Source organism: Argentina silus (assembly GCF_951799395.1).
Source record: "Argentina silus genome assembly, chromosome: X".
Classification (NCBI taxonomy): domain Eukaryota; kingdom Metazoa; phylum Chordata; class Actinopteri; order Argentiniformes; family Argentinidae; genus Argentina; species Argentina silus.
The window spans coordinates 40,502,711-40,574,799 of NC_139653.1; the positions used below are offsets into that span (position 1 = coordinate 40,502,711).

The 72,089-nt window shown below is 44.3% G+C and overlaps 3 protein-coding genes across 5 annotated transcripts in view; 1 reads left to right on the forward strand and 2 right to left on the reverse strand.

The window, feature by feature from the left end:
• The first annotated feature begins 9,075 nt into the window (after positions 1-9,075).
• peli1b (pellino E3 ubiquitin protein ligase 1b) lies at positions 9,076-39,681 on the forward strand. Of its 2 annotated transcripts, none has more exons than XM_083694404.1 (7): positions 9,076-9,384; positions 24,506-24,779; positions 26,506-26,635; positions 27,295-27,396; positions 27,965-28,162; positions 28,336-28,524; positions 36,788-39,681. In XM_083694404.1, the coding sequence occupies exons 2-7, from the start codon at positions 24,697-24,699 to the stop codon at positions 37,364-37,366; spliced, it is 1,281 nt and encodes a 426-aa protein (XP_083550530.1). In that variant the 5' UTR covers positions 9,076-9,384; positions 24,506-24,696; the 3' UTR covers positions 37,367-39,681. The 2 variants fall into 2 exon arrangements, with proteins under 2 accessions (XP_083550530.1, XP_083550531.1); XM_083694405.1 differs by lacking the exon at positions 9,076-9,384 and adding an exon at positions 17,346-17,410.
• A 3,059-nt stretch (positions 39,682-42,740) lies between these two features.
• On the reverse strand, positions 42,741-60,562 carry ugp2b (UDP-glucose pyrophosphorylase 2b). Of its 2 annotated transcripts, none has more exons than XM_083694401.1 (10): positions 60,374-60,562; positions 56,618-56,745; positions 55,720-55,827; positions 53,818-54,003; positions 50,105-50,238; positions 47,731-48,028; positions 47,363-47,560; positions 45,235-45,477; positions 43,785-43,889; positions 42,741-43,610 (listed from the first exon to the last, which is right to left on the reverse strand). In XM_083694401.1, exons 2-10 carry the CDS (start codon positions 56,714-56,716, stop codon positions 43,503-43,505), a joined length of 1,479 nt encoding a protein of 492 aa, XP_083550527.1. In that variant the 5' UTR covers positions 56,717-56,745; positions 60,374-60,562; the 3' UTR covers positions 42,741-43,502. The 2 variants fall into 2 exon arrangements, with proteins under 2 accessions (XP_083550527.1, XP_083550526.1); XM_083694400.1 differs by lacking the exon at positions 60,374-60,562 and adding an exon at positions 59,316-60,185.
• A 4,480-nt stretch (positions 60,563-65,042) lies between these two features.
• mdh1ab (malate dehydrogenase 1Ab, NAD (soluble)) overlaps positions 65,043-72,089 on the reverse strand; it is an 8,649-nt gene continuing 1,602 nt past the window's right edge. The window contains exons 3-9 of the mRNA XM_083694407.1: positions 71,765-71,861; positions 68,670-68,845; positions 66,807-66,929; positions 66,485-66,661; positions 66,171-66,284; positions 65,880-65,969; positions 65,043-65,689 (exon numbers count right to left, since the gene is read on the reverse strand). Of these exons, the coding sequence (XP_083550533.1) occupies positions 65,567-65,689; positions 65,880-65,969; positions 66,171-66,284; positions 66,485-66,661; positions 66,807-66,929; positions 68,670-68,845; positions 71,765-71,861 (900 nt within the window). The 3' untranslated portion in view covers positions 65,043-65,566. The remainder of the gene's footprint in view (positions 65,690-65,879; positions 65,970-66,170; positions 66,285-66,484; positions 66,662-66,806; positions 66,930-68,669; positions 68,846-71,764; positions 71,862-72,089) is intronic.

The window sequence follows — 72,089 nt, forward strand, 5'->3', positions numbered from 1 at the left end:
GCCATATTTGAAGTGCTTTTATATTTTTGTGAAGCACATTCCATTGTGTTTATGTATATATAAAGAACTTTTGATTGATTGATTGATTTATGAAAATCAACTACAACAATAAATAATTGTTTGTGGTGTATATAAAGGTTCAGATGCATATTCCTCAGGTTGAAACTGTACAGGTGTGTCTTTTGGCTATGAGGATATGTAGCTACTATACTGGACTCTTTTTCAAAGTAAAGCTATGAAATAATAATGACACAAAGTCCATGCTTGGATGATGTGCATGATACACCGTAGTCTTCTACACAATGCACTCACATCCCATCCCATCGCACACTTAAGTCATTCATTTTATCCAATCACTATTTTATTTACTGCATGCATTCATGCATTCATATTATGACAACATGCTTTTCACCAAAAGAAAATGACAACAGCAAAGACTCAAATAAATGTATTGATCATGTATTAAAAACAAGTTGGACACATCTAAAAAGCAAGATTTAGAAAAGGGAGGAATAGTATGAGTGTAGAGGTGGGAGTGGCTGTTGTGAAAACGCTTTGCAACATTATTAAATGTCCAATAAGTATCTTAGTAGGCTGAGGGCTTTAAGCCACGATAATAAATGTCATAGGATAACATATTTCAAAATGATTTGATCCGGCGAGGGTGTGTGTGTCTGTGTGTGTATTTATTATTCATTGACACAAGAAAAAGCTTATTAGTTATTTTGATTGGAACTGGATTTCTTAGCAAACAATGTTTACAAATTAATGATACCATAATAACAGTAAAAATGATATGATAAAACAAACAAAAAAACATCATAAGGAGCATCGATTCATTGTTACAAAATGAAGCTATACAGTAACAGCACTGCAGCAGGTCCGAGAGGAAAGGGCCACGTCCGTATAAGACTGATTTCTTCTTCTCCTTTGTTGTTGAAATGTTCCTTCAGCAAATAGCTAATTACGATCAACATTGTAAGTTTATCCTCAACCGTACCATTTCCCCGCTTAGGTTCTCTGTTGGTATGTTTTCTCACGTTTCTCTTTTCATTAATCCAGGAGTGAATAATGGATGAACAATCGACATATGTGGAGACAGAAGACCAGCATGTACATGTATGTAGAGAAGGCTATATGTCAATAATAATGATAATAATAATTAATAGAATTCGTAGAGCACTTTTCATTGCAGGGAAGAATCTCAAAGTGTTGTAATGCTGTGACATTGCAAACATAATATTACATTTTAGCCCAATTTGGCATTCGTTCAACAACGAAACCACTCGGCCTACTTGTCGTGTAAACCTGGCACTAGCTAGGCTCGTCTAGGCCACTGAATAATAATGTGTCTATGATTTAACCTTGAAGTCACACTCATGTGAATGATCATGTATCGTCAGGCTGAGTCCATGTCACCGGAGAGTATGGATTCCACCCAGGGTGCAACAACCAGTTGCCAACTGCCACCAAGCCCCCCTGTGTCATCTGACAGGGATGAGAACAGGCACCCAGCATTTTTCCTGTCTGACGAGTGGCTCAGCCGCATTTGCTCGGACACAGTGAACGACGCCTATAAAAAGGCAATAGTGCTGGAGGAGAGGTCTTTGGGCTTGTTTGGTGATTTCACCCAATCTCCTCCACGTCTGAGCTCGCAGGGCAGTCTGACTGCTGGGGAGGAGGTATCTGGAAGGCCTGTCTCTGGGCGCAGTGCTTCCCCTCGCAGAAGGCCTGTCTCTGGGCGTGGAAGGAGGTCTTCTTCCTCCCACTGCAGCCAGACATCAATGGAAAGTAGGGCTTCCTCAGGCCATAGGAGTGGAGGTGATCTCCTCTCACCAGAGGCCAAGCTGATCATGATCCTGGCTCAGATCATCACAGAGGGCAGCGTTGGAACCCCTGGATCCATCGACCTTGGCCAGGCGTCTCCATCCTCAACCTCATCCTCTCGGCGCTCCACCCCGACAACCACCATGGTCGCCAGCAACATTGTTACCTTCGTCCTGGATGGCACCAAGAAGGTCAATGACCCTATTCCATCAAACAAGTTGAGCCCGGAGGTGGAGAATTCTGTGGAAGTAATTATTCAGTGTCTGTTCACTCTGAATGTTCAGGTCCCTGTGGTTGTAGACGAGGGGGATAACAACCCCACCTCCCACACAGACTCATCCAGAGGGAGCTCTCCCTGCCCCATGCATGCCTTCCTGGCCTCCAAGGACCTGAAGGCATTCCTCCAAAGCACTAATGTCCGCGGCTTCTCCAAGAAACTCATCTCCCATGTGGCGCGGATCCTCCTGGAATCAAAGGAAGCCAAGATCGCCATGATGAGGAGATGCTCCTCAGACTCCGCCGTGGACAAGCTGACAGGGGGATTAGACGACACCACGGACCAGTCCCACATGGAGCTGATGTATAGCTTTGTGGAGGGGGCTGTAAAAAACCTGCTGGAACTTCCGGTATGACGTCGTGGGGGTGAGACACGCATTACAGAGCTCCCAGTGAACTTGTGAAATTATATTGTTTTAACATCGCCCTGGACTTAAATATTTGTTTCTGTGGGATCATACATTTGCAAGATAACGTTTACTACGCTTTATGTTACTGCTGAAATGAGTGGCAAACCGAAATCCTCGCAACAAACACGGCAGGCTAGTATTGCTAGCAAACTTTCAAATATGGCGAAGGACAAGGCGAGTGGCAAGGTGGAAGATACTATATCCATGCCTCAACTTGTGACCGAACTAGCTAAGCAGAGGTCTGTTCTCACAGTAGACATCTCCACGTTGATTCAAGACTCGTTAAAACCTCTCCAGACTGCTGTGGATGCTATACGTGACACCGTCAACTCGTTTCAAGCCAGACTAACTTCGACGGAGGCTATAGCTGGTGAAAACTTCGAGCGCTTGAACACTGCTGAAGCAACTATAAACACGCTGAAAGTAGCTAATCAAGAATTGTTAGATCGGGTGGATGATCTCGAAAACAGATCACGCAGGTCTAACCTGCGAATCGTGAACATTCCGGAGGGCAGCGAGAATGGCAAAGATCCAGTTAAATTCATGGAAGAGCTACTTGTGGAATGTTTGGGGTCGAGTGTTTTCGCTGAGCCACCTGAACTGGAAAGAGCTCATAGATCCTTGGCTTCTAAACCAGCTCACGGTAAGCCTGCTAGAGCATTTGTGGTGTGTTTTCGAAGCTTTCAACAAAAAGAAGCAGCGCTACGTTGGGCAAGGAACCATGAGGTTAAGTTCCACGATGCTAAACTCCGGTTTTATCCCGACCTGAGTGCTATCTTGGCAAAAAAACGCAGTGCTTTCAACGGAGTTAAACAAGCGTTGTATGAGAAGGGAGTGAAGTTCCGCCTGATATATCCAGCCCGCCTGAGAGTGATTCTGGGGGAAGAGACACTTACCTTTGAGTCACCTGATGAAGCACAGGAATTCTACAACAAGCGCATTCGGTCCATCGAGTGAAAGGAGGTGGTGGACTTAATGCGAACTCAGAGGAATCGACCTTGACTGCATGATAACTAAGTATTTTGCTGTTTGATAAAACCACAGTTGCTTTAATTATTTTGTAAAATGTATGTCACTTACATAAAGATGTAAATTCAATGACAGATGTTGGGATCTTTGTAGATAAAATAGTTCTTAAAGGATGTTTACCGGTAAGGCATCTTTAGCGAGCCTGCAGTTTATCCCATTTTGGGATTTAGACATAGGCAGTTCATGCGCTATGGGTTTCAGTTTAGGTTTTTGTTGTATGAGGGGGAGGGTTAAGGGTATGGGGAGGTGCGTCATGGGTTTTCATTGTGAGTCAGTTTTGTTAAGTACTTATGGCCTATCAGTTTTAAGTTTGTTATGAATAATAGTAGGCTTAATCAAAACTTGGGTGAAGCTGGAATGTAAAGGGGATGAATGGACCTGTGAAACGAGCAAGAATATTTGCATATTTAAAATTTTTAAAATGTGAAATTGCTTTTTTGCAAGAAACTCACTTACTGGTGAAAGATCAGCTTAGAACCCATTGATCACATATTTTGAAAAACTTAAGTCCCTTACTGAGATTCCCTAATGACATGCAAAGCACTAAGTTGGTTTGATGGCCAAGGCCTGAGTCTGCCATATTGTTTTATGTACCACTGGTTTTATTGCTGGATTGTTTATATATTTATTTTATTATTTTATTTGGTATGATGTGGCAATAAGTGTACTTGTGACTTACTACTGTCTTTTGTTTGACTGATATACTGAGACGCACAGAAGTTCTGATGAGGGTGGGAGGGTGGACAGGGGGGGTTCTATTGTAAGAGTAAAACAAATGTATTTCCTGTAAGTATGTATTTTGGTTATCTCTGGTGAATAAAAAGAGATTTAAAAAATTAAAATAAAATAAAACCTGCTGGAGACCTTCCTGAGTCTCCCACACAGCCCCCCAGCTGAGACCTACCTGGAGGATTACAGCTGTATGGAGGAGAAGAACTGGGTGGCCTCCCCCAACTCATATACAAGTCTTCCTCCAGGGAAAGCGTCCAGGAGCATCTTTCAGATGTCATCAGCATCGGGACTCAAGCAGAGAATGGTAAGATGATTTTATAAAAAGCAAAGATTTTGAAATAGTAAGATGTTTTTTTTGTTTTTTTATGATTTGTTAGTGTGATGTACAGACTTGAAAAAAATTAATTGTATTGATTTCATAGGATTGCATTCTACATGGTGAACTACAAGTGGCAATGTTTTGCTGTTGTATGTTTTTTAAGATGGCGTAGGCCTACGTGTTTAGTATAATGCTGTCCCTCCCAAATGTCTGTGTGATGCGAAAGTGCCTTGTGCTTTTCCAGCTCAAGAGCATAGCGCCTTGGAGGACTCTGAGGTCTCCAGCGTGGAAGGACTCATCACCGTCAACCAACAGGAGTTCAGCGTGGAAGAATTCATCAGCATGGACATGCTGCCACTTCATGCTGATGACACCGAGGTAACCGTCCCGGAACCTTCCAGCTCCATGGGCTTTGAGAGGACCCCTGCCACTCGCTCCAGCTCCACCACCAATAACAGCAGCGCTACCACTCCAGAGACTCAGACCAGGGCTGAGAGCACGGAGGTGGGCTGCTGCCACACACTCTGCCCATGCCTCCGGCAGAAGAAGGCTGTTGGGCCTGCTGTTGAGGTACCACATCACCATCCTCCAACATAGAATTATAGTGCGCATTGAAGTGTTTTCTTCATAGAATGCCATACAAGTCAGATGTCAAATGGTTGTCATTGCTTTCCTGGCCTAATGTTGTTGTTGCTTCTGTGATTCTCAGGAGCCAAAGATCCCCCGAAAATCCAAGGAAAAGTCTTGCATGGGAAAGGTAACACTTACCAAATGTAATCTCATACAGATATCTCATTTATGGATCTCTCTCTCACTGTTTTGATATTAGGGGGATGCTAACATTATTTGTCTGTTGTCCATAATTTGCTTTTTTGCAGAGCTCCAAGAATTCAGTGGCACGAGTGCCTGGTAAGTTAACACTCTTCATGAACCAAAGCACAGACATAAGAAAGATGCGAATTCAGCAGCTAGAGAATGGGGGAGCCAAGGTGTTCTTGTTGAATATAAAACGTGCGTGTGAGAAAAACGCGCGGGCCGCACTAACACTAAACTTTGATGTCAAGTAGGGGGCCACAAAATATCGTCCCGCGGGCCGCGAGTTTGAGACCCCTGCTCAAGAGACTTTACCTCAGAAAGATCTGAGAGACGTGCAGCTGAGATCAACGATTGGTGACAGTCAAACACACTTGCTCGAAAAGGTACTGTTTACGGGACAAATGTTGTTAAAATATGGTGAAATCTTATATCTTCATTTTACATGAAGTAAGGGCTGTCTTATCCAGCATGAAAATATTAATTATTGGTTGAGTTAGCAGAGCTTTCCTGGCTAAGATATAATGACAGCTAGCTAACTAATAAATGATATCCTAGTTATAACAACGATAAGTCTGCTAGCCAGTATAGCTAAATGGCCATATGCTGTACAAGGCACAAATAGTAAGTTAGCTATATTAGTTGTAGTTTAACTTCAGCTATAGTAGTAATACCGATCACTCCGCTCTTCCACCTCGGCTGGCCACCTGGCACTACCGCCTCTACGTGGATGCAGCAGCCGCACTACTCAGTCACGGCTTTTCACTGTCCTGGCGCCCCGCTGGTGGAATGAGCTTCCCACTGCTGTCATGACTGCAGAGTCACTACCAGTCTTACACCTAGATTGGTACGTAGATCGAAGATCCATCTCTTCAGGTTACATCTTAATGGTCCCTCCTAAAGACCTCTTCACCCCCACTACCCCCCTGTACAAGTTTCTCTCCTGAATAAAATTAAAAAAAAAAAAAAAAAAAAACTTTATCTTAAGATAACTGATGGATAGATGATTCACTTACTTAAACAAATGTATTTGTTGTAAGCCGCTTTGGATAAAGGCGTCTGCTAAATGCCATACATGTAAATGTAAATATAAAAATACGTAGTAACTAATATTAGTTATCTACTTTTCTAACTTGACCAAGACTTCAACAGTAAAGAACATCAACGAGGAACGACAGTCAGATTAATTTGAGAAGTGAAGAGAGAGTAGCTAACGATATAGGTTTCTGCGCTAGGATGGTTAAGCTTTGTAACACCAAATATAATACCCTTATATAATACGCTTCCTTCTCTATCTGCGCATGATTAACCTCAGTTTTGGTTAATCACACAAGGCGTAGTAGGCTATCGGCTTTTCACTACCATCTGGTAACTGGTGAGATATCACCGCCCCCACTCCATATGGAGAGGCATCGCATGCTAACATCACTGGTAGCTGGGGATCATAATGCTCTAGCACTGGAGCTAAGGACAACTGTGCCTTGGTGTGCTCAAAAGCATTCTGGCATTTCTCAGTCCAACCCCACTCTTCGTCGTTTTGCAGTAGCTCAGTCATTGGTTTGATTTCACTTGACAGGTTATGTATGAGTTTACCATAGTAGTTTAGCAGTGCTAAAAATGCCGTAAACTCTGTAGTGTTCTTTGGCATTGTTGCTTTCTCGATCTCTTTGGTTTTCTCCTGGGTGTAACCTCTCTGCATCAATCCTGTGACCCAGATAAAACACTGTTTTGAAACAATGCACCATTGCTTTTAACCTTTGTAGCACCCTTTCCAGGTTTTTCACGTGCTCCGTAGTCCTCCAAAAAACATCCAACTCCATCCAATCCCTGTAGGATTTGATCCATAGTGCGCTAGAATATGGCAGGTGCACTAGCCACCCCGTATGGTTGTCTATTAGTCAGGTATAGCCCCTTAGGCTTGTTGATACGGAGTAAAAATACGGATTCCTCTTTTCGTCTAGCTCAAGTTGCTGGTATGCACTGCTGAAGTCTATCTTCTAAGGTTTAACAACTTTCAACTGTTTTATCGAATGCTAGGCCTGTTTCACTGCTAAATTGCGGCATGTTCGATTCCAGTTGACGATGATTTGCACTTGCTAGCTAGCTACCCGCGTTCTCACTTTTGTTTTTTAAATTCCATCCTTGCTGCCAATTTTTGTGTATTCTTATCAATGAAGTAAGAAAACTGAAACAAATGAACTTAAATCTCATGTATTTAGTGACAACTAACAATGTTATCGTCTTGCAATAACATTTCTTGGAACAGCTTCTCTTGGCTTGCAGCCATTGTCTGAGCAGTGTATTACATGTGCCGTGCACATTTATACCTTTTTACATTTACATTTATACAATACAGATATCCAATCAAGGGCAATAAAATAAACCCACCCAACCTATTATAGGTCAAGAGCTTGTCCATCAAACATGACAGCCGTACATTTGTCATAACTATAATAACCATTTCAGTGTAACTATACACACATTTCTGAAGTGGTGAGATGTACAGGTTCCTGCGTGAAGCCGCTAAAGTCAGGTAAAAATTACGCTGCTGAAAGAAGAGAATACCTACATATAGTAGATACACTTATGAATCAATACACCTGCGCACCGCTAGGAGGATGTCCACCGGCACCTGAGGACGCACTTCTCCAAGTTGGAGTGGGCCCGTCTGTAGGAATGGGAGAAAGTCCACCATAAAAACTGTTTAAAGGGACACTTTTCCTCGTTCCGGGACCTTTGAGCCCCTCAGGTCAACTCTTCTCTCGCGCTCACTTTGCATTCTGGCACCTCCTAATTGGTATGGTAATGGTATGATTAGCTTTGCATGTCACTGCTAGCTTATTACATTTTTACTTTGTTTCAAGTCAGAAGAGCAGTTGTATCTAGAGATATTGTCACGTGTGTCTGACTACTGTAACACAATAATGATTTTAAAATGATACAACTTGTAACTCAATGTATTTACAAAATTTGCAGTTCAAACCGCCATGTTTTCAAAAGTTGTGTACCTGTTCTGCCCACTGACTTTTTAGCAACCAATCGGATGTGTTCTGCCCTTAACCAATCAGATTCTTTCTGCCCTTAGAACAAAGTTGACTATGCTTTATGTCAACCTGCCAGTCAGAACTTGTATCACATGTTTCAAACATTATCTTAATTTTTAAAATAGTGGGGGTTAGGGTTAGTCAATGTACTTTTTCATGTGTTCAGGGAGGGCTACGCGAAAAAATGTTTCCTATTTCAGAGGTCCGATTCCCTTCTTAAGTAACGATCAGTCCCTTAGTGATTGAAAAGCAGGATCTGCTCCTGTTGTAGTTGTGTATTTTATGGCCTCCTTAAAGTGTAAGGTTTAGAAAGTGTGCTTGTCTTTGTTTACCTGGACTGCGGGATGTCATTCAAGTGTATTCAATCTCTGCAAGCACGCAGACTGACAGAGACAGAGAGCCCCCCCCCCCCCCCCCCCACACACACACACACACACACACACACATCATTACATATAATCTCTAGTTTGCTCTAAAGAGCTGCTCAACTACGATATCCATAATCCATTTCGCATCATGCACGCAGGTTTTCCTTTTCCTTTTTTTTCCTTGAGGGCGAGCGTCTAGCGCGTTTAGAACTATGGTAGAGTCGTTTCTGTGTTGTGTCTATTATGTCAGATGCCTTAAAGGGTCCACAGTCAGCACGGAGAGCCAACCATTTCTATACTCTCGATTTGTTAATGTAACTTTGTACATCAGGCTAGAAAAAACTAAAACACTCTGGGGTTAGCCACTGTCTCCTCTTGTTTCAAACCTTGAGGTAGAGAATTGTTGCCTTTGTTAGCTTGCTACTAGCATTAGCTGGCCACACCACCAAGTTGGGACTGAAGCAGCTCTCGGATTGTTGTCACTCGTCGCGCACAGAGTGGCGGTGTTGAAGCTCGCGACCACAGCGGAGGAGACTCGACTGGAGGACCACATCATCGACCTCGCTGTAAGTGGCCAGATCTAGACTTTTTCAAATTGAAATCATAACACATTTTGTTACCTATTTATCTAGTTTGACATGATAGATTCCCAATTATGATCATCGGCAGTCTTGTCGTTAGTAGTAGATGTCGTCTTTGTGCAACTGTGCTCCAGATAGCTCACACAACCACATTAAACTGTTAGGTTAGCACATTGTTGTCGTGCCAGAGCTAGCTACAAGCTAGATGTCAATTACAGGTGTCATTGCTCTAGCAATGTGTATAACTGTCCTTTAGTTAGTATAATTATCATCATGTCTCATTGTTCTCTCTTTCAATTCCAGTAAGTTAAATAAGCTAGCAAAGAAAGAGGTTTAGAATGTCCCTTGACTTGCTCGAGCATCTTATTTACGAGTTCCTTGTCAAATTACATGACAATTTGAACATTTCTGACAACCCCATAACGTTCTGTTGGCCCCTCACCAGATTTCGATGCGCGATATAGCTGGCTATTCGTCCTTTGTGTGTGTGTGTGTGTGTGTGTAATGAGAGCTGTAATAAGTCCGCTCTTACTCTATATGCCATTTTCACACTTCCAACAATTCATCATGGGAAAAAAAACTGAACGATTTCCGTTTTGACCAGTGACAATACATACTCGCGCACACACACACACACTGCCTGCCTGCCTCCCTCCCGTCTTCAAAATGCTTTTGGTCTGTACTCTGAATATCAGTGTAAATCAGCACTATACTGAGATACGACTAGACTTGTGGTCAGAATGTCTGATGGTAGGTATCAGCTTACAAGGGTGTGTATGGTGAAATGAAACATTCCCTGATAAGGAATCAAGCGAATACACGCTCTGTCCATTACCCACTAAGCCTCTCTCTCTCTCTCTCTCTCTCTCTCTTTCTCTCTCTCTCTCTCTCTCTCACTCTCTACCCCTCTGGCAGTCCTGGAGCTCAATCTGTCTTCGTTGTAAAGAGGTGATATGATGAGCTGATATTGACCACACTGTGACTTCCTTTCCGTTTTGGAAATGTTTCATGTTGAAATTGAATAATCATGTACTTTGTCCCCACTGGACTTTGTTTTTTTTATAAACATACTGGCCTCTGGCCTGTCAGACTCGGCATCATCACAACAACCTTGGCTATAAAGGAGATATCATGTAGGCCTATAGAGAAAGAGAAGGAGGGAGAGCTGTTACCCAAAGCAATAGAGAAAATATGTGTGAAGTAGCCTAGGCCTATAGTTTATATATCTAGCCAGAAGCTTTGTTTGTTGGACTGTCATTGGTTTTGTGCAGTTGGTACAGTTGCTTTTGTCATTGACTGTCATTTTGGCAGTCAATCAAGCGCCTAAAATATTTGACGAAGTGTCAATTAATAAATATATAGAAAATATTATGAGTATAGTATAGTTAGGCTAGTACTTGGTCTGCTTCTAGTTTCCTGCCTTCAGTACTACAAGACACAAGCGTGTGTGTGTGTGTGTGTGTGTGTGTGTGTGTGTGTGTGTGTGTGTGTGTGTGTGTGTGTGTGTGTGTGTGTCCTGCTGCAAAACACATCTCAGTTTCCACCAGGAAACCGGAGCCTCAATCCCTGGCTGATGGGATCAGACGGTAGCGGAGACGTCTGATGTCTTAATGGAGAAGCAGAGTGTGGCTACATCTCTAGGAACCCTGTCTGTGGGGACGCAGCAAAACCCCTCATAGCCTAGCTAGTTACTGTGTATGTAAGCTTCCTTTCCCTGATAGCGATGCCATAGCTTGGTCTGATCTGTTTCTGCCGAGTGCCATGAGGCAAGGAGAAGGTTGTAGAAACTGGAATGTAATCAGCTAGACTAGATAAGTTGATCTTCTCCTCATCTTATTTTTTGGTGGCTAAATATCTGTGTGTGTGTGTGTGTGTGTGTGTGTGTGGTGTGTGTGTGTGTTTGTGTTTGTGTTTGTGTACACTCTGGAGTGGGAAGTTACCCTGGAGCTGTGGGTGTGTGAAGTGTGGTACAGTTGAGAAGCTTTACTCTGCAGTGAGAGAGGCAGCTTGGCACACTTCTCCCTGGCCAGCTTACCCAGCAGTCATTCGGCTGGTAAACAATTTGAAGTTTGTGTGGGGATTATTACGTTTGTCATCATGAAAAGTGGGTCAGGCAGTGGCCACGTTTTTACTGCCTGTTCAGTGGGTTAGAAAATAAACACACCAGCCATTTTCCATCATTCTCTCTCCTGTCTCTCTTCCCTGCTTTTTCCTCTGCTCCCTTAACCTATGGCTTTCTCTTTCTCTCTATTTCCATCCCTCTCTACCAACGTCTCAGAGTTGAACACATAAAAAATCCTAATAGTGAGTCTTTTCAGTTCCTAGATACTGTTTAGGAGTTCACCTGTTTGTCGTTGGCGTGTCATTGTCAATGTTCACTGTTAGAATAACCGATATTAAATCATCAGGGTCCAGGGGTGTGGTTATTCGGTTTAAATCCAGATATTCTTTTTTTTTTTACCCAAAATTGTGATCCACGTAAATCATGCAGGTCTTTCTCTAATGCATGCCGTGTGTTTTTTGTCTGCTGCGGAGCTGCACATGATGTCCCCCATTCTTCTATTAGTCTCTGTGCATGCATATACACACACACACACGACCAGACTTTGCCCCTATAACATTAGAAGCCCTGGGCCCTTATTATTAAACCAAGTACAAAGAATGAGGTCCGGAGACGTCCATTTGTTGACGTTAGTGTAACTGTAATTATTGAATTAAAACAATACCATGCAAAAATAATGCACTTGTTGTATTAAGTCAGGTCCTAAGAATCATTAGAATACCACATTTTGTATTCTATTTTAAAGAGCTTACATATTGAACATAACAAATTGACAGACATTATTGGCCAAATGTAAAAAAATAATAATAACTGCAGTCAAATTTGAATGTTGATAACAAGTGAAACAGAACACACATCTGAAGCAGAAATGACATGTAATGAAATATAATTATACATATATGCAAGAAGATCTATACACCAGTCAATTGCTAGTTAAAGTAAAAGTGGAAGTCTTATTTCAGTGGCTATGAGCCTTTATGCAAATGTATCAACAAAGTCGGCTCTTATGCTCCATACACACAGGTGTATAAAATGACTAGTGTCAAGGCCAATCTCTCCCATCATGCATGACTGCTGCCAGTTTCCTGCACCCTCCCTTGCTCGCCTTCCTGTGACATGTAAGCCTGCCTGATTCTCTTCTCCCCCCCCCCCAAAGAAAAGAAATATACAACCTCCCATGACCACACTGTCACACCTCTCTCTCATCCTTGCTTTCTTCGCTCCTCTCTCTGTTTTTGTTCTTTCAGTCAGGCGTCAGTACCGGATGATGTCTCTGACCACAAGTCCTCCTGTTTCCTGCCCACACTCACGTTTGAACACACACTGACACAATTTCCCCGCACACATAATCAGTTGTAATTTTCTCTCCCTCTCTCTCTATTTCTCTCTCTCCTTTTGCTGCTAGTTGGTGGAATGGTTAATTGGTTTCTAGCAAGGTCACATGTGCTCTCTGGAGTCAGAAAGTGGTACTTGAGACAGCACATTGTGTGTGCATGTGCATGTTTACTGGTGTTTGTCTGTATGTCCACCTGTGCTTGAGCGTGCACACACATCCATCCATGTGCTTGCATGTGCCTGTCTGTGCGTGCGTGTTTGCAATGGGCAGTTAGTGAAGAGGCTGTGTTTGTTGTCTATGTGTTGCGTTCACCCCACTGAATCATTGATGAGGCTGTAACTGTAGCGCCACCCCTCCCAACCCGTTTCCTGTCCTCTCCATCTGTCACCAGTACTTCCAGCACTGCTTACTGGAACCACTATACACACTGGTGGGGCTGTTTTTACTGGAAACCACTACCTACTTAAACTGTGTACGAGAAATTATGACACCTTCTACTCTTTTGTGATATTGTTCCTGTAACGCCTGAAAGAAAAAGAAGCTTCACATGGAAATCACATATTTATATTGGGAAAATTATTATTTTCAAAATATTATATATATTCAGATTTTGTTATAATACTGTGATTCAGTCAATCAAATGTATTTGTATAGCGCTTTTTACATAGACAAATGTCAAAAAAATATACGACACAGTGGCAAGGAAAACAGTAAACTAATGTGGATTGTGGTGTGGTGCAAGAGTTCAGGGGTCCATAGTGAACGCCAGCTTTCTGGTGGGACCTGAGTGGGAGTCCCCACACCAAGCCAGCATTTTTTAAATAAAGCTGTATGTGAGATGCGATGCACACCCCAAAAAAGTCCCATAGACTGAAATTCTAATGAAGAGAGAGGGTGCACACACATCCCTTGAAAAAGGCAGCAGCCGAAACATTGGTGTTGGCATAATATTGAATTAGATCAATATAAAGACTGAGCGAGAACAAACTTGTACTTTTTGTGGATTCACCTTATCTCCTCAGTTGTAATAGTGTGGCAATGAGCTGTTGACAGTGAGGCTAGACACATCTTGGAAATGCTGGTGTTTTGAAGGATGGCCTGGCTAAGTCCTCCCTCCCCTAGGTGTGATTGATTAGCTGTTAGTGAACAATTGGATGTACACAGGATGTTTCTGCCCCTCCTCCACTCAAGTATAGATTGCATGCTCTCTCTCTCTCTATCCTACAAATACTTTAAAACAATCCAGCCCTTCTACCTGTATATAACATACCTACACTTTCATTTTCATTGTCAATAAAGGCAAGTTTAAATATCTCTCTCGCTCTGCACCCTTCCCCTCTCTCTATAGTCGTAGGGTTGGGCTTTGTAATCAGAGGCAGATGGTTGGATTAGGGTGGAAGGTGGACTCTTTGTTACTAATCAACTTGACTTTGTTGCCACACACACACACACACACACACACACAGCACAGACTTGACTTGTTAACATTTCTTGGCTTATCCATAACTTCATGATAAAGCTCTGGTTTTGAGGATCTTGATACCCATGTGTATGTACCCTCTTGTGTTCCCCACCCGCTTATGCAATGCTCTTGAGTTCACCAAGAAAGTGTAATTGAAAAAGTCTTTGTTCCTGCTCCTATGCTGCTAAGATAATCAGCCTGCTCTCAGAGCTTGGCTGAATCGGGTCCTGTTTGTGTAATCACCAAGTTGTGTGTGTGTGTGGCACACACCCAATGCAGGTTTTCAACTCAACTAGTTTAAACAGAGCTACACCCTGGGCTAACTGACAGGCCTACTACTGTAGCTAGCTAGCTAATTATTTAGCTTGAAAAACTCTTAACTTGAGATACACACATCACATAACTCAAAAACTAGCACAGACTGCTGATACGTCAGTGTTTGTGTTATGTATCCTATGTTTATCTCAAGATAGAATTCCCCAAATTTAGTGTATAAAAATTATTTTGATTCTCAAGACAGGGCAGAGGTGGAAATATTGTTTTGATTTTCCTCTGGGGTCCTATTTGCCTAATTCCAAAGGCTTTAGGTGGATCACAGGCAGCACAAAATGGCATGCCGAACCACTGATCTAAATCCACATTCCCTCCAATGTGGTCAGACAGTGGCCTCGATGGGCAATCATCCAGTTGGGCTTGGGCAACCACTGATGACCCAGTTGTCGTGGGAATGGCACCATTTGGCCCCATGTTATTGCCTTATGAGTCTTGTGTCCCTTAGAAGGGTCTAGGGTTTGTTTAGATTAGCTAATCTAATACTCAGCAGGAATTTGGTCCTGAGGACCCCAGCCTGCTCAGTCAGAGGGCAGAGAGGTTTTTTAAAAAGCCAAATGCTCAAGAAACTGGATGATACAATATGATGACAAGTTTGGACACCCCTGGAATAGAGTTAGCAATTTTGAGTGTATATGCCTCTACTGTAGGTCTATAGGTGGACTACTATAACATCTAGGTCCGCAAAGACTTCTATCCTTGACTGGGCTACACTAAGGCTACCACTGTTAACACAACCTCATAGAATCATAATTCAGGTGTGGGAGTCCCCCCCCCACCCTTGAATAAGTAAATGACAGTGGAGGATGCACAGGAGGAGACCAGGACTCCACCTTAAGGAAGTGTGTGTGTGTGTGTGTTCTTAATGTGAGTGTTCTGAGAGTGTATTCTGAATGTGAGTGTTGTGTGTGTGTTCTGAGAGTGCATTCTGAATGTGAGTGTTGTGTGTGTGTTCTGAGAGTGTATTCTGAATGTGAGTGTTGTGTGTGTTCTGAGAGTGCATTCTGAATGTGTGTGTGTGTGTGTGTGTGTGTGTGTGTGTGTGTGTGTGTGTGTGTGTGTGTGTGTGTGTGTGTGTGTGTGTGTGTGTGTGTGTGTGTGTGTTCGGCTCTGATTCAAGCTCCCAGCCTCATACTGCCATATGCTGCAGAGAATTCCCTGGTTGGACTCAGGATGCCCGTCTCTCTAGGCTATGATTTTATTGACCTCAGAGAATGTCAACAACATGCATGTGCACAAACAACACAAACGTTTTTCAGTATGGATCCGTAGCCTGGTCTTCAGGGGTGATGCTGTCTTATGTGCTCTGCTTTATGACCAATAATTCAATAATTCAAGCTGCATTAATGTCCCATATTTCTGTGTGGGTTGTGTGCTACAAACAACAGCAGTGCATATGGTGGAGTCTACCCAGTCTCATAGAAATAGCCATAGGAATGGATATAGGATTCCACCCCACAGTCAATCCCCTCTGATTGTGCAATTGATACGCAATATGTTTTAATTGACTTACTTAATTGACACATGTATTCTGGGCAAACAATTTACACCTGCCAAATGCGGGGAGATTTTGCATTGTCGGGTAAATCTGTAAATCTTACCAGCTACTTTGGCGGGTAGCCAACAAAGGTTCGCGAATATTACGCTTCAATTTAAAAACGAAAACGAAACTGGTGCGATCCGCAATTATGGCCATTTGTGACAACACTCCTCCTGCCTATTCCAGCTGACTGTAACTACTGCCCACTCACGCTTCTCCTGACTTTCAAACAAACCCCAAAGTCTATGAGCTTTCTTGGTTAAAACAACGTCTCTGGTTACATACACGCAACAGCACGAGATAGCAACTTACACGCGACCGCGTGAGGGAAAACATGCAAGGGAAAATATTTAGCGGTATTTTGACGGGGATAGACGCGAAACTTAAAGCCTACAGGAGTTTCGTTCTGTGCAGGGAGTAATTGTCAAATTGTCAGAAGTCATGCTAATGTTTTTTTTGTGATTTTCGCCGTAATATTGTTTTTAAAAAATGTGGCTGGTAAATCTTCCTTGGTAAACCCAAAAGTTAATTTTACGCCCTGCATTTATTCAAATAAACATTGCAGGGTTCTCCCCATGATTGTTTTTAACTCTGAGAACTGCATTGTGACAATATCAGTTCTGTGTGCCATCAGCACCTGTTAATCAGATTCAAGCCTACCTCTTTGTCTAGACTGGATCAAAGGCAGGTCCTGGTTCCTTAGGTCCTGGTTCCTAAGGTTAGGCCTAGTTTTAAAGCGTAGAAGCAGTCAGACTGTCTCCCATACTTTCCCAGGACCCTAGACCCGAACCAGGGATAAACAGTGTTTAGTGTAAGCATCCATGAGGAACATGAGAGGTGACCCAGGTTATGTGCTCTAACTGAACACTCTCTTTCGTTCCCTCTCTTTCTCTCTCTCTCACTCACCCACACAAACACACCACAGACATGAGAGACACACACACAGACATAGTCAGAAAAATTATTTCCCTCCCATCTCCTAAGTGACCATGAGCCCTCCCCTCTTTCCTCTCTCATTTTATGTCAGAACTATATTGTTAATAATCCCCGCTCATCGATTAGGCTACATGGAAAAAGAGACAGAGAGGGGGAGGTAAAGGTAGAGATAGACTCTGTGGCGTATCTTTGGCGTCAAGCTCCTTTACCGAGCTCTCTCTCTCTCTCTCTCTCCCCCAGATCGATTTCCTCGTCATCGAGGTTCTAATCTTCACTGTGTGCAAACCAATCCCCGACCACTGATCCCTTCATGCAACCCAACACACTCAAGACTGGACCTAGGGCGTCAGTAATGAACTTAGTGTTGTGCACACAGACACACACACACACACACACACACACATGGCCCTAAGGAAATTGCCCCCTAAAAAAACACATTAAGTTATTTTCAGAAATTAATTTAAAATTAATTTCCAGCCAGTGGAAGTGTGTTTTGCTCATATTTCAATGACATCATATTGGGTAATTTCCTCAGGACATCTTTTTTTCCTACAGAACATATACATACAGTATGTAGACACTGGTATGGTGCTGGAGATAATGAATGGGATGTTAAAAATGGTGAAGTGTCCCTTTAAGAACTGTGCAGACTCAAAGTTTGTTAACCAAAAACAGTCATGGTTCTAGTTTGCCTCAGAGATCCCCACTGCAAAATGAAAACGTTATTTATATTATTCTCTGTAGCCAGTGTTGGAAGGACCCTAAGAATCTGTCTATGGGACACCACACCATATGTGTCAGTGCTGTCTTTAAAGACAAATCCCTGTCCTTACTGTAGAAATTTGCAACATGTACATGTTATAATTCTCAATGGCAGTTACTTGCGCTACATATTTGTGTGATTTGCTGGCTTTGCTTTCCCCAATTTACTCAACAACAATGAAGTCTACGTTTTTGGGAGCATGAGATGAGGATGTTGATGTTGTTTGTAAGTACTACTGTATGATTTCCCACTGTTTTCCGTCTGTCTCTGTGGAAGAACCCTTTTGTAACCCTTTTGAGTTCCATGTAGAACCCTCTGTGAATGTACATGGAACCCAAAAGGTTTACTTAAAAGGCTCTTCCACAGTGACAGCCGAAGAACCCTTTTAGGTTCGGTACAACCTGTACAAAAAGTGAATGTAGCCAATTGAATTTCAGTAATTTCGTTACCGATTTGATTTGGTCATTCTGTTACCGATTTGGTAGCAGAATTACGAGTTTTAATCACTTATTATTTCATAAAGTAAATCGATATCAGTAAAAATACTACCAGGTAGGTCTACCTATACTTCTTACTTTTGTTAACTTTCATTATCCTCACTCCTCATGAGGCAGAGATATTAGAAAATATCTGACTCTTACAGTATGTGGGTTTTTGGTAACAAAATGACCTGGAGAGAGGGGAATGATTCTTAAACCTACAGAAGCCAAACCATTTCTGCAAAACAAAATACAAGTGTATAAGACTGTCAGACCCTTAGCTTTCATTTGACACCCAATTTGATATGCTCTGATGAATTTAAAATGTTGTTCCTCATGGGTCCTTTTACATGATACTGTCACTCTGTTATCATTGAATGTTGAGAGTAAGCACTGCTCTCAGCACAGGCTGCAAGGGAATGAATGCACTCTTACACTAGCACACTTGTTGATGGCTAAGTGTCAGAGGCTTGGTCTGGTGCTCTCACTTAGAGCTGCAGTGCTGCTGAACCTGTGGTCCCTCTCTCAGCTCCTGGTGGCTGTCCGACTAGGTGGCTCTCACATGAGCAGCAGCTGGTGTTTGTCCCAGGATGCAGGCCGTCTGATGCGGGCCACTGATGTGGTTCTTCCCGCTCCTCCCCCATGGAGCTCCATTCCTGGTCTGGGTCTATTTTTGTCTTGAGATGGCTGCCACACCACTCCTTCATCTGGCAGGATGCCCTTTTTCCTATTTTTCCGTCATGAAAGGACATTCTTTTCCACTTTGCCGATAACTCAAACCCTAATTGAGAGTAAGACGCCTTTAAAAAGAGAGGGTGTTTGGACTTTTCAGAAAGCTTGAATTAGCCTTTAATCATGGATGTCGTTCTTTTCCACCAGCTTTGGGTGGAGTCTCTTTAGTGCAGTTACTTGAGCACTTGGAGCAGTGGTTATAGTGTGGTAAGTATTTTAACTTGATATGAGGCTTTTTGCGAGACCCTTTATTCAATGTATGCCTTCACTGATTAGAGATCTGATGAAGGTAAGGTGCGTATGGGTGATTTCTGAACTGGCTCCCTAGTTTCTCTTGCCAGACTCCTATTCTTTGGGAAACAGCTCTTAGAAATGCATTTTGACTGGCAACTGTTGAAGAATCACTTTGGTGGCACATTATGAACATGGGCACACAAGCGTAGTCAAATAGCCCACCTTTCCCTCCCATTGAGCTCTTTTAAGGACTCAAGCTCCCGGGCCAAACAGGACACTAAGCAAAGAGCTGGAGTTCCTTTCATGGGGAAGCTGCACAAAGGAACCCTTGTTAACGGGAAGTAAGGTCACTTAACCCTGCTTCTAGCATGGGAGCGTCCCTAATGCACTCTCATGGTAACTCGGTCCTAAGGAAAAGACCTTGAAATTACACAGATTGGGACTTGGTTTTCGTTTTGCACATCATGACATTCAATGAACTGCATGCCAGTAAAAAAAAAAAGAAGAAAATCGGCAGAAACCGTTAACCGTTCTCTGCCCCGGATGAGACACAAGAGCGGGTCCCGTCGAGAGAGCATGTCATTCCACTGCAGGCTTGTAATAACGGCTGCGCTTGGCCAGCTGCTGGCTCTGGCTGGCATGCTCGAGCGGATCTCACAGCTGGCATCTTACTGTGCCAGTCTGACCACTAATCCGCACAGCAAGCTCTCACACGCACCCTGCCCTGTTAAAACCAACCCAAGCTGGTTCTATTGAACTACCCTGACCCAACCAGGGAAGTCTTGCTTCAAGTTCTAGTAAAGGTTTAGGATTCACACCAAATGTGTGTGCAATGTGTTTGTTTTTCTTACGGGACAAGAGCCTCTAACTCCATGGCTTATATCAACCCTCTCTGGGTTCCTAAAAGTATATTTTTAGATGTTTGTCAGCGCCCCCTCCCTCTGTTACTGATGAACAGAGCGCCTCTACGAGCTCGCCTTCATCACAAGGGACGAGAAAGACGGTCGAGGGTTGCTGTGAGTGTTTGCAGAACACATGTGATTCAGCCTTTGTTGGAAACAGCTGGTAAGCTCAAAGCATTCCTAGGTCTGCTCGCTCACAAGGAAGTGTGTGAAACTCTGAAAGTGTGTCACAATGCGGTCTGAGCTGATTATCCAAGGCAAATCTGATGACATTTACATGAGCGACTCACAGTTCACACGATACCGTTTTTTGCTGTCCATCTCTCCTCATCCCGCATCCATCACTAAATTGGAGCAATAGAGAGCTTTGACGGTCAGCTGACTGATGTCATGAGAGAAAATGTCCCATCTGAACTCTAGGTTGATTCAGTCAACAGGCCCTCTTCCCAACAGTCCCTCTTCCCAACAGTCCCTCTTCCCAACAGTCCATCTGTCGCTCAGATAGCACACAGTTCATGTGAACATGTAAAAAAACAAAAAAACGTGTTAGGCCTGCTTTGAGTGCACTCCTGACTGAGCGTACGGTACCTTTCAGCATTTGGCACTGCAGCAAGCCATGTTTCCTTGTTGAGAGGATGTGGTGTCCAGTTTAGATGGGTTTAAGAGAGGTGATTACCACCGAGGCACAAATTGAAGTTACAACAACAAGTTTGCTTGAAGAGAACAAGATTGGCCCCATTACTACCAGGCATATAGCTTGTTGCCTTGTGGCCAGCATCTGCTTTGTCTACAAATTTGCCATCTCTGTGTTTCATAAAGATATGGGCCTATATGCACCTATGATTTCACCCTGTGCCTGAAATTAACACAAACTGGCACCCGAGTATCTAGCATGAAGTTTTAAGCGGTTTTAAAATGTCAAACCACATTGCTTTCCTTTCATCATTTCCTGGGGCATGGAGAAGAACTTGCCATTTTGGAAAGCGCAGACATCGTCTCTATTTGTAGCCTTGATCTAGGCCTATATCTGAGGTTCAGTTACACATTTTGATGAAGACAAAAGGTAGTTTCTCCCTTGGACAGCGAGCAATAAGTAGACTTAGCCTAGATAGCATTTAGCCTGGTCTTACTTCACTCCCAGAACAATTGGCAGAGAGAGATAAAGAGACACAGTAGCCCTGCTGGTATTGCACTATTTATTTACACAGAGGATACAAGACGGGTTCTGGCCTGAGCAGTAGCCTACACTGTGCAGGAGGTATAACTAATAATGACTTGTGAGTGTTGGAGTGTGAGTGCACGTGCACGTGTGTGAGAGAGAATGTGGAGTATGCAGTCAGTGTATTTTCTAGTTTCATTGGCACCAGTGGAAATGGCAGGTGTTGGCTCTGCTGTGTGGTAGTAAAGTTTTATGACTATGTGTAAGGTTCATGCTCTTGTTGTCATCAACACCATGTTCATCACAACCCCAGGGCTCCACTTCACAACCAGGCCTGTATCTGCTGTTAGGACACACTGTTCGTCTCTATGCAGATAAAGTAGCATACCGTAAAACTTATTTTAGCAGCCCGGGAGTTTATTTGCTTTAACCACGGAGTGCACCCGTCACGTATTGGAGACAGGCTATTATTGGAGACTGTTATTCTGTTACCCCCGCCGCTCTTGCCAAACTGCTGCTCAAACCTGCGATATGACGGAACTGAATATATCATAGCCTACTGAGAACAAATACCCACCAACATCATTAAACTACAATAAATCAGTCAAACCCAGATTCATCTTTGATGGTAATTTATTATCGTTTCCATACAAGACTGCCTGCAAATGACCTGTCAGACTGTTGAAAGTACCTGTAATGTCGCAATGGTCACTCAGAATCAAATGTGTTGATTTAATCATCTGCTGATATCAACAGAGAATACACACCGGTAAACAACTCATTTTGACCTGGTGTTCATTAGCAGGCGCTTCAGACAGATTTTCTTCCATGTCATTAGTGGCCTGGCTATTGGGACGTTTATTGGAGACTGCGTTTGAGTTTTACGGTAGTTCTGTGTTTGTGTACAGTGCAGAAGGAGCAAACTGTTTGTGTGTGTGTGTTTGTTCCAGTGTCAGTCTCACCAACTCAAAGCTTTCTGAGCAGTGTGTGTGTGTGTGTGTGTGTGTGTAGCTAAGCAGCAGCATTGGCAGGCGACCATAGCTACTCTGGGTGTGTCATAATCTGTCCAGTACAGGATGTACACATACTATGTTATGGGAGCAGCTCCAGATCAAGCAACACCACCTCTCGTTCATGCTAGTGAGTAAGCCTAGGAGGTAAACATACACACATACACACACACACACACACACACACACACACACACACACACCCTTTCCACCACCCTGATGTACTCTTGGAGTGAACACACTTAATCTCACATACAATGACAAACAGCTGGTCACCCGTAGCAACAGGCAGGAATGGGATCGGGGGGGGAGGAGACCAGGAAGCATGTGATGAAGAGGGGAGGGAGTGAGGGATGTAAGAGTGGGTACGCCACTGGGCAACAGGATCACTGAACTGACTTGCAACACCTTTCAGTGAAGAGAGGGAGGGACAAGAGGTGGACAGATAAGAGAGTGAGAGAAACCTAGGATTACAGGCTTGAAACAGCAAGGTAATCACCCGACCAACTAGAAGTGTGTGGTTGTGTGTGTGTGTGTGTGTGTGTGTGTGTGGTTGTGTGGTTGTGTGGGTGGGTGTTCCCATCCATTCATCCATCTCAAGGTAAGAGTACAGCCCCACACAGTACAGGGTTTGCACCTCAGCAGATTATTGTCAGTATGCATTGCCCACCGTCTGGTATTCACACAAGGCCATTACTTGAAAGTACTTTCTCTAGTGTTTGTCTTTGAAGACCTCCCCCTCGTTCGCCTACACCAGTACACTCTGTACCGGGCCTCTGTGTTCTCTGTCACACACACTTCCTGTCAGGTGACTCCTGAGATGTGATTTCCTGTGTGGGATTCTACTGAGCAGAGCTGTGATTGGCAAGGTGGCCAGGGTGATTGGGACCATGTGGGCCGGGGGCAGGAGTTCCTTTTCCTGTGAAGTGTGTGTGTGTCATTGTGTGTGTGTGTGTGTGTGTGTGTGTGTGTCATTGTGTGTGTGTGTCATTGTGTGCATCAGTGTGTGTGTATCACTGTATGTGTGGGTGTCATTGTGTGTGTGTCAGTGTGTCAGTGTCAGTGTCTCCTGTGAGAGCACCATTTGGGCCGGGGGCAGGAGTTCCCTCTTCCTGTGAAAAGTGTGTGCATGTACGAAAGAGAGAGAAAGGAGACTCTGTCATCCCTACAGGCTAACTCTGATTCTGCAGTGTTTGTGTGTGTCACCTGACCTATACCTTGAAGTAAGGCCCAGTTTGGTTGCTAAAGTGTGTGTTTTATTGAGTGTTATGCCAATGAAGCATGTTAGTCTTGCTTGCCTGGGTTTGTTACCTCTCTCCTCCTACCAAAACGTCCAAAGTCAATCGTTATAATCACTAAACCAGAAGAAGCTCAAATGCTATGGTTAAACAGGGACAGTTAGGCCTAATGTACATAACGGGGCTATCTGTGATTGGTACACCAATTTATAGACTTTTAAATTAATGGTATGTAGGCTAGCCATTAGTTCTTGAAGAATATAATTTATATGCTTTGTGAGTTTAGTTCAACTGTCTTAACCCATCAGAACCCCAAAAAATGATCATGAATGGTCAGTCTTTGCATTCATAGCTCCGTCTATGAAATAGAGAGTGGTTACATTTCTCCAGCCCCGTCCCTCAGCTGTCTACCAATAACAGTAGCGGGGAGCCCCTTTAAGGTCTCAGGGAAAGCGAAAGCAGGTGGTTTGATTGGAATACATCAACTTGACCTGCTTTGTCTCCCATTCCCTCCATGTTCCATGAGGCTGACATTGATTACAGTGCTTTCCATGCTGTCTGACAATCTAATGGAATATCTCACCTTTATACCTCCATCTCTCTCTCTCTCTCTCTGCGTCTCTCTCTCTCTCTGCCTCTCTTTCTCTCTCTCTCTGCCTCTCTCTCTCTCTGCCTCTCTTTCTCTCTCTGCCTCTCTTTCTCTCTCTCTGCGTCTCTCTCTCTCTGCCTCTCTTTCTCTCTCTCTCTCTCTCTGCATCTCTCTTTCTCTCTCTGCCGCTCTCTCTCTGCGTGCGTCTCTCTCTCTGCGTGCGTCTCTCTCTCTCTCTCTCTGCGTCTCTCTCTCTCTGCCTCTCTCTCTCTGCCTCTCTCTCTCGCTCTCTGCCTCTCTCTCTCTCTCTCTCTCTCTCTCTCTCTGTCTGCAGGGTTGGCGCGGGGCGAGAGAAGCAGACAGACCCATGAAAGATGAAGAGGCCGAGCTGAGGCTCAGCTGACCTCTGGAGAACGATCCCCCCCCCCCCTAGTGACTGTTACCGTAGCGGGAGAGCACCCCTCCTCCCCCAACCCTCACCCAACATCGCTTCACCCACCTCTCCTCACCCAGCAAGCCGTGCCCATGTTCTCCCCAGAGCAGGAGAACATCTCCATCACAGCCTCCACCAAAGTGCCAGTCAAATACGGAGAGCTCATCGTGCTGGGGTAAGGAGCTAGAGAACGCACACCCACTTGTCTTCCCACAGCGGTTAAGTCTTGCAACACAGTACAAATCTCTGTGCCCTCTATGTGTTTCTGCAATGTGTTATTGAGATTAATTAGTTTTGACTGTTGACCCTGCTCTCTGCTGGGTGAAAAGTTGGCCCCCACCCTTCACACCCATGCCCTGAGCAGAAAAACCTTGTACACGTGCTCGTACACACATACACACACACACACACACACACACACACACACACACACACAAGCAGCAGCTGACAGTGAAAGACTTCCTTTATCTTCTCTCTCTCTCCTGCATATTCCCTGGGGGGCCATTCCCCCACTCCCATTCCCAGCCCTAGCCACTGAGCCCCTCCCCCTCTCATTCTGCATTTCCCAGCTGACTCACTGTTTGTTGTTTAGCGTTGCGCCTGTACACTGTCCATGGAAATTCCTCTGGAAAAACACTTTTTGAAAGCCCTTTTCCAGGGATTTCCATTTGTTTCTCATCCACTTCTCCATTGACTCTTCTGTGCCACCTTAAAGGGGTAGTGCACCCAACATACAACTCAACATGATCTCACACATACCTTGGGTGTGGTCAATTCACTGACCACCAATACTTGGAAAGTAAATACTAAAGTAAAGTATTGTGTTTTTATTCCCAGGCTACAACGAGGGATAACACACTGTGTTAGTCACTGTGTTAACAATTGCTTTCAAGAAATCCATATCTTGCTGACCTCAGGGATAATCATATTCCAGCATTAGCATGCGTAGCCTAGTCATACTAATGTCTTAATCCTGAGGAATGAGGGACTTTCTAGAGACAACATGTTTACGGCCCATAGAACATCACTGTGGCTTTATACAGCCATTCCTGGCAGGCTAGATCAACTGTGATGTCAGGGGAGGTTGTTCCAGCTCCTTCAACCAGCTGTGCGTTGAACTGGTCTCAACTGACCCCCCCCCTGGGAATGAGAACTCAACAGTACAGCAACTTGTAGTACATTATCACCAGTCTCAACACACTTTACGTCATATAAAAACAAAACACATTAACAAAAACACATTACATAAACAAAAGCATATACATAGGGTACCCAGAATACAACAGATTACAACAGTACACCAGTATAGTGTCGTATCTAAAGCATGAAGTCAAAGAAAAGCCATCTCATCTAATGATAGGGAGATACGGTTATATGCACACAAAGTTACTTATCCAAACCTCCTTGGTTGTTCTGATCTACACTTTCCCCATGGTTAACTGGCTGAACCCTATCCTGGTCACACTTGCTTGTTTAACACAGGCTGTTGTTCAGTCAGTGGTAACCTCCACGCAAGCGCGCACACACACACACACACACACACACACACACACAAAAACAGGACTGTGGTTGAAGTCACAGAGGGGCCTTTCTGCAGAGGGAACACTTGGTGCTTGTCCTGTCTTCAAGGCATGTATCAGGTTAAATGACTCTCGCTGTATTTATTTGCACAGAGACTTCTTGTTTATGTTTCTTTCTTTTTTTTTTGCAGGAATATTTTATGTGCTTTTGTCTGAAAAAAAATAGAGGTGTGTGTGTGGCTTCCAGTTGTTTCCACAATGACTGTTTTTCCAGCATATACAGCTGCGCAGACAATAATGCCTCATTGTTTGTTTGTTTGTTTGTTTGTGTGTGTGTGTGTGTGTGTGTGTGTGTGTGTGTATGTGTGTGTATATGTGTAGGTATAATGGCTCTCTGCCCAACGGAGACAGAGGCAGACGTAAAAGCCGCTTTGGTCTGTGTAAGCGGCCCAAGGCCAACGGCGTCAAGCCCAGCACAGTGCACGTCGCCTGCACCCCACAGGCAGCTAAGGTGAAACACACACACACACACACACACACACACACATAACACAGTTCACATATCTGTACTGCACAGGACACTATGATATGAGAGAGACACAAACGTATTCCAACACACACGCAGGCCAAGCACAGGTTAACTGCTGAACAGTGTGAAAAGTATTTGAACTATGCCTTCACAAACACATTTATGAGAACATACATGGGAAGTTTATGTGACATTGAAGTGTGAACAGCCCAATTAACAGCAACAGAAAGATTTCTCACAAAGTCCTTGGAAGCACTTGTCTGTTTCCATCCTCTTATAATCTCAGCTACGTTCCTCTAACCAAAGTCTTCAAACAAGCATATTAAAGGAGCAGGCGGACATGGGGGGATGTATTGAATTGATTTTGTTATTCCAGAGACTCCATACCTAGAGCCTAAAGTTTTACCCATACCCCTCCCCGGACTACGTCTCAATACTTAATACTGAACTGGCTTTCTCTCCTCTCCTCTCCTCTACATCTTCACTAATCTGAAAACCCACGATAGGTGATATGGTCAGATTCAGGGGATATGCCGCTCTCACCTATCCAGTTGTTTGTGCTCAGTGCAGATCAAGAGAATAAGATGAGGAGAGGAAACCACTCCAGACTTGTGTGATACAGAGTCCTCTTCTCTCCCCAGGCCATTAGCAACAAGGACCAGCACAGCATCTCCTACACACTGTCTCGAGCACAGACGGTGGTAGTGGAATACACACATGACAGCAATACAGACATGTTCCAGGTACTGTAGCTAACTCCTTCTACACAGTGTACACACACACACACACACACACACACACACACACACACACACACACACACACACACTGCCACTGTCCACCAATTTCTACCTCCATCAGCCTCCCCTGACTACAGTAGGTTAGGGTTAGTACAGTACTGTACTGTAGTCTTTCCTTCCTCATTACCCCTCTTCCTCTGCTACTCCCTTCTCTCTGACTAGTTGGCCCGAGCAGAGATTACCGAGTACCAAGTTCCAGAGATATTGTAGTCACGAACAAGAACAAAATGTCAATGTCAGCCTAACAAAGGTCCAGCATGTACTGTAGTTTTGCGTGTTTCTGCCCCCGCTGGCCACGTGAAAAAAGTGAAAACATGCATCCTACGTTTTCTAATAGCATGAAAATAGGCACTTGAATTTGGCACGTGAAGGCCTGTGTCCTACCTGACGCCAAAATGCTTTTGGACCAATACAGATGGCTACTGATTTAACATGGCTATTTAGCACTATTTTAAAGCTAAAATCTACATACTGAACCTTTAACACAATGTAACATTTGGCTGTCTCTCAGATTGGGCGTTCTACGGAGTGTCCTATAGACTTTGTGGTGACGGACACGGTAGCTGGCAGCCAGAGCAACACTGACACCCAGTCGGTCCAGAGCACCATCTCGCGATTCGCCTGCCGCATCATGTGCCAGCGCACGCCACCTTACACCGCCCGCATCTACGCCGCCGGCTTCGACTCCTCCAAGAACATCTTCCTGGGGGTGGGTAGGGGTGGGTGTGTGTAGGTGTGTGTGTAGGTGTGTGTGTAGGTGTGTGTGTGTAGGTGTGTAGGTGTGTGTGTGTGTGTGTGTGTGTGTGTGTGTGTGTGTGTGTGTGTGAATGTCTCTCTTTAACCTCTTTCTCTCTCTCCTCCCCCCTCTACACCCTCTCTCAGGAGAAGGCAGCTAAGTGGAAGACGGCGGACTGCCAGATGGACGGTCTGACCACTAACGGCGTGTTAGTGACACACCCCCGCCACGGCTTCACCGAGGACTCCAAACCCGGCGTGTGGAGGGAGATCTCTGTCTGTGGAAACGTCTTCACACTCCGAGAGACCCGCTCCGCTCAGCAACGTGGCAAGATGGTGAGACATACACACAGAAACATACACATGCATGCACACACACACACACACACACACACATACACACAGGTGCTTAGAAATGTATTAAGTACGTCAGAAACACCCAAAATCTATCCCAACACCTGTCCTTCCACAGTCATGGCTGATTATGAAGGACTTGTTTTTGGTTATATCACCCCTGGAAGTGGTCCAGTTCACACACACACACACACATGCCTCAGGGGGCTTGCTGTCGCCGGCTTCCAGGGGTTGGGGGTGATGCCGTCTCCATGGGGATGGGGCCATGTGTAACTAGATTCTGTAAGATGATCCACCAAGTGGCGTCAGTCCTTTTTCCACCAATCAGAAAACTCATAGTCATGGCTTCCAATCACATCCCTACTCTCTGCAGTACCCAACTTGCTGCCGTTTGCATCTCCTGTGTACAGTAACAGCGCATATGAGCTTTAACACATTGTATTTGTGTTGTGTTAACGCAAACGCATAGAGTCACTGTTTCATCTGTATTGTGCCAATTTTAAGTTAGGGGTGATAAGACTGCCCTGATGGTTTGATGGGCCAGGTTTAGAATTTAGCTATGACATCTTTTATCTCTGCATGTTATCTCTGCTTATTATTAAGTCATAGGTGTTAATATAATACCCTAGAACAATGAATCTAATCTTGGCACCTCTCAGTATCAGACTGAACAAGGGATGAAGAGAGACAGAAAGGGAGAGGTAGAGAATGGGGGGATGATTCAGTGACACAGAGAAAGAGAGAGCCAGAGGAAACATCCTATTGCTGGCAGAGAATGAAGGCACCACTTTAATCTCACTGCGCACAGGCAGTGCACACACACACACACACACACACACACACACACACACACACACACAAGCCATTACTGCCAGCATCCTGGTGAGATGAAAGCCCAGGCAAACTCCTGTGTACACTGGCTCTATGGGGGCCACTTGAGCTCTACAAGGCCCTGGCATTTAGACTGGGCACAGGGACACCATGCCACACTTAACTCACGGCTGCTAATCATTCAAATAGACAGGCCAACACAATGGTAGACAAGGATGGAGAGAGGGGAATAAATGGAGAGAAAGAGGTTGAGGTGGAATAAAAAGAGGGAGGGCTGAAGAGGGGAAAAAAGTAAAGAGGGAGAGATGATTCCACACACGCTTTTGTCTGCTTGTTAGCAATTCCAAATGACAACGCAGGTCTTCATCAAGCACCCCACTCCTCACAGCACACAAGTCTCACAGCGCAGCAGAAATTAACAACTCTCTTATCTCTATTTGGCCTTTAACATGGAAGGGTTAACCATGTGTGCAGTAACCATCATTAACGAACCTAAGATAATTTCACAGCTGATTGGAAATTTAGATACACGTCAAATGAAAATTACCTTATTGAAAATTATTACGATATAAAGTTTGATGGAAAGGGTTTGAATCAATATGCAGTTAGCCTAATGCACACAAGAAGCTTTGAGGCTTTATGAAGCTTTACTTGAGTAAGCTTTACATATGGTCTACATAAGTAATGACATAACAGAGGTCATAAACTCTCCCATCAACTTATGTCAGTGTCATGTTGTAACAATGTCCGGTTGTACACAGAGGCAGACGCAGTATAGCGGTAAGGGATTTTCTCCCGTTTATTTTTACAAGGGGTCCGCTGGCACGGCTCGGCTTTCCAGCCTCGTTCAAAGTCTTTCCTTTTTCCCTTCGGTCCTGTGCTCGGCTCGGCTCGGCTCTCCTCTGCTCTCCCGCCTGCTTCTCCAGCTTAGCTCCCTTCGGTCCTGTGCTCGGCTCGGCTCGGCTCTCCTCTGCTCTCCCGCCTGCTTCTCCAGCTTAGCTCCCTTCCTGAAATGGCAGAAGCACACCCATCTTAAACATTCGCCGGCGAGACTTAATTCGCAGCAGGTGTGCAACAAAAGTCTCGCCGACACAACCCCGGCCACGGTCCTGTAGCTCCCTCTACAGGCCGAACGCTGCATGTCCCCCCACATACCCCCACCGCCCGACACAGGCCGGGGACCCGACGGCCGACGACCTACTCCCCCCCCCCTGCCCGGGAGAGGAAGTCTGCCACGACCATCTGCGCCCCCGGTCTGTGCACGACGGAAAAGTTGAAGGGCTGCAACGCGAGGTACCACCGGGTGATCCTCGCGTTTACATCCTTCATGCGGTGGAGCCACTGGAGGGGGGCATGGTCGGAGTAGAGGGTGAAGGCGCGACCCAGCAGGTAGTAGCGGAGGGTGCCGACCGCCCACTTGATGGCCAGGCACTCCTTCTCCACGGTGCTGTACCGGCCCTCCCTCTCCGACAGCTTACGGCTCAGGTACAGCACCGGCCGGTCGGCCCCCTCCACGCGCTGGGTCAGCACTGCTCCCAGCCCTCTATCCGACGCGTCCGTCTGTAGGGAGAAAGGGAGGTTAAAATCAGGCGCATACAGGACCGTTTCTCCACAAAGAGCCCCCTTAAGGGCCTCGAACGACCCCTGGCACTGGCCCGACCATTGGACCGGATCCGGGGCCCCCTTCCGGGTGAGGTCCGTCAAGGGACTGGCCAGCTCTGAAAACCCAGGTACGAACTGGCGGTAATATCCCGCCAGCCCCAGGAAGGCCCTCACCTCCTTCTTTGTCCTGGGCCGGGGAGAGGCGGCGATGGCCGCAGTCTTTTCAATCTGCGGTCGCACCTCCCCCCGTCCCAAGTGGTACCCCAGATACCGGATCTCCCTCCGCCCGATCACGCACTTTTTCGGGTTGGCCGTTAGCCCCGCCTGCCTCAGGGACCGCAGAACAGCAGCCACCCTCCGCACATGCTGCGGCCAGGTGTCACTGTGGACGACAATGTCGTCTAGGTAGGCCGCAGCATAGGCGGCGTGCGGCCGCAGAATACGGTCCATGAGGCGCTGAAAAGTGGCTGGGGCTCCGAACAACCCGAAAGGGAGCACGGTGAACTGGAATAACCCGAGCGGAGTGGAGAATGCCGTTTTCTCCCGGGACACCGGCGAGAGTGGAATCTGCCAGTATCCCTTCGTGCAATCCAATGTCGTGAAGTACCTGGCCGTACCAAGCCGGTCCAAGAGCTCGTCGACCCGGGGCATCGGATATGCATCGAACTTGGAGACCGCATTAACCCGTCTATAATCCACACAGAACCGTATAGTCCCATCTGGCTTGTTGACAAGCACGATGGGGCTACACCAATCACTGCGGGACTCCTCGACCACACCCAGCTCCAGCATGGCTTCCAACTCCCGGCACACAACGTCTCGTTTGTGCACCGGCAACCTATAGGGACGCGTGCGCACCGTTAAACCCGGCTGCGTTTCTATATGGTGGTCGATGAGCGTAGTCCGACCGGGCAGGGGAGAGAACACGTCGGCGAACTTAAGCTGCAAATCTGCAACGTCCGCGGCCTGGCTAGCAGAGAGATGGTTATCAATATCGACCGGAGTGCTACCTTTCGATTTTGGGACTTCCGGACCGAACTCCTCTCTCTCTGGAACTATCGTAGCCAGAGCAACAGTGACCACGTCGTTCCATTTTTTTAGGAGATTGACGTGATACACCTGCAAGCTATCCCCCCGGTCCGAGCGTATAACCTCATAATCCACGTCCCCCATGCGACGTGTGACCACAAACGGCCCTTGCCACTTCGCGAGTAATTTCGTGCTGGAGGTGGGTAACAGTACGAGCACCTTGTCTCCCGGTGTAAACTCTCGTAGGGTAGCCCCCCTGTCATACAGGCGTTTCTGACGCTCCTGGGCTTGCAGCAAATGCTCACGTGAGATAGCCCCTAGGGCGTGGAGCTTTGTGCGCAAGTCGAGGACGTACTGGATCTCATTCTTACTGTCGCTAGACCCTTCCTCCCAATTTTCTTTAAACAGGTCTAGGACACCCCGGGGCTTACGGCCGTAGAGTAATTCAAACGGGGAAAACCCGGTGGAAGCTTGGGGAACTTCCCGCACCGCAAACAACAGGGGATCTAGCCATTTATGCCAATTCCGACTATCCTCGTGGACAAACTTCCGGATCATTGACTTCAAGGTCCGATTGAACCGCTCACAAAGGCCGTCCGTGGCCGGGTGGTAAACACTGGTTCGAATCGCCTTGATGTTCAGCAAGCCATACAGTTCCTTGAGGGTGCGTGACATAAAATTAGTGCCCTGATCGGTGAGAATCTCTTTCGGGATTCCCACGCGGGAGATGACTTGAAACAATGCTTGCGCTACACTCCTGGCAGAGATATTGCGCAGAGGTATTGCCTCGGGGTATCGGGTGGCGTAATCTATCAAGACCAACACAAATCGATAACCCTGTGTGCTCCGCTCAAATGGCCCGATAATATCCATCGCAATGCGGTCGAATGGGTTCTCGACCAATGGTAAGGGCCGCAAGGGGGCCCGTGGGATGGCCGGGGGATTTACTAACTGACATTCCCGACAGGATGCGCACCACCTACGCACCTCTGCCCGAATCCCCGGCCAATAAAATCGAGCCATTATACGGTGCAGTGTTTTGTCATACCCTAGATGGCCCGCCATGGGGTTGAAATGAGCCGCCTGGAAGACCATTTCGCGGCGGCTGCGGGGAACCAGCAACTGGGTTACTTCCTCCTGACTATGTGAGTCACGACTTACTCGGTATAACCTGTCGCTGATAATCGCGAAATAGGGGTGGGCGCGCACTGTGTCTGGCCGTATCAAAGTACCATCAATTGCTATCACTTGGTCAAAGGCTGATCTGAGGGTCTCATCACGAGACTGCTCGAGGGGGAAGTCGCCTAGCAGCGGATAGTTCGGCGAGGAAGTCTCGGGGTGAGGCGCCCCCGCCGGCTCCGGCTCCCCGGCAGTGTCGCGAGGCGCCGCCTCGGCACAGAGCACATTACACGCCACACACCTCCCTAGCTGTCGTGCACGCATCCCGGTAGCCCTCTTTACCGCTTGAGGAAACCCCTCCCAATCCACACCTAGAATTAGGGGATGCGTGAGGCGTGGGCTAACCGCCGCCTGTACCCTATGGTTTTTCCCCTCAAAATGAATTTCGATAGCGACCAGCGGATATTCGTGAATGTCCCCATGCACACACCTCACCCGCACCCTCGATGCCTTCAACAGTGCCCCCGGCCGAACCAGGCGCTCCTGGATCATGGACTGCATACAGCCCGAATCCAAGAACGCCTGGTGCGTATCACGTTGTATCCTTACCGGAATACGATACGCCGCTCCTGGTCCAGGGGGAGGGCCCGGTATGTCGCCGATGCGGACGACCTGCCCCACGTCCATCGCCCGACACTCGGCCTGCACGTGGCCCGGCCGTCCGCACCGCCAACACACCCCCCCTGTCGCTCGAGGTTCTCTCTGCGGGGCCGGGGCTGGTTCCGGATCGGCGCGCTCCTGCCATCTCGTTCTCGGGGCGGGCGCCGGCCTCCCTCCTTCTGCTCCCCCGGCTCCTCCTGGGCGTTGGCCCCCCCCCCCTTGCCGCGGGGCCGGGGTTGGTCGTTGTGGCCCTCGCGGTGGGAGGGAGAGATGGTCCTCCGCCAGACCCACGGCGGTCTTTAGGTCCTGGGGGCGGTGGTACTGGACCCAGGCGGCGGTGCGGGCCGGGAGCCCCGCGAGGAACTGCTCCAATACCACCCGGTTCCCGACCTCCACCGCCGAGTTGTTCTCGGGGTCCAGCCACCGCCATGCGCTGTCCCCCAGCCGCTGGGCGAAGGCGAAGGGCCGGCACCCCTCCTCCATGGTCATGGCCCGGAACCGGCGTCGGTGTTCCTCCGGTGTCAGGCCCAGGCGGTCCCGAATCGCCCGGGCCAGGGACTGGTAATCCCGTTGGGCGGCCGCCGGCAAACTGTGGGCCGCGAGCTGCGCCTCCCCTGACAGGAGGGGCAGCAGATGGTAGGCCCACTCTCGGTCCGGCCACCCCGAGATCCTCGCCGTCCCCTCGAACACCGCGAGGAACGCCTCTGGGTCGTCCAGGTCCCCCATCTTCTGCAGCTGGACCTTAGGGGGACCTGGTGCCGCTCCGGTCCCCGGCGCCGGCCCGCCCGCGAGCCTCGCCGCCATCAGCTCCTTTAGGGTCGCCTGCTGGGTCTGCTGCAGGGCTGTCTGTTGCTCTAGAACGAGCGTTATCCTCGCGATTGCCGCTGTTAGCGCGTCCATCTAGCCTCTGTGCCCCACGTTGGGAGCCAATGTAACAATGTCCGGTTGTACACAGAGGCAGACGCAGTATAGCGGTAAGGGATTTTCTCCCGTTTATTTTTACAAGGGGTCCGCTGGCACGGCTCGGCTTTCCAGCCTCGTTCAAAGTCTTTCCTTTTTCCCTTCGGTCCTGTGCTCGGCTCTCCTCTGCTCTCCCGCCTGCTTCTCCAGCTTAGCTCCCTTCGGTCCTGTGCTCGGCTCGGCTCGGCTCTCCTCTGCTCTCCCGCCTGCTTCTCCAGCTTAGCTCCCTTCCTGAAATGGCAGAAGCACACCCATCTTAAACATTCGCCGGCGAGACTTAATTCGCAGCAGGTGTGCAACAAAAGTCTCGCCGACACAACCCCGGCCACGGTCCTGTAGCTCCCTCTACAGGCCGAACGCTGCATGTCCCCCCACACATGTCCAAACCAATTCACTTCCAAGCACTAGTGTTTTAATCTTGTGTTTTGGTCCATGGATGACATTAACCATTTAGCATACGGCTAAAGATGGACCATAGCTTGAGTTTGAAGTGATGATGAATAGTAACTGGAGGGGGTGTTGCTATATTCATTCAGTGATTGAGAACTTTGCTGCTGACACTGAGGAAGATGACTATGGAAAACAGCTATGGTCAGCAGCAGTGATCCCCATGCCTTTGTGTAGCTACACCCTAGAGGATGCCCTACACACACACACACACACACACACACACACACACGCACGCACGCATACCTGTACACATACGCTGAGGTGCACACTAAAGCCTTTGTGCACATATCAAGAAGCACACACACGTGTTGTCACCAACATTCAGTATATACACACCCATGCACGCACATGTATACACGTGCACACACACACACACACACACACACACATCCCTGCCAGTGGGGCTGTTTGTCCTTACTCAGTTTGACTCCCTTACTGTGTTTTGATCTGAAGCCAGTGTAATTAAGAATAGCCTCATAAGGCGACAACACCAACTCACTCACCTACTCCATCTCTCAAGTTTAAACCTTCTGTGCTGAGGGGAGTGAAGTGAAGTGAAGTATAGCCCTCAAGGAAAACATGTATTGTGTCCAGGGTGTGTGTGTTGATTATTGATATGCACCGGTGTAATTAAGCTGTGCCTTATAGCCAGGTCAGGTGGTAGTTAGTCATATCTCCAAATGACGTTGTTCTCACGACTCGTTTTGAGGTCTGGAGAATTTTAAATTAGCCAGTCTGGCTTGGATTGAACCTGGACGAAGTGATAGGAGAATGTGCTCTCAATTTCATTGGATGTTACAATCCAAGAAACTTCCCCCACATGCCCGTAAAATGGTTGTCTGTTGTTATGTGTGTTGTCTTTTCAGACCGGGTAGGACTATTTTGCAGAGTTGTTGCCTAAGCTAGCTTGCAGCATTGAAGAAAATGGAAGAAAACTTGAAAAAAAACATAGTTCTTTCTTTTTTTCTTTTTTTTTAAAGCTCCACCCAAGCAAGGTATTTGATTGGTTTGACATGTTGTGAGGCGTCACTCATTTCAAATGGGTTTCCAAGCTACTTTCTGCAAAGGATTTCCCCAGGCTTTCCAAACTAGGATAGGTGGTAGTATATGAGAGCAGCTCACGTGTCTGAGAGGTTGTGAGTTGAAAGGGTTTAGTGTTTCCCCTAAGAAGCTGTGACCTCAGCATCATAACAATGAGTAATACTGTATCACCTCTTTCTGTTTCTGTGTCTGCATCAGGCTGGAAAACTTTCCTGTAGTCTGTCTGGACTCCCTCTCTCTCTTTTTCCTTTACTAATTCTCTTCCTCTTGCCTAATGTAATCTTGTTTCTAGCTGTCAGAGGGTAGAAACATCCATTGCCTCTAAAACCATCTCATAAGAATATAAAATCTCTCTTAACCTGCCACCTACAGACTATATTAAACATTACCTCACATAAGAGCATTGGCCAGACTGACAACAATAAAGGCAATACAATTGAAAGTAAAACAGTTGATTACTGATTCAATCGATGAGTAGCCTGAAGACAACTGTCAATCTAAATACTGTATATGAGAAAGAATGCAATAATAACGCCCCCCCTCCCTCCATCAGATGGAGAGCGAGAGCCAGGAGCTGGTGGATGGCTCGCTGATCGACCTGTGTGGCGCTACCCTCCTGTGGCGGACCGCTGAAGGCCTCTCGCGCACACCCACCGTCAAACACCTGGAGGCCCTACGGCAGGAGATTAATGCAGCGCGGCCACAGTGCCCTGTGGGCTTCAACACCCTGGCCTTCCCCTCCATGCGCCGCAAAGACACCCCCGATGAGAAGCAGCCCTGGGTCTACCTGCAGTGTGGCCACGTCCACGGCTACCACAACTGGGGGAACCACAGGGAGGAGAGAGAGGGCAGGGAGGGCAGACACAGAGAGTGTCCCATGTGCAGAGCCAGGGGGCCTTATGTGCCCCTCTGGCTGGGCTGCGAGGCAGGCTTCTATCTGGACGCCGCCCCCCCGACTCACGCCTTCAGCCCGTGTGGTCACGTGTGCTCAGAGAAAACGGCTGGGTTTTGGAGCCAGATACCACTGCCCCACGGCACACACACGTTCCACGCCGCCTGCCCCTTTTGTGCACAGCAGCTGAGTGGCGAGCAGGGCTACGTTAGACTCATCTTCCAAGGACCTCTCGATTAGTGAGTCGAGGTCTCTGTGAGGGTCGAGGAGTTTGGTTGCAAGCTACTCTTTGGAACGACTCCTGTAGCTCCCAAACCCAGAGATGGTAGTTTTCTTGATCGTTCTTTTTTAAGCTTTTTATTTCCTGATGATGAGATTTTTTAGGACTCTCCTCTCTCTCTCTTTCTCATTATTAAGTGACCTTTGTAATGCTTTTTGGTATCCTGAATGAAAACAAAGATTTCTATATTTTCATGAAACGAGACAAAGAAAAACAAACATATGTACTATGACACTGCTGGGTGAATGTTTGTTTTGTTATTGGCAAATAACTGTAAACAGTATTTATCTATACTACTTACATATGAAAACACATGTTTTAATTAATGTATATTGTTGCAATATATCCATATCTGGTATACGTCTTTAAGAGCTGAACAAAGACATTAATTTATGCCCGAGAAATCATAAAAAAGGCAAACTACATTAGTTTTAGTCCTGTCTTCTCAGTAAAATATACCTAACTTCAATTCTCTTTAACATTTAACTACAGTTTAATGATGTTAATCAGCTATAAAGTTATAGGTGTGTTTAAGAGGTGTAGTTCTGTGTAAATGTTTTAATTTTGACCTGGCCTCTCTTGTTTCTATTGAGTACCCATCAACAACAATGTCCTGTTGTATTGGAATTTCAGTGTTCTGTCTTATGATGTGTTGTGGCTTTGTGTAATGTACATGTGTGTAATAACTATTTACTTTTCCCACATGGCATTGCCATGACCTTTCATGTTCAAAGCAATAGATTTTGGACGGAGACTTCTTGCTTCAAGCATCATGGAAAATAGTTCCATGAGTCTACAGTATATGCCATACAGCCTTTTCTGACTGTTCACTTCCTTCACACACTGTGTGTGTGTGTGTGTGTGTGTGTGTGTGTGTGTGTGTGTGTGTGTGTGTGTGTGTGTGTGTGTGTGTGTGTGCACATGTATGTATGTATGTATGTGTGTGTGTGTGTGTGTGTGTGTGTGTGTGCACATGTACGTATGTATGTGTGTGTGCGCAGTCGTGCTTACAACACAAGTGTGTGTGTGTTGGGCCGTACACCTGCTCAGTAGTTAGCTCCATTAATGTGATTTTCTGTCAAGTTTTGAACTAGCAGATATCATACAGAGCGGAGGGGGCACACACACAGAGACTGTTGCCTGTGTAAAGGCAGGTTATTTAATTCTGCAGCCCAACCTCTAATGTATTCTTATGTCGAAAGTATTGATCCATGACAATGAATCAAGTATTTATGGTCAAAAGATAATTATGAAAAGTATAGAAGTTAAGAGAGATCCCAAGTAATTCACTTGCAGAAATCAATCCAGGATTTTAGCGAGTGCTTGTGTGCGCCTGAATATGCAAGTGTGTGCAAACGTGTATATTTACTGTATGTTGGTGTACATATGCGTGTGTGTGTGTGTGTGTGTCTCTGTCTTCTTGATGCGTGTACGTTGGTCTGTGTGTGTGTGAAGGGCATACTCTAGGACATTGCTACACAGAGGCATATAAATCGCTGCTGCTGACCATAGCTGTTCCCCAAACACACAGCTGTGTGTGTGTGTGTGTGTGTGTGTGTGTGTGTGTGTGTGTGTGTGTGTGTGTGTGTGTGTGTGTGTGTGTGTGTGTGTGTGTGTGTGTGTGTGTGTGTGTGTGTGTGTGTGTGTGGTATTGTATCATATACTGTAGTATGTACCATACTGTATTAACATGTGTTGTGTATACAGTATTATCAGTGTGTGCATGTGTCTGTAATGTGCTCAGAGGGATGCTCTGAATGTGACACAGAAACTCACCTCAGGGAGAAAACTACCACCTGCTCAGCTGTGTGACATTTTTCACTTGTGTGCGGCCAGCAAACAATAAACACACACACACACACACACACACACACACACACACACCCCTGTGTGGCCTGTAGACACCTAAAAAGACACTATTTGCAAAAGACTTCTGAGGATACCTCATGGGTAAAGTCTCTGTCCCCTCCCATGTCTTATGTTTCTGTGTGTCTTGTCTTGTCTAATGGATTCACTGTAAAACATATTTAAGCTAACCTATGGACTTGTCAAAGGCACCATATTTCTCTATGAAGGGAAACGTGTGTGTAAGGGCTTTACTCTCTGTCTGTTTGTGTACTGTTAATTTAACCCAGTTTGCATGGTTAATCTCCACAAAGACATTGTCTCTGTTTCTCTACCCCATCTCTACTGTAGAGTCTCCTGCTTTAAGGCAAAAGCTGAGAATGTTTCCAATTAACAGTTTTTGTACCAACTTTAAACAATAAAGTTTAAAAATGACACATTTTATATTGTGGTATGGATTTTATGTGTATTATCTATTTTAAATGTATTACTGCTCTCTCTTTTTGAATCTGGCCCAAATCACAGGAAGTTGATAATGTACTGACCTCTTGTGGGGGATGTTATTAAATACAGGACCTTCATATTTTTTTTGTATGGGTTATTAGATAGGTCACATGACTACAATGCTTAAACACTTGGCACTTGTACTGTACAAATTGACTTCAAGACAGACTTCAATTAGCAAACAAGTATCGGAAGTAACTCCTCACTTTCACTCTCACCACCCCGCCCCACCCTCCCCACCCCCTTTCAAAGGAGTTTTATTAAAGACCCCTGCTATAAAGGAGTTTTATTAAAGACCCCTGCTATAAAGGCTGTGTCAGTGAGGGAGTTCCAATGTCTTGTGATGTGTCCTCGTCTGTTTGAGGAGGTAATGAGAATGTGGTTCTCTCCCTGTAATGAGTCTGGTTACTAGGAGGGGGTGAGGGGGTGAGGGGGTGGTTGAGGTGGATTTGGGGTGTGTAATCTGACAGGGCTGGCAGGAAGGGATGAAGAGATGCCTTTAAATTAGTCTAGATCAAACAAGGAGCTTCTTAAGATGGGCTGAGGCCGACTGACAGCTCTCAGGATAGGCTCCTGCTTTGTGCGTGTGTGTGTATTTATAGAAAACTAATGGTGAATCTATGCTTATGCTACAGTATATGAGTGTATTACATTTCCAATCATATTTCTACTACACTCTAATGTCGTACACGATTATTGAATACCTACATACATTTGAAAATGATTTATAGAACATTTCTGCAGCATGTTCGCACCCCCAACCTATGCAGGGCTGTAAACTCCCATAGAGAACACAGGTTATGAGGCCATAATTCTAATAGTCTGATTGCAAGTAAGTTTGTGATAAATAATTGTTAATTATACACTTTACGTGAGCACATTTCTTTCTCTCTCTCTCTCTCTGTTACCTGCCCACAAATAGCACAACTTTGTATTAAGAATGTTGCGCTACAGATGCTTACAATCACCAGCCAATGAGGTTTCTACTCAGGGCCGTAACTACAATAGAGGACACCAAAGTTATAATTCTAATAGTCCGATTGCCAATGAGGTCACTATCACATTCGCACTGTTTCTACGAAATTTCCCCGCCAGTTATGATATACTGTATTATATTTCTGTTTTTAGCATATTTGTTAGGCTTATATGTTTTGGTAGACTTCAGATTCATGAACCTGCTTTAAATCTTAGCCTACTTATTCCATCTATTCTAGATCCCAGGTATGATAATGGTTAACAGCTTTGTGGGCTTGCAAAGTCTTATTTTGGTAGTGGAAAAGGTTTAAAGATGTTTCGATAGATTTACTGGGTAGTTGAAAAAAAAGTGAGAGTGTTATTATGTTTGCGGATAAAGTTAGAGATGGTTTGGTTGGTTGGATGGATAGAATGTTAGATAGATAGATAGATAGATAGATAGATAGATAGATAGATAGATAGATAGATCAATAGATAGATAAATCAATAGATCGATAGGATGAGCCAGGTATACTTCAGTGGAGAGGGTATAGAGTTGGTTGGTTAACTGGATGAGAGTTTTTGGAGTTACAAAAAGAGCTTCGGTTTAAAGGCATATACAAATTTAGATTTGAAGTCAAACAATTACTATGAGGTTAAAGTAGAGATTCTCAGCTTTAATTTGATAAAATTAAGATTCCTAGATAAAAGTTAGCCTTTTACCCAAACCAATTAAGAGATTAATCAGTATGGGTTATACTGAGTGAAGCAGTAGTGACTGGTGAATGAATGATCCTAGGTAGTTGAAGGGTTGGAAATATAGATAGATAGATAGATAGATAGGTATATAGACAGACAGACAGACAGACAGACAGATAGATAGATAGATAGATAGATAGATAGATAGATAGGATAAGCCTGGGGTAGTTCAGTGGACTGGGTAGAGGGTTGGTTGGTTGAGTGGTTGAGAGTGGTTGAGATGGTTGGTTTAGTGGTTGAGAGTGGTTATAGTGGGGTAGAACTGGTAGCCAAGAGAGTGCATTGTTGTGTAATCATTCTAAGAATGTGTTCTGCAGGTCTCCTGTTGTTTTATTCAAGAGTTGTGAAGGTTCCATAGCAGTTGAAGTAACATTGGGGCTCTCAGAATGTTGGCATAAATCAACATTCCACCATGTTAAAAGAGAGGAGTTTTTGAGTTACAAAATGCTGAATAGTGTAAAAAGTATGAGTTTGAAAAATATAAATGTAAGCAACTCAAGTTAGACCTCTCTGCAGGTTTTAAAGTTGGAATGGTGTGAATAGCTTAAAAGCTGTAGGAGGAGTAGCTTACCGAAAATTATTAAGAAGAAGAGTAAGAATGAGCAATAACAATAGTTGGACTTGCTGAAGCAAGCCCACTAATAAATACAGTCTTACATTTCATGAACACTCAAACATCCAAAAGGAATCAATACCTTTGTATTTTCGCTGACTGCTTTTATAGGGGCTTTATTTCCACTGACCACTAATCTTTACGAGGGTTTCTAGTACTCAGCAAACACACACACAAGCTCGTAAACAGCCTTTACGGATCACTACCTCTGCATTACCATGTGACAGGGGGTATAATTGCCTTTGGCCCGGGGAGATTAAAAAAAAAACCTCTCAGGTCTGTCATGATGTCAGAAACAGACTGTTCTCCAGAGTCCACTTGCTGGCACAATACTAAACACAGGGCTGTATGGAGGTGATGGCATGCAACACAGTACACTCACTGCCCTTTCTTTGATGAAATATAAATAAACATGTACATTCAATTAATTTAGCAGACGCTTTTATCCAAAGTGACAATAAGTACATTCTTACACCTACTGCCCTTGATGAAATATAAAAGAGTGAAACTGCAGTGTGTGTGTATCCTGTAGGTGTGTTTGTTGATTGTACTGGGCTGGGACAAAAGCCAGCACACCCTGTAGCTCTCAAGGGACCAGGAGTTGGTGACTCAAGGTGTTTCTTGTTTGCATAATAAAACACGGAACAGATTTTTGAATTCCATATTGCACTTTATTCAGCTCCTGGGGGGGGGGGGGGCAGGGGCGGGGGCGGAGCTGGGCTGGGCTCCAAGTCTGCAGCTGAGGCCGCTGTCTGTCACAGTACAACACTTATTGCTTTCTGGCTCCATCTCAGGCATCAGATTGTCAACCCTCAAATGACTGTCTGTGTGTAGGTGCGTTTGTGTGAAAACAACACTCAAGGAGAAAATACAACTCTCTCTCTCGTGAAATAAAAAGATTGACATTAAAAACGAACAGATTAAAAAAAAAAATTATAATCTACAGATAAAAATTCAAATACAGGTTTGTATAATGTAATATTGAAAGGAAAGTATTCCTTCAATTTCAATATCATCTATATTTAGTATATATATATATATCATTTGTATTTAGAGTATTGTGTCATATTCATATACAATCCTATTGGGATTGTATAGATATCTAGTGGATATCTTCCAGATATCACACAGATAATACATATTCTTATCATTGATCTCATATGGGACTCAAATTGATATGGAAACAGAAATCACACAGGCATTGCATGGATAAGATATCACACCAGAATCTCGTGTATGGCACCATTCAGGAGTTTCAGTCCAGGATTAGGATGTGTGTGGTCTGGGCAGGGTCTGGGTCCTATGTTCGGGATGTATGGTCTAGGTCATTCGGTTAGGGTACATGGGTCTGGGTCACGTGATAGGATGTATGGTCTGGGGTCATGTGATTGGGGTGCTGGAGGGGACAGCAGGTCAAGGCCTCAGTGGTCCAGGATGCGAAGGTTGCCCGACACTATCTTGTTCTCCAGCATGGAGCCAGCGGGGATGTCGATCCGATCGCCATGATTGGCTATGATGATGACAGTTCCCTACAGAGAAGAGAAGAGAGCATCAGGTCTGTTAGTACTGTGCTGGAGAACGAGTCTGCACCACCTCAGGTTGACAGTTCCCTACAGGGGAGAAGAGGGTTAACCCTAACCTTCTCTAACCACAAACTAACTCATGCACTGTATGTACCGTTAGCCATCCTGTACTGTACTGACCTTCAGAGAAACGTGTTTTCCAAACGTGACGTCTCCAGACACTGTCAGGTGGTCAAGCTCCAGCATGTCTGGGATGCTCTCGAACCGTGTCAGATACTCCTGGACCTGACGGACAGAGGGACAGACAGACATGAGCATTGTTTATTCACGTGGTCAGTACAAGACAAGACAGTGTTGATGCTACAGTGTTGTGATACTATGAATGTAGCTAGCGTACCATAATATATCTTGTGTAGACTACAGGGGGTGAATGGAGTCCTGCTGCAAGTGCTGCTGCATTAACCTCACAGTAAGTGAAAGACGGACTCTAGGTAAGCACCAAATACTGCGGATCTGGGTGGAGTGATCACCCGTTCTCCAGGCTGCAGGCTGATCAGGCTTGCACCAGGCCTTGCCGTCATAAACAAAAATGTGGGATGGAGGAGAGAAGGAGAAAACAGAGGGATAGATAAATCAACTTCTCTGTAATGGCCTCTCGGGTTGAGGCAGGTTGGTCATGGGACTCAGCATACCAAACTCACTGCATTGACAGAGCTTTGGGAACCAGAAGAGTGTTATGTGCATATAGGGACTATTGTTTTGTTGTTTGTTGTCTTTCTGGTTCTGGCACAAGCATGCACTGATTCACTGAGACCACAATGCAAGACATAAGAGCTAGGTGTGCCTTATTTGTTCACAAAGACGATGGATTAGTATGATTGTGTTAATGTTCTTTGTACAACGTTGTATCAAGTGTCTCAGTGGCATTACGTGTACTACCTTGTGCTGTACACAACAGACCTTGTAGATATAACTGTATCTTAGTAGGTGATAGGTTTATGATATCTGATACAGTGGGGTTTGTAGGGCTCAGGTCATTGGAAACCCTGGACTGACAATGTCATGCAAAACAATGTGGTCCTCTGTGGCTCAGTTGGTAAAGCATGGCACTAACAACGCTTAGGTTGTGGGTCTGATTCCCGCTGGGACCATGTATACTGAATTGTATGCACTCACTGCAAATGTAAGTCGCTTTGGATAAAAGCGTCAGCTAAATGTCATATATATGAAAGAGAGAGTTGGATGGATGGATAGAAACACTGAATTGTGCAGGGTGGATCCATCATGACAGTATACTGTACAGGAGGCAGAGATATAGTCATGAACTCGAGAGTTCCTGAAAAAAAACACCTGTTTTGGTAAAGGATTTCTTGCTTAGAAAACATACCTAAAAGTTGTGTGTGGCGTTTTATATCACCAATAAGCTTCTAAACCCTGAATTGAAGTTTTATGTTGGATACATTCACTTTCAAATCCATTTGGTGCAAATTGGGAGATTTTGTAGATTTAGCCAGTCAGTCTTATTATGTAGGCAGGATATTGGCTCTCTCAGGCAAGCCGAGACACTGTCTTTTCCCCACAGAGGCCTGGCATATGAATTCCTGACTGTATCTATTGAGTGGAGTGTTACCTTGGTGAAAGAGCTGCCCAGTTTGACGTGAGGTGTGGTGGGAAACTCTCTCTTCTGGCTCATGGTGAGAGAGCCCGCCTCCAGGCTGTACAGGTTGGACATGACCAATAGGAGGTCGGAGGTGGTCTTGACGGGCAGGAAACGACTACGTGGCACGTTGATGCCCAGGGCGTTGTCGAAGCTCTTGATGGCAGCGCCAACTGCCGTCTCTAACTGGATCACATTCTGCCCACCGTCCAGGGTCTGTCGCCATTGGAAACACCAATGGGAAAAGAAGTAGGTTGTTACACTCTTTCCAGTGGTTCTAACCTCAACCACTGGAGGGCAGGCTAAAGTCAAACTTTACCTCCTTATGTACAGATGCTGCTTTGGGTATACTGCTAAAGTAGGCCACAGTTTTACAAAAGTTGCACATGTTTAGGAACACCTAAGATTTTAGGTTCAGTAGAAGCAACCCTGAGCTGGTCACAAGACAAGCTTAACTTGATATGGAAGACAAGCTTTGAGGCTATGTAATACTATACAGTAAACATAGTGAATTATGTAATCATGTAGTAAATTGCCACCAGGAGTATACAGTTGGTTCTTTGTCCACAACATCTGCTAACCACCTAAAAGATTAAATAACCTATATCAAATAAAATGGGTGGGTGGGGGGGGGACTGAGGGTCTAAGGGAACAGAAAATAGGCCAGGTCCAGGATGTAATTACATCTGTAGCAGGGGGAGGGGCAAGAGCAAATCACACCACCCTGGGGTCTTTGTGTAACTGCTTACTACTGAGGGAGGCTAAGGTGTAGGCTGGTGAACACATAGCCTTTAAGGTTTGTGTTCCTGTTATGTTTACCTTGACATAGGTGTAGCCCTCTAGGGAAAGACTGTAGGGAGAAAAGTCAACATTGTGTGCAAGTAGGCTAGGCTCTATTCACTGCTCTACTGCCATAGGCCCAATCTCAAAGACATAATGTACACAAAGACACACACACACACACACACACACACAGAACCTGTCCAACTCTCCAAATCCAGCTTTTCTCCCCGGTCTCCCTGACAGTTTAACTGGGGCAGACTAACCACCAGAGAGGTGTCCAGAAAACTAGATCAGTTTTAAACACATGTATTCCTCTCTTCTGTATTCAAAGAAAACCGCCTCAACAAAAAACCCCAAAAGAACTAACTAGGCCGACGTGGGAAGCCTTAGGGAAGCCCGCCGTCAGAAAGCTGTTTGCATGTAAGACTGCATCATTGTAACATGACAGCATCATTTATTCAGAGGGGTTGTTCTGTGTTGTGCTACAGTGGAAGCACTCTCATCTCTGCTATACATAGCTTGTTTATTGGGATCTCTCAGTTTTTCCACAGTAGGAGATGCAACAAATAAATAACATAATAAAACAAACACACAGAAACTAAACAAAACAAAACAAAAAAAGCTCACATAGCTGCTGTTAGAACAAAACATTGAGATATTGTCAGAAAAGGTTAGGTGGAAATGTATAAGCTAAAAAAATAAAATCATCTTGAGTTAGGGTAAAGGCTTGCTTGCATGCTTATGGTCACAGGGTCACAGTTAAACTGTCATTTTGAACAGAATAGCGTTGTGCACATCTGGATTAAGGTTAAGATAAAGGTTGAGGGTTGCGTTGGGGTAAAGGTTAGGGTCAGGAGTCTAAGTTTAATTTCTTCTAGAAAGCGCCTGCTGTTAAAACCTTGGTGTTGCAACCTCTCAGTATACCCTACAACTGTGTCAAAAACGTAGTGCCACAGACACACACACACACACACACACACACACGCCATGCTTCCCGGATGTGAGGTCAATTCACATCTGTTTGGAACTACCCTGTCATTCCCCCTGAATGAGAGTGTTTTTTTTAACCCTTTCATCTTGAAGGAGAAAGGGTCAACAGTTTAAAGAGAGAGGATTTTGTTTCCCAGGTGGGTATCTTGTCTGAGCCTATTAAAAAAGCATTCTGGCAGTGAGAAAACCCTATCTGTCATTTGTTAGGCCTTTTGTGACCAAAACCAAAACATGGTGAGCTGTGCCGTACTTAGTTATGCAACAGTTTTGTGACCCATTGAAGGAAAATTCCAGGATGGTTCCAGGTCTATGGTGTGTGAGCCCTCACCTTCGGGTTGACGATGATCTCCAATTCCATGGCGCTCTGCTCCTGCAGCCTCTTGATGGCGCCCAGCGAGATCCACAGGTTGTTAGTGTTGAAGATCTTGAACTTGGTCACTGACTTGAACTCGTCCACGTGGGCCTTCGGCACCTGAGCGATCTCCAGCAGACGCAGCTTGCCGTTGTACTGGATGAGTGTACCACCCTGCACAGGGAGGAATTCACATTCTATAGAGTTAGGATCAAATAAAACAGATATTCCAATTCAAAGCAATGTTCCAAGATATGTGTACCAGCGGCCATATTGGGTGTGCCATTTCAAATGTTGGATTAAATCAATCAATGCTACCACCATCATCTTCACATCACACCCACCTTGACGTCGGCGCGGGTCTTGTCTGTTACCTCCATGACAAACTCGCAGCGTTTGCCATTGGGCTGGCTCACCAGGTGGTGGAGGATGTGCAGGTCCACGGTGGCGCCCAGGTTGTCGATGTTGGACACAAAGATGTACTCCTTCCCCTGGGCAATGAGCTGGTCCAGCAGGCCAGAGTTGTAGAAGCTGGCATAGATGTCGCCGTGGCCTGGCGGGTACCACACATCAGCGTTCTCCCCAGTCATGCCTATGTCTGTGGCCACAGGCAGAAGAGACTCTTTGTTGATGCGGGGGTACCTGTGTGGGGGGAGAGGGGAGGAGGGAGAAAGAAGGGAAAGGAGGAGAGAGGGTCTATTAGGAACTGTTTAAGTTTGTGTGAATGACAGTGAGACCAAAAACACAAAGGGAAGCCATCATCACTTTCTGTTTATCATCTGATCAAAGGGAACGGAGTAAGGGTCTTATTACAGGTCTTATTACAGGTCTTATTACACTGGCTGGTCTTAGGGGTGGGGTGGGCACGATCTGAGCTCAGTCTTTGCTGTGTTAGGACAGGCCTGGCATGGATGACTTGGGTCAGGTGAGAGGAGAGGCAAAGGGCTTTGTTATGTGTGGATTAGAATGATTTAAAAGACTCCAGACGTTGATTGGGACTGGCTGTCGCTCCCGCCCACGATAGACATCAAAGACCACAGGTTTAGGTGTACTTAGACAACAGTGGAGAGAGAGAGAGAAAGAGAGAGAGAGAGAGAGAGAGAGAGTGGGATGACAGAGGAAAAACACTGTCTTCCTTCTACTGAAGGGGCATCAATGTGGCTTACACTCCCCCCCACACACTCCCATTTCTTTAGTCAGAATGTCAGAAAATTAATATCATATCAAAAGTCTTTTTAAGTCCTGAATGTTGAATCCCTTGGTGGTTAAAAACACTGCATGCCACTTTTAAAGGGCATCCGAGGTACAGAACAGGTACAAAGAGCCAATCAAATATTAACACTACAGTTGTGAAGTCTCATTAATCTTTAAATAGTTAACGCTCTGTACTTGCCTGCCTACAACTGGTCAACACCCTTCTTTATATAATTCAAGACACATCAATACTTGTAGTCATCAGAAAATGTAAAGTGCAGGTCGAAGTCTACAAGCCCAAGTCTACAAACCTTAGTCTACAAGCCCAAGAGTATAAGCCTTAGTCTACAAGCCTTAGTCTACAAGCCTTAGTCTACAAGCCTTAGTCTACAAGCCTTAGTCTACAAGCCCTAGTCTACAAGCCCTAGTCTACAAGCCCTAGTCTACAAGCCCTAGTCTACAAACTAGAGCCTTAGCAAGAATAGAGGTGGATCAAAGGGACTGGACTGGTTCACACTTTCTAACTTTATCAACCGGATCCCCAACTCACAGAGCCAAACTGTCCAATCAGAAACCTGCTGACAAGCTTAACACCAGTCAGTCCATTACCTGAATCAACCAACTGTGTAATACACAATAATGTAGCAATCACATTTTCATACGACAGACAGTATGTTTAATGGAAACTGGTAATTCAATCTGGTCTAATCACACATACATACATGCAGGGAGGATGACATGATTTATCACCACTTTCACTCTCATTCCTCATCTCTCTCCCTCCATATGAGTCGCATCATTGCTCTCTTTTAATCTGTATTTCCCTCTCTCCATCTCTGTTGTTCTCTCTCTCCATCTCTGTTGTTCTCTCTCTCCATCTCTGTTGTTCTCTCTCTCCATCTCTGTTGTTCTCTCTCTCTCTCTATCTCTCTTTCATTCTCCCTCCCTTCTGTGCTGTACCACATGTAATAAACGTCAGCACACAGGGAATAACAGAAATTAATGGCAGACATTTCCCGAATGCCACCGTTCTGAACTGTACTAGGTCTATAAATAATCCCATGAGGTGCACCTATTCCACTATCAGCCTCCTCTACTCTCTGTCTCTCTTCAGCCATGCTCGGTCTAATATCCCCCCTTCCTCTTCCTTTCTTACCATTGGTGTTTCCTGTACCTTTCCCTCAATCCCCTGATCTCCCTAATTGTGATCGTTCCCAACATCCCAAACCCTTTTGTACTCCATTCCTGCAAGCGTAGGAATGAGATTACCTTTTATTTATTAAGGATCATTTTAAATAATTAATTGTGAATCATAAAACAGAGGCTAGTCAGCTTACAAAACGGGGGCCATTGCTTAAAATATAGATGGTCTGTTCTGTATTGCTTGTAATTTGTGTGTGTGTGTGTGTGTGTGTGTGTGTACACACACATTATGGTGTGAGTGTACTTCTGCAAAGTCCCTTTGTGTGTGTGCAAAGGCCCTTATCCCATTCCCCCAGTATTTATGGTGTCTGTATGAGTTACCTGCTCTGGTTGAAGGTATGTATCTTTACACGGTGGTGTGTATACTTCTGCAGGATCTTCTTGGTGTCCTCGTCTGTGTTGAAGGAGTTCATGAGGACCAGGGGTACATCCGTGTTATACGTTTTGTTCAAATGCTGAAGGAGAGAGAGAAAGACAAAACTCAACCCAAATCTTAAGACAAATACAGTAAGTCCTCGCTAGCCACAGTTGAATATACTGTATGGTGAGGGGAAAAGGCTTGCATTACATCCAAAGAAAAGTCCCTGCTGAAACATCCAATCTTGATAAACATACAGTTCAATCAATTGCACACAACAGATTTCCAGTATAATGGAAAAAACATGATTGTTCTTGAGCAGCAATAATGAAAGTGTGGATTCATGCCCTCAGCAAAACAATTACAATGCTAACTGTCTTTAAAATTGAGTAAAATTAATCAGATTTTGAGTCATCCTGGAAATAAGCTCTCTACGGAAATAAGATCTCATCTAGAGTTGATTGAATAGGGCCTAAGGTGTTTGCAATTGCGATGTGAGTGTCAATTACAGAAGGGGGAAATAGACCAGCATGTAGATGCTGCAGCTTCTATTATTCTCAGTCCGCACTTCAAACCTTAGTAGCTAACACATGCAGTACAACCCAGTATTACTTGCTGCTCAAGTCACTTCAAACCTTAGTAGCTAACACATGCAGTATAACCCAGTATTACTTGCTGCTCAAGTCACTTCAAACCTTAGTAGCTAACACATGCAGTATAACCCAGTATTACTTGCTGCTCAAGTCACTTCAAACCTTAGTAGCTAACACATGCAGTATAACCCAGTATTACTTGCTGCTCAAGTCACTTCAAACCTTAGTAGCTAACACATGCAGTATAACCCAGTATTACTTGCTGCTCAAGTCACTTCAAACCTTAGTAGCTAACACATGCAGTATAACCCAGTATTACTTGCTGCTCAAGTCACTTCAAACCTTAGTAGCTAACACATGCAGTATAACCCAGTATTACTTGCTGCTCAAGTCCCGACCTTGCAAGTCTGGCATCTTATAAAACACACTTGACAAAGACCACAAGCCCAAGCATTGGGAAGAAACTTCAAATCGTCATCCACAGTTAGTAGATCCCAGGGGAGGCTCGCGGAGGCAGAAATCGGAGGAGGGCTCATTGTTTGATACTTTTCCTCATTCCATTGCATTACAATGAGCTCACAATGGGCTCCTCTACCAGCCTCCACTGGTAGATCGTGGTCTGTACTCTGGGCGTGGGTAGAGGAACATCACATCCAGAATATAGCATGTCAGTAGGAGAGGACTAGGGGAGGTTGATGACTGTAGCCTAGCACTAGGTGAGCAGCTAGTTGTTATTAGGTGAACAACCCTAACATTGCAGCATTTTGAAATGAAATTAACAACCCTAGCGTTGCTTTGTTTTATTCTGGAGTTGATTAGGCAAATTGAGGTCCTTGCAGACAGATACATCACGTCTCTCAATTTATTTTAATGCTTAGAGAATTATAATTTTTTTTTTCATATGAAGAGAGTCTTGTTCATAGTAGTTGAGTAACGCGACATTAGCAATCTATGACTCCCCCATTTGCCGTAAGAATGGACAATGTTGTGACAGAGTGTGCTGGTAATGCAATATGCATATTAAAACATACACACACTCACAAACACATGGCTAATGTGTTCCTAGTGTTCATCAGCCTCATCACCCGGGGGATACAGAGAAACAAGTGACAGATTGTGGCCATATTAGATTGAGTGACTGTAGTCGTATTACCAGGGCAGACAAATGTAGACTAAGATGCCTGGTTCAATTTCAGCCCTTATACCCTTATTTTAGCACCTAATCCTGTGGATAGATTAGAAAAGAACTAGATAGGTGGAGACAATATGATGGAAGCTCAACTTTGGCAAAGGGGGGGGGCTATAAGTAAAGCCATCATAATGCTGTTTTATCTTATCTAGTCCTCTCAGATCTGTGAAAGCTGAACGGCCAGATTCTATGAACCAAAATGTGATCAGTCCAGATGAATTTGTGGTCAGTTTACCAAGGCAAGCTGATGACTGAGAAGCTCTCACACAGGAGAGGTGAGTAGGGGACGCATGGTATCCATTTTCTACCTAAATGGGCTGATTTAGTTAAGAGGTAATTTGACCAGACCTGGAGGGTAAAATGGACGCTGCAGAGCCACTGGGAGGTGAGACAGACACAGGACGCAGTGTGTGAAGAGGAGCGTCCCGTGGGGCCTTAATGCAACACACACACACACACATATACAGATAAACAGTCCACAAACAAACACTGCCTCTCACTCACTCACTCACACTCACAGTCCACAAACAAACACTGCCTAACACGCGCACACACACACACACACACACACACACACGCACACACACGCACGTGCGCACACACACACACACACACACACACGCACACGCACACGCACACGCACACGCACACGCACACGCACACACACATGCTCTGGCACACTGTGTGCTCTGTTCCCCCCTACACAGCCAAACCCACAGACCTGCCCATAGGCTAACAGATCCTCGTTCACTCCAACTGCCTCAGGATGTTACAGATGCCTTTTTAAAAGACCCTCAGCAAGTCTTTCTCCCCCCATCCCTAAAACACATGAATAAATAAAAGCATGTGCCTGAAGTATGCTACACACAGAATGCCAGAAAAAGATGGGAGAGAGAGAGAGAAAAAAAGACATATGCTTGTAATTTTGAGGTAGGGAAAAGGAGTGGAGGGTATTTTTCCTAAACCACCAAGCCCCTTAAACCCCCCCTATCTGCCTCTTGCTGCCTGCTGGTATGTACGGCTTCTCTCAGGTGCCCTTGGGCTTGTGTAAGTAGTGAGTTCATACAATGTTCTGAAACTCATAAAATGAAAGTAAAATGAGGTACGCAGCAGTTAAGTACCACTAAATTTAAACAAACATATCAAAGTGGAAAAGATGCTTCTACGCTGACTTCAGACACCATGTCATTTCCTGGTAGTGGTGTTGGTTCATGAGGCTGAACTTCACGCAACCCAGCCTCTCCAGTGGCCACCCCTACACAGGATGACCACATTATGACCACATTACAGTTGAGATCAGTCATGGCCAGGCTTGGTTGCTTAACAGTCTGACCCACACCCACAGTTGAGTAATACTTTACTGTAACTGTACCTCATTAAGCCAAATTTACAGTATAAAAAGGTGGATGAGTTGGCTCTGCTAAATAGTGAGGTCTGGCACACTGAGGTTACATTTACATTTATGGCATTTAGCAGATGCCTTTATCCAAAGCGACTTACAACAAATACATTTGTTTAAGTAAGTGAATCCTCTATCCATCAGTCATCATAAGATAAAGTAATCAATGCTCAGGCCAGGGGCCATTGGCAGTCACAATGCTAGAAGATTTTCTTTTTTTTTTTTTTTACTATTTATTTATTTTTATTAACAGGAGAAAAAGTTGTACAGGGGGGTAGTGGGGTGAAGAGGTCACAGGAGGTCCAGAACAAGTGTACAACATTGCCTCTCTGATGCAAGGTTAGGTCCCGATGACATCTCCAATGTCATGCCTGTGACAAATGTTTATGACATTAGCTACCATTATCTAAGGTCTAAGGTCTGGGAACGCTGTTGTCATGGAAAGAGGGTGTTTATGACTTATGACATTCTTATGACAGGTATAAATGCCAGTACCTCTATCTGCTGCACAGTGAGGTCCAGGAAGGTGTTCTCATTGCGGACACTGATGAGGCTCTTGGGGCCCTGGCAGCCCATGCTGGTGCCCAGACCTCCATTCAGCTTGACCACCACCAGCTTGTTGAGGCTGTCAGCAACACTGTCTGGTAGACCCCGTGCTGCGATCTTGTCATAGGGCTGGATCTATATGAGGGGATAGAGAGAGAGAGAGAGGGGTTCAAATCACTTTAATGGGTCAATAATGCACATCTACACATTCTGATCCTACCTACTGTACAGTACATACTCCTGCTCTGTTCAACACACCAGAGCAAGATGACAGAGAAGAAAGCAAGACTCTGCTAACAGAGAGAGAGAAAGAATATTATCTCTGCATTGGAACTGTAGAGAGAGACAAAACAATGGATTTGGGGAGAAGTGCAACCACAGCAGTCTTCTCAGTTTCACTACAAGCTTCGAAGGCTTGTAGTCAAAATTTTCACAAGAGCATTTCTCACTTAGGACCTTGAATTCAGCTTGTATCAATAAAGCCTTTGTGATTTGTAAAAGCTATCAAGAGAGCTACAATACAAACAATGAGCAGAGAGCACATCCAAGGCTGCCAAATCTTTACCAGATGTCACAGGGTTGGGATGAGGGAGTGTGTGTGAGTGTTTAAGTATGTATTTACGTGTGTGTGTGTGTGTGTGTGTGTGTGTGTGTGTGTGTGTGTGTGTGAGGAACTAAGGGTCATGGGGTCATGGGGTCATGGCTCATCCTGTCTCCTATTCTGCTGACTACTTTGAATAACCAGAGCCTGGATCTGAAGCCTAACATAGGTCAGAAACAGCTAGGGGCCCAGGACCAAACTCACATTATTATGGAGATATATGGAGCTCCTCTACCTCGCTAAGGCTAGAGTTACCAAAATAAACAACTTCAAGGCACTAAGGATTTCAGCCCAGACACTCTCACTTCTATTTCCTCATTGTCAGGGGAACTTTAATGTCTAGCTTTAAAGGGATATTTCCCCAAATGACAAATCACATATTTGGTTCCTTACCCCGTAATGAGTCTATGGACAAGGACAAACAGGGTGTGTGTGTGTGTGTGTGTGTGTGTGTTTATTGTTTGCTGGCCGCACACAAGTGAAAAATGTCACACAGCTGAGCAGGTGGTAGTTTTCTCCCTGAGGTGAGTTTCTGTGTCACATTCAGAGCATCCCTCTGAGCACATTACAGACACATGCACACACTGATAATACTGTATACACAACACATGTTAATACAGTATGGTACATACTACAGTATATGATACAATAGCCCCCATCACACACACACCTTATGACCTGCATCCCATTAACTCTGGCTCAGGAGGGAGCGGTGCCTCACATTCCAGAGTTCTATGTATTAAGCTTACAACAAACACAGTCTCACAATCTATCTGTGTGGGTCCAAATGCTTTATGTAATCACACCTTCGCTTTGCCATCCTCTATCCTATACATTTCACTCTTTCTCTCTCTCCTGTCTTCCCTTTTCATCTTCACTATAAGTCTCTCCTCTATCGCGCCCTCTCTTTCTCTCCCTCTCCCTCTCCCTCTCCCTCTCCCTCCAGTTAGCAGAGGCAGGGAAGCTGGCTGGCTGGGTTCCCAGTGGAAGAGGGCCCAACACTGTCCACTCTTTGTTAGCTCTACCCCCTGGCCCCCCGCTGTGACGCTAATAGAGACCCAGAGGGACACTCCATCAGTGGTTGATTACTGTAACTCAGACAGAGAGACAAGACAGAACAGACACACTGACAAACACACACACACAGGCACACACACACAGGCGCACACACACACACACACACACACACACACACACACACACACACGCACACACAGGCACACACACACACACACACCTTTGGGTCTTACCGAGTCTTCTGGAGGTCTGTGTATCTTTGCCCACTCAACTGATGGTCCCTTCACCTGCAGGAATCTGTGGAAAATCTTCTTAAAGCCCTCGAAGTCCTTCTTGGAAACCTGTAACACACAATGACAAAACTTAACTTCACAGTCCATTATTCACCTGCTACTCACTGACAAATTACCTGGAAATATTGTTGTTATAATTACCTTTTGGTTTCTTGGGGATTCATTTAAACAAACTAAGCTCCAGCGAATGGAAGAGTAGAAGTGAAATAGAAGTGAAATGGTAAAATGGTAGTTACATTGTACTGTACTAATAACTACTTATTAGTATAAGGCTTTGAGGCACAAGATGGCTGATATCATTCATAGGTTATATAATATGGATGATTTGTTGATAAATAACATAAAATATGTAGCATGTATGATTGGATGCGGGTGTCTATGAGTATGGTTTTCAACATGGTTTTCAGTTTAACATACACTCCCTGTTTTAAATGAGTGCATGTCTGGGTTATAATAAAGTGTGGTTGTGAATATTGGGCATGTGTGGAAGTGTGTGTGTGTGTGTGTGTGTGTGTGTGTGTGTGCCCATGCATACGAGCATGAGGGTGGAGCCCCATTTGACACTACACTATAGTATGTGTCATTTCCGTGCTTCCCTTCCCTTCATCTGGAGACCCCCACCCACCCAATCGCTACCAGATGGGCTCAGGGACAGAGAGAGACTTGGAAAAGCAGATGAGAGGAAAATAAAGGGAGAGACAGAAAAACAGAAAGACCCAGACTAAGAGAGAGAAGTGAAAAGAGAGAGAGTGAGGAAGGATGATGTTGGACTTTGGGTTACTCAAATGTGTGGGTATACCTCTCTCAGTTTGTGTGTGTGTGCCTGTGCGTACTGTACCTCTTTCTCTGCCCCAATGGCGGTGTCTAGCAGTTTCTCCAGCTCTGTGTGCATGGAAGTCTCCAATTGCTGCCGCATCACTTCCTGAAACTGGGCCATCCCTCCGTTGGGCAAACCCTTACTGAGACCTGCAGGGAAACACAGGGGGGACACTTGTTCATCACAAAAACATTTGGTGTTTCCATACCGTTTTCATTTCCAGTCACTTTTCTCAGTGTGATGATGGATTTGTTGAAAAAAAAAATGAAAAAAAAGCCTGATCTCCCTAACTGTGCTATGGCTCCATCAAGTACGATGGCACGCCAGTGTTGGAGAGTAGTTCAGTTTAACTGCATTTTGCAGTAGTGTGGTGGTAGTTAAACTAAATTCAAATCCTAGTAGTGTTTCTAGTAGTTAGCTACTTTTTTCGCCATGCAGTGGTGTAGTAAGCTACTGCTACTACTCACTACACCCCCCCCTCCATTGTATTATACATTGTATTCAAACTATTATTCCAACCCTTGCCTTCAATTGTCCACACAATGTCACCCATCACTGCCTCTGTACTTCCCACTTTCCTCCACCTCACCATTTCAGAGTTTCAATCTTACGCTTTCTGTCACATGGACTGGTCATCTTTCAGTGACTGACTGTTGTGTTTGAAGTCGTTTGGATGAAGCAAACCACTTTTTCAAAGTAGCTTTAGTTTGACAAACTATATTTCTCTCAAGGGAAGCTTTAGTGTCGATAAACTTATTCCCTTGTAATGTAATTGGTAATCTAGTTAAATACATTTTCAGAGTAGCTTCACCAACACTGTGGTATACTATGGTTGCTTCTTCAATGAGCAAGCAGGGTAATAACAAATACATATGACAAATTAGAGATAAAAATAACCACATTATCTCATGTAAAGGTTGATTCCTGAGAATTTAACTTGACTCTGTTAACTGGTTCTGAGTGCTGCACAGTCCAACAAGCTGTTGATGATTGTATTGTCCTTGAAATCAATTCCCAACTATGTGGGATATGGGTGAAGCTCTTAATCTTAGACAGATTATGTGGTATCTTGCCACAACCTTAGGGAAAGGCCATTGGAACAACACACCAAAGTGAATGTTATTTCTATTATTTGCTACTCTGGTCATTAATCTAATGTATTATTTATTTGAAAATATCATAAGTCATGTCATGTCATCACTTATTAAATAAGTTTGTATATGTCTTCTTGTGCCAATAAAGCTCACTGAATTGAACAAATGTAGTGAGAGAGGAACCAGGTGGGACAGTGGATGTGGAGATGGAGAGGGGTGAAAAGAAATAAGAGGGAGAGTGTAAGGCTGAAGAAAGCCATAACACCCAACTGTATGTTACCTGAACTTTTGCATTAATAAAAAAAGAAAACCCTAACAACTTGTTTTCTTCCCTTCTCTAGCACTTTTATGAAAGGTTTTACTAATGATGACTGATGTATAGTTGACTCACTTACTTTAGACAAATGTACTTATTGTATGTCCCTTTGGATAAAAATGTCTGCTAAATGACTAAAATGTAAATGTAAGAAAGCTATTGAAAGGAAACGTTTGAATGCGAGATAAACATAACATAAAAAAGAAGGGGGGAAATATTCTCACGCACACCGACACCGCACTGGCTACACTACCTTCCTTTCATCAGTGACCACTCATCTGACAAGACTAGAGGGTACAAGTCATTACTTTCAGTGGTCCAGGTGGGACACAGCCAAGACAAGGGGAGTGAGGGGTAAGGGAGGCATAAAGAACGAAAGAGAAAAAGAAAGAGAGAGAAAGAAAGAAAGAAGAGAGAGAGAGAGAGAGAGAGAGAGAGAGAGAGAGAGAGAGAGAGAGAGAGAGAGAGAGAGAGAGAGAGAGAGAGAGAGAGAGAGAGAGAGAGAGAACACCACATAACAGTGCACAGAAACTAAACGCTCTGGCATTTGAAACCCTTCATTTTTCCCTGAGAGGACCTTCTCATAGAAGCAGTGAAAGAATAACAGAGTAACATAACCACAAACCTCAGACAAACAGTGCTGTCTGCCTCTACGGTGCAAGCAAATATATAAGTAGTCGAAAATAAATAATATGAAACATTTTCATGCATGTATTCTTAGTATTCTTGTCTATAGTACATGATAGGCTTTCACATGCAGTTGAAACCAGCACTTTCCAAATGATAGTCTTCCTCATAGTATAGTTTAGAAACACTTCTTGCATTGGCATTGTAAAATGTATGCTGGGAAAACTAACTGAATTTAAGTTTTATACAATTACATTTTGTTGGTCATACAGTAGCTTCAGCTGTTGACAGTACAAGTGAATGCACAAACGCTGCTGCATATATAAACAACAGATCTAATATCAGTAAAAAAAAAGCAATCGTGCGCTGAAATCAATTCCATCAGAAATCAGGGCAGACTTTGACCGGTGAGTTCCATTTTGTATGTCCATGTTGAGGCTCTTGCTTTATATATATTATCACAATGTATACCATTAATGGACAATATGTGGTACTTCGACTAGTCTGTTCTCAATATAGGCTTTAGGCTATATCATCTATCCTCTTTAACCCCACATCTGCTCAGAAAAGAGTAACCTGGTCCAGCGGTTCGAGGACCCATGACATGACATCCAATAACGTAATTCAATAGGATTGCAGAGTATGATTGTCAAGTAGCTCTAGTTAAAGTTCAACAACTTACCTTCAACATAAAGTGCCATATTTGAGAATCTTCCCGATCGACTGTGTGTAAGTAATCGCGGTGAGGTAATATTTCTATACACCAATTGATTAGGATAAGAAACTAGAACTATTGGAATTAAAATACAGTCCCATAAAATTCACATCAGACGTGAACAAAAATGAAGAAAAGCCAAATTGGTCATTCATTCATCGGTAGTGACATTCCAGCAGAGTTTCTACCGTGATCCCAGTGCGCTGACATTCAGCAGCTAGGCTATCCTACACTTGCAGGAGCCCCGGCGAATGAAACATCCTTTTCGCCACCTCTTTTGAAGTCCCCACTTGAAAGAGGAAAGTGGACGACCTTCACTCGATCACTCACTGCCTTATCTCACTTGAATGAAACGCCCCGCAATTATTTGTAGGCTATCCATGAATTTCACCCATAAAACTACGCGTTTATGGCTTTTCGGTCAGCCCCCCACACACCCTTACCCAGACAAATAAACCACGTCACAATTCCTTGACTCAACTTCTAGCCTCTCTCTCTCTTTTGCCTCGCCCCCGTTTCCATTTTCTCCACCCATCACTTAACTACAATCAAAATCATATTATCATTTACAGGTGCATACGTATTTGATTGGGCTGTCAGTCGGCAATACTAATAGTTAATAATAATAACAGAGATGAGGTAGTGGAGACTTTTTCATCTAAACTAACCAGTGGATGCGGAAACGATGAGAGTGGTTGTTACAATTTGTTCTAAGTAACACAGACTGTGCGTAGCCTATGTAATGTGAAACATTATGACAGCGCTACGTTTATTTTGCAGATAAACATTAGGATATAAGAAGGACGGTCGCCTAACCTTTATTTGCCACCCGGCTAAAACTGCATTATTATCTAACATTCAAAATGAGACATTTTCGACACAATGAATCGCTTGCCATTTAGTACTCATCACCGAATAGGCATTACATGTCTAAAAGTCATTTAGAATCAGAGAATAACGTAAGCTAATGAAAACACTACATAACATATTGGACTATAGAATGTTGCCAAAATGCATTTCCTTACTGTCTGGCTGTGTAGGATGCTGGCGGTAGACAATCGTGCGATGGCCTAGTCCTGGTATTAGTTACCACGAACCACAGAGACCGGTAAAATTGTTCGATCAGATATTCAGAGTTCTTGGGCCCATGCGCGTTTCTATTGCATTTGAAATTATAATACACTATCTGTGCCCAATGATAGATGTTACGAAATATTAGTAATTGATTGCAAACACTATATTAAGCTGAACAGCATAACATGAGAAATAGATGCCTTTCTAAAGCCTAGACGAATGAAAAGCTTCTATCCGATTTCAATGGCCAATGAAAATGCAGGCGTACACGAGGTTCCTCAACCTACACAACCAAGGGTCCAAGGCATTTTTGCCACGTCCATCACGTACAGTAACCTATAATTCAAGCTTGGTCTTGAGAACATGGTGTGCGGGCCTTTTATCTAAGCCCAACTATAAGCCTAACATCTCTGCCCACTACACAAAGTGAATAAATCCCTGACAAACAGTGGCATTATCCCAATCAGCAAATGTGAGTTGTAATGTTTCATTTCATATATGATTCGGTCTCGTCGGTTCGTATGGGACAATTTTAACGAAACTTGGGTGAATGCTGCGTCTTGCTATACAGATGCTACTTTTACGAAATTACAGTGATTGGCCTAATGTTTACGAAACTGTGGTGAAAGATGCGTCTTGCCACAAAGATTGTTTAGGAGTTTCGAGGTGACGCTAAACGTAGCGTAGAAAGAGGAGAGAACACCTTAGACCACACTTTAGCTAGATGTAGTGCTTTATTGCAAGTTTCTAACCAAAGCTACATAAATACTGCATGATACTTAGTTTCTAAAAGTCCCTTAACCTGAGGGTTACTAAAGAGGAACCAATGAGTAGGTGAGGTGGCTCACAGAAGAAAAAAATTCATTCACAGATCAGTGTTCTCTGAGCTCTATTAGGCTCCATATAGCTCCATTAAGACTTCCGGTTTCGCCTTTCGCCGTTTTCGCGACTTCAAAATAAAAGGCTAAGTTAAGAGATGAATGGAAAGTGAAGTCACAATATTTTCTCTTATTTTTGATTAAATAGAAATAAATTACATTAAAAAACTACCGAAAGGAAAGTATATACAATTTCGAAAAAGTTATTTAGATCTTTACAACTTACATATTGGTGTAATTACATGCAAGCCTATACAGTTTATTCTGAGTTCTTATTCTTATTCTTATTCCAATTCTTCAGATTTTTCAGTATGCTACTCCTCCTACAGCTTTTAAGATATTCACCCCATTCCAACTTTAAAACGTGCAGAGAGATCTAACGTTTTACACCATGCAGCTTTTTGTAACTCAAATCTTTTAACATGGTGGAATGTTGATTTATGCCAACATTCTGAGAGCCCCAATGTTACTTCAACTGCTATGGAACCTTCACAACTCTTGAATAAAAACAACAGGAGACCTGCCGAACACATTCTTAGAATGATTACACAACAATGCACTCTCTTGGCTACCAGTTCTACCCCACTATAACCACTCCCAACCATCTCAACCACTCAACCAACCACCCACTCCACTGAACTAATCCCAGGCAGGGATTAAGTGGCCCCAACCCTCCACTTAACTATGACCTTCTATGACAGGAATGATCATTTTAAAAGGTTATGATACCTGTTTAGTGATGACATGACACCATGTCCGATGAAGTATTGGTTAGGCATCGGCAGAACAACTAGTTTCACCAGTCACTACTGCTTCACTCAGTATAACCCATGCGGATTAATCTCTTAATTGTTTTGATCTTTCTATACCTCCCCTCTCTCATCTATCCATCCTCTATTTCACCTATCCATTCAGTCAGCTAACCTAACCAAGCTATCTCACTTTCTTTCAACTACCCATCAACCATGATAAAAGCTTTCTGATACCTATTAAACCTTTTAAACTATTAAGCTTTTTGTAACTCCTAAAACTCTCATCCAGTTAACCAACCAACTCTACCACTCAATCAACCAACTCTATACCCTCTCCACTGAAGTACCCCTGGTTCACCCTATGTATCTATCTCGCTATCTCTCTATCTCTCTATCTATCTATCTAATATTCTATCCATCCATTCAACCAACCAAACTATCTTTAACTTTATCCGCTACCATAATAAGACTATCTCACTTTCTTTCAACTACCCAGCAAATCTATCTATCGAAACATCTTTAAGACATGGCTTTAGACTCAAACTCATCTGATCCATGTTTTAGAAGTGCTCCCGAGTAGAGTGATACCAGAGATGTATTGAAGTCTTTATATATTTTTTATATATACATATATATAACACTTACAATAACATTTTTAACGATTTTGCGATTGAAAACTAGCATAGTTATATCGATAATCTAGCCAGAGCTTGCTATTTCCCTTGCTACGTTTTGCCATCTAGTCATATTTGTCATTGTGTAGTGATTGTATAGTGTAGCATAGTAGTTAATCAACAACAAGCCCATGTCCATAACTACTGTATGTTGGCTCAATAAGTTCAACAAAACAATCCAGATTCACACTTTTTATTACAAGACGAACAAATATGGGATGGTCTGATAGTAATGGTTGGATAAATGGGCAGCAATATGTGGAAAACTATCTTTTAGGGCTGATCTGAGGAGAAAACTTGCAATCGCAAACTCAGTGTAATGTTTTTTTATTTTTCAATACATTAAACATACACATGACATTACAGACCCCCCCCCCCCTTTTATACATTGTAACAATACTATGTTGTTGTTGCTTAGAATACAAGTAAGAAGACAATTCATATTTTGGAACATTTAAGATGTGAGAGCAGGATGAAGAGAATGAGCACATGAAATAAACAAGTTGAACAGATAAATTATTGTTGGCAGTTAGATAAATAGGATGAGCCAGGGGCTCATTTTGCTATTTTGTAAATTTCTCTCTCGCTCATTTTGCTATTTTGTAAATTTATTGTCAACACTTGCTATTGTTTTTTATGTCCATGCAAATATACTTGGCCAAATAAAAGAATTCTGATTCTGATTCTGATTCTTCAGTGGAATGGGTAGAGAGTTGTTTGGTTGAGTAGTTGAGAGTGGTCGAGTTGGTTGGTTAACTGATTGAGAGTTACAAAAAGCCTTAAATAGATATCAGTAAGCTTTTTAACAGGATTGATGAAGATTTTCTGGGCAGTTGAAAAAAAGTGAGATTGGATGGTTGGTTGATTGGATGGATGATTGGATAGATGAAAGAGAGGATGGATGGATGAGAGAGAGAAGGTATAGAAAGATCAAAACAATTAAGAGGTTAATCAGTATGAGTTATACTGAAGCAGTAGTGACTGGTGAAAGGATGATTGCTAGGTAGTATGATGATGGATAGATAATATGTTAGAAGGTCATAGATAGAATGTTAGATAGATAGGGCGCTTAGTGGCGTAGCACAGTAATGCGCATACCACATAATCGCAAGTTTCCTGGTTCGATTCCGACCCTCGACATATCTTGCATGTCATCCCTCCTCTCTCTCACCCATCATTCCTGTCAATCTCTACTGTCTCTATCCCAATAAAGCAGAAATGCCCTAAGAACATATTTTAAAAATTTAAAAAAAGAAAATGAGCCAGGGATAGGTCAGTGGAGTGGGTAGAGAGTTCGTTGGTAATATAAAAAAGGTTTAACGGGTATCAGAAAGCTTTTATCAGGATTGATGATGATTTTCTGGGTAGTTGAAAGAAAATGAGATAGGTTGCTTGATTGGATGGATGGATGAATGAATAGATAAAAGAGAGGATCAAAACAATTAAGAGGTTACTCAGTATGGGTTATACTGAGTGAAGCAGCAGCGACTGGTGCAAGGAAGAAAGGATGATGCTAGGTAGTTGAAAGGTTAGATATATATAAGGTTGGAAAGACAGAAGGTTGGTTAGATAGATAGATAGATAGATAGATAGATAGATAGATAGATAGATAGGATAAGCCTGGGGTAGTTCAGTGGAGTGGGTGGGGGTAAATAGCCATAACACTTAGTTACATCACTTTAGATTCAAACTCACCTAATATGCATTCTAGAAGTGCTCCCAAATAGAGTGGTACCAGAGATGTATTGAAATCTTTGAAAAATTGTTCTGTACAGTACATTATGTGTGTCCTACACTGTGTCGATTGGGTACTTTGAGCTGTATGGCTGGAGTAATTAGCTAGCAACATTTGCAATGACATCGCTTTAGATTCAAACTCACCTGATTTGCATTCTAGAAGTGATCCAGAGTAGAGTGGTACCAGAGATGTATTGAAATCTTTGAAAAACAGTTATGTACAGTCCAGTTTATACAAATATAATTAAATAAGTAAAATTACATGTAATTCCACCAATATGTACATTTTAAAGATCAAAATTACTTTTTTCAAAATTGTATATGCTTTCTGTTGGGTAATTTGCGCTTGCTTCAGCAAAAATAAGAGAAAATATTGTGATCCCATCACTTTCCATTAATGTTTTAACTCGAACTTTTATTTTGAAGCCGCGAAAACGGAAATCTTCATGGAGCTAGATGGAGGTTATTAGAGGTAAGAGAACACAGATAGAACAATGGCAGATAGATAGATGAGGGGTTGAAGATCATGTATTATTAGTTCAACTGGAGTGAGTTCACACATATTTCCAGAGGTAAACATAATTTGACCATATTTATTACTGTTCTGTGCATAACAAATTAGCAGGTACTGCTCCCATGTGGGAGAATTGTGCCATCACAATTAGTGACTGCTGTGTTTTGTCCACCCCCGACTTTCTGCTCTTATTTGGGGAGACTATTAGTGGATCATAATATGAAGAAAATATTAATGAATATCATAACTTGATATGGAAAATACCAAACATTTCAATAATTTTTACAAAGTTAGTAATTCTTTAACTGAGAGTTTTCCACAACAAAAAAAATTCAAGTTCACCTACAAAATAAAGAGTACATCATTCGCTGGTTTTATTGCTCAACATTAACCGTTACAGTGATCGTAGAACTAATGCCTCATTAAATACTCGTAACAATACTCCTATGTTAACATTTTAACATTTTAAAACTCAGTGGAGAGGCTTGACACACACGCACGCACAGAACTGCAGAGGAGTGCATCACAGGCGTGAGTCTGGAGGTTTGGGGGTGTCTAAGTGCTGTTGGATTGGTGGTTGCTTCTCTAGTCACACGGCCAGGAAGGAAACAGCCGTGTCTCTCTCCTCCACCAGCTCCTTGGCGGTGGCATCCATCTTGTTTTGGGAGAAGTCGTTGACAGACAGCCCATTCACAATAGTCCAGGTCTTGTTCTGAGAAAACAATATTGGCAAATGTGGAAAAAAGTATTTGCTTCCCAGACAATTTACTCATCATTGGAAACCGCCATGCAACAACTATCTGGAAAAAAACAGCTTGTCTTGATTTTGATGAAGTTGTTGCATATGACTTTGACCCCTGACCCCCCGGACACGGACACGGACACACACACACGATTATCACCTTGATTTGGACAGGGAATGAGTAAATTAGGTCTTCAGGGACTCCATAGGAGTTGCCAGTAGAGTAGACACCCATGGAGATGAACTCACCCTGGAGGCCAAGGGGAAAATTAGGTAAAGAGCTGCGTTTAGGAACAAAAACATCTTATGCAGGCCTACAATAGATCTGCCTGCTAACACTGATCTACTGCCCTCTAATGATCATGGGTAGCATTAAGGAGGGTAGACTAATCCTAAATCTGGGCAATTTATAGTCAGAGGTCCTCTGTAACCCCCTCCCTCATGTGCTGACCTCAGGAGTGCCTGACCAGATGTCCCTCATGTGGTCGCAGATGGCCTTGGCTGCTGACATGGCGCTGGACAGTTTCCTAGCCTGGATGACCGCAGCACCTCTCTGTTGCACCGTCTGAGAGAGTAAAGAATAGGGTCAGATCACTGGGGTCCGAAATGTTATCCTTTCACAATTACTCCCATTATTTAGTTTTCAAGAGCAGAATGTACAGAAAAACCGAATCATAAAATCAATAGTTATCACTGTTGAACTCCCAGTAGTCTGTAATTACATGTGAACCTTAGAATGCAAGGAAAGTAGCAGGCAGAACCAACCGAGATGAAGTCTCCTTTGAGCCAGGCATCGTCCTTCACAGCCTCGAAGCAAGCCAGGTCGCTGCCCTGCAAGTTGACCTTGCAGTGGTGCACATCTGGGTACTGGGTGGACGAGTGGTTTCCCCAGATGATCACATTCTTCACGCTGGTGGCCGGCACACCACAGCGCATCGCCACCTAGGAGGGGGAAAACACGGTAAATGAAGTTGTAAATAGGGGTTGTAAATAGGAACACTCTGAAAGGTTTTCTGGTTCAAAAAATAAGTTGGCCAAATCAACTCTGACTTGGAGAGCACGCACATGCAAAAGCGCGCACACACACCTGAGAGCGAGCCCGGTTGTGGTCCAGGCGGGTCAGGCAGGAGAAGTTCTCTTTGGGGATAGAGGGGGCGGACTTGGCTGCGATTAGGCAGTTGGTGTTGGCTGGGTTCCCCACAACCAGGACCTGAGAGAAACAGACAAGGAGGGTCACCTTCAAAATAAAAATGAAAACACTCCAGGAGAAAGTTCTAACCTAAAAACACCCAGTCCAAAATAGCAAGAAGTCTAGATTCAAGTAATACATGTTAAAGCTGGCTGCATGTGATCGTCAGCCTACATGATTCATTATGGTTGTAATGTGTTATGATGTGTTATGATGTGTTATGATGTGCCATGTATGATTTGTAGGGCTGTCAAACGATAAAAAAATGTATCAAGTTAATCACATGGTTTGCTGTGATTAATCACAAATTAATTGCAATGTCGGTTTGGTCAAATTTAGCCCTAATTAGGCTAAAGACGTTTTCATTGGAAAAAAAAAACAACAACTCTACAATGGGTTGAACAGATGTCATATAATGAGGAGAACACAATGTAATCTGCATCAGATGTTGTTGTTTTTTTGCATCTTCTCAGCCAATAAAAAGGTATAATAAGGTATAATAAAAGTCTCTGTCCCTCTGTAACTGGTTGAATAAATAAATGTTCTTACCCTCCTAAATCCATGGTATTGAACATGACAAGCTAGTACATACAATGGGGATGGGATGCATTCATCCTCTCAGCTGAGAGCTACAACAACACAAATGGAATAAAAAGGCACCCATGTTTCTGACTGAATTACTGCCCATCATAGGAACATGACTACCAGTCAGATTTCTATGACAATGATATGGAAGACAAGTTAACCACGCGGGGCACAGACAGAGCACGCCTGATTGCTGCAGCAGATTTGAGCATGTGCCCTGGACCATGCACCCAGCAAAGGTCTTCTTCCCATCAAGACCGCCTCCGCCTTTGATGGCCGGTTTGAACAAGGCACTGCACAGAATCGCTAATCTACAAATCACCTGCTGCAAGAAATAACCACTGATTGTTGATCAATATCAGCAAATCTGCGCAGTGCCTTGCTGAGGCTGATAATCTCCACCACAGAGAGCGGATGTGAAAACCCCTTGGCTAAATGCTGCAATGCTGTGGGCACTTAATCAGTGTGTCTGTTCGCCTGTCAAATGAAACTGTTACATTGCACGTGTCAAACTGGGGAAACTGGAAACTTTTTTTTTTGGGGGGGGGGGGGGGGGGGGGGGAATTAACATGTTAACTTTGACAGCCCTAATGATTTTTATTAAAAAATAAAAATAAAAAAAAGCCATGCAAATACTACAATACGCTTGACGAAAAATGGAGGCCACATGTAGTAAAAGGAGAAATTAAAGAGCTCTTAGGTCTCGTGTAGGAGGTAAAATTACAACACCGTGCCAACGATCTACAGTGTCCCAGGGTCAGTCATGCCCACTGCAGACCGATTTAACTCAGTCTTCACAACAAGGTCACAGAAAAGAATGCTGTGTGTGTGTGTGTGTGTGTGTGTGTGTGTGTGTGTGTGTGTGTGTGTGTGTAGCCCACAAACTCGGCTGTCAATCTGACTGTTTCCAACACATGTTGTCTCCACAAACCCTCTCATAGTCCTACTGGCTCTTGAGAGGACATACCGCTCCTCAGATGTCACCAAGCCAAGGTGAGTACAATGTGTGGATCATAGGCCAAAACACAGAGGAAATTTCTGTTCAGATGTATGGATGGAGCACACAGCTACAGGCGCACACACAAACACACCTTTCCATACATCATTAACTTAACCTGTGAATCACAAACAAACACGCACCCTAAGAAAACAGGATCCTTGTGTAGCATGGCTCACCTTGACAGTCTTCTTGGCGTACTTCTCCAGGGCAGCTCCCTGGCTCTTGAAGATGGCCACGTTGGCCTTGAGCAGGTCTTTCCTCTCCATACCCTCCCTCCTTGGCATGGAGCCAACCAGGATGGCCGCATCCAGGTCCTTGAAGCCCACCTCCTCCTTGTCAGTGGGGATGACCTCTGCAAAAACACAAGTGACCCTGTTTAAATACTTAAAACATGTTTCTCCCATCTTGAATTGGTGAAAGCCATGTTTTAATGTCCAGTCATGTGTTCATCAGTCATAGGCTCTAGGAGAGGAACTGAAGTGAAAAAACAACTTTTCCTGTTGAAAACCGTCTGTGTGGCCTCAGCAGTAGTCATATACATCAATTATATTCTTTATTTTTTCTGAAAATAGAGCGTGATTGGCGGTGAATCCTGACTCACCCTGAGAAACTGAATGTTGTGCATTGGCTAGTACACTACATGGCCAAAAGTATGTGGACACCTGAAAATCACACCCATATGTGCTTGTTGAACATCTCATTCCAAAACCATGGGCCTTAACATGGAGCTGGTCCCCCCTTTGCTGCTATAACAGCCTCCACTCTTCTGGGAAGGCTTTCCATTAGATTTTGGAACATGGCTGCGGGGATTCGCTCCCATTTAGCCACAAGAGCATTAGTGAGGTCAGGCACTGATGTTGGGGGCGAAAAGGCCTGGCTCACAGTCGGCGTTTCAATTCATCCCAAAGGTGTTTCAATGGGGTGAGGTCAGGGCTCTGTAAAGGCCAGTCAAGTTCTTCCACACCAAACTCGGTAAACCATGTCATTATGGACCTCGCTTTGTGCACAGGGGCATTGTCATGCTGAAACAGGGAAGGGCCTTCCCCAAACTGTTGCCACAAAGTTGGAAGCATACAATTCTCTAGAATGTCATTGTATGCTGTAGTATTAAGATTTGCTTTCACTGGAACTAAGGGGCCGAGCCCAAACCATGAAAAACAGCCCCAGACCATTATTCCTCCTCCATCAAACTTTACAGCTGGCACTATGCATTCGGGCAGGTAGCGTTCTCCTGGAATCCGCTAAACCCAGATTCGTCCATCAGACTGCCAGATAGTGAAGCATGATTCATCGCTCCAGAGAACAATGATGTTAGGCTTGGTGATGTTAGGCTTGCTTGGCCATGGAAACCTATTTCATGAAGCTCTCAACGAACAGTTCTTGTGCTGACGTTGCTTTTAGAGGCAGTTTGGAACTCAGTAGTGAGTGTTGCAACCAAGGACAGGCGATTTTTACGCGCTACGTGCTTCAGCACTCAGTGGTCCCGTTCTGTGAGCTTGTGTGGCCTGCCGCTTCGCGGCTGAGCTGTTGTTGCTCCTAGACGTTTCCACTTCACAATAACAGCACTTACAGTTGACCAGGGAAGCTCTAGCAGGACAGAAGTTTGACGATGGCATCCTATGACAGTGCCACGTTGAAAGTCACTGAGCTCAAACCAATGTTTGTCTATGGAGATTCATGGCTGCATGCTTGCTTTTATGCACTAAATAGCCGGACACACTAATTGGAAGGGGTGTCCACGTACTTTTAGCTATGTAGTGTACATGAAACCACACCTCCGAGAATTAAATCCCTTTCTCAGTTGCAGGAAGAGGAAAATCAAAGCCAAATTGGCCAGTGCAGCCCCTCTTTAATTTTCCAAACAGGGTCAGTATCTCTCTCAAATGGCCAAGTACAATCGCTGCCATATAGCCTTCATCACCTATCCAGTGACTTTCAAAAATGAGCAGTCTCTCCAGCTTTGGTTACATTCTATAGTTTATGACATTGGACTTTCATAGCGAACAGTAATGGACCGCATTTAGTAAATGTCTGAAGCTTAAAGTTCCATTATCTGAAAAGTAATATAATTCACAACTTGTCATGCTCGTACTCTGCACATACTGCACCGGTGCAGAATAACTCTTTACACATGGATTTGGTGGCCATGGAGTAGTGCACTACTGCTCAAAAGCCCTGAAGCATAACTTCTTTACTATGTATTGGCAGTTGTGTTCGCATGGGTGTTGCTGTGATGTTTTAAATGCCATCATGTCTTTACACGCCTATCATTATCATTGTAGCCCATTGGATTAGTCATACTCTTTACCTTGTCTGAACTATTGCCAAATAATATGTTACTGATACAGTATACTTCTTTGCTTTCATTGTGTCCTGATTAACAGCTTTGAGTTAAATGAACTTAAACATTGAAATTCATCATCATTACCCTAATATCAATGTACCTTCCAAGTTGAACTAGTCTTTCAGCTACAGATCACAGGAGACCAATGGGAGGGATGTATCGTTGGTCCCACCTCTCTACACTGAACATTGTCTTTTGCAGCACTGACAGTTAATACAGGGGCCTCTCACAGCCCTCATCTAAACAAAGCAAAGGACGGCACCATTTCAAAGGAAAAATACCAGGTCACAATGGAGATGGCGGATAATGGCGCCTCACGACTAAAGCTGTGTCATTGGTTACTGTAATGAGACAAAGACTGATAATCATTCCAACTAGGAGCGAGCTTCCTTCCATTTAAAAGAGCCTCTGCTCGGAATTCGATGTTGCATTCCGGGACCTGATAGCTTTGACCAAGGTCCATAGACAGAGGTTTTAGCAAAACGCTATGAAACTCCATACGTCATAAACTGTAGAATGTTAACATAACTGAAGACACTCGTCACTTTCGGTCACTGGAGACAGTTTGGATTGGTAGTTAATTAATGGTCAACAGGATGTGGACTATTTCGCTCCAAGGTTAACAGTTAAAGTTTGCCAGGTAAATATTTAGAGTAATTTACCGTTAATGAGCTTAAAAAGCTTTGACTCCCTGCTAGCAATTTGAACGTTAATGACAAGTGTCTCCAGTTGTTTACATTCTGCAGTTTAGGACGTATGGAATTTCATAGCGTATTGCAATGAAACAGTACGACATTGTTAGCATTTCTTTTTAAGAGCTCTGCAAATACAAGAAGAGGCCAAGCGCCACATCAACCATAAGTCTATGGTCCAAAATGCACATAATGGGTATTGAAAGTAACACTCAGGTTTCCTAGTCACATTTACCCCTCAGAAGTGGGAGGGCGCAGTCCTGTAGTTCCATGACGACACCATCCAGGACTGGCAGCATGGGAGAGATGTCCAGGAGAACCAGGATGATGGGCTGAGCGGAGGCAGAGACCAGAATGAGGGACATACCATCACAGAGACAACCATCACAGAGACAACAACCAATCTACAGTATCAATGGAGACCATGAACCTCACTGTTAAATCTGTTCACCAATAGGTGAATGGTTGACTGCTAACAGAAAAAATTACTGGTCACCTTTGACATGTCTTCTTGGTCATAATGTGTCATATGATTATACTGATGATAATAAGCCTACTTC

Coding starts and splice junctions, on each gene's coding strand:
- peli1b (XM_083694404.1), top strand. CDS start 24,697: ATGTTCTCCCCAGAGCAGGAGAACATCTCCATCACAGCCTCCACCAAA. Junction 24,780..26,505: donor GGAGAGCTCATCGTGCTGGG/GTAAGGAGCTAG, acceptor GTATATGTGTAG/GTATAATGGCTCTCTGCCCA. Junction 26,636..27,294: donor GCACCCCACAGGCAGCTAAG/GTGAAACACACA, acceptor TTCTCTCCCCAG/GCCATTAGCAACAAGGACCA.
- ugp2b (XM_083694400.1), bottom strand. Junction 54,004..55,719: donor ACAGACCTCCAGAAGACTCG/GTAAGACCCAAA, acceptor CCCCTCATATAG/ATCCAGCCCTATGACAAGAT. Junction 45,478..47,362: donor AGATCATCGTCAACCCGAAG/GTGAGGGCTCAC, acceptor CAATGGCGACAG/ACCCTGGACGGTGGGCAGAA.